The sequence below is a fragment of the Gorilla gorilla genome, chromosome 2 (genome assembly GCF_029281585.2).
Source record: "Gorilla gorilla gorilla isolate KB3781 chromosome 2, NHGRI_mGorGor1-v2.1_pri, whole genome shotgun sequence".
NCBI lineage: Eukaryota > Metazoa > Chordata > Mammalia > Primates > Hominidae > Gorilla > Gorilla gorilla.
Window position 1 is genome coordinate 174,538,793 of NC_086017.1, and position 72,089 is coordinate 174,610,881.

The following is a 72,089-nucleotide window of genomic DNA, read 5'->3' on the forward strand; positions in this document are numbered from 1 at the left end:
ATCACCACTGATCCCACAGAAATACAAACTACCATCAGAGAATACTACAAACACCTCTACGCAAATAAACTAGAAAATCTAGAAGAAATGGATAAATTCCTCCACACATACACCCTTCCAAGACTAAACCAGGAAGAAGTTGAATCTCTGAATAGACCAATAACAGGCTCTGAAACTGTGGCAATAACCAATAGCTTACCAACCAAAAAGAGTCCAGGACCAGATGGATTCACAGCCGAATTCTACCAGAGGTACAAGGAGGAAGTGGTACCATTCCTTCTGAAACTATTCCAATCAATAGAAAAAGAGGGAATCCTCCCCAACTCATTTTATGAGGCCAGCATCATCCTGATACCAAAGCTGGGCAGAGACACAACCAAAAAAGAGAATTTTAGACCAATATCCTTGATGAACATTGATGCAAAAATCCTCAATAAAATACTGGCAAAACGAATCCAGCAGCACATCAAAAAGCTTATCCACCATGATCAAGTGGGCTTCATCCCTGGGATGCAAGGCTGGTTCAACATATGCAAATGAATAAATGTAATCCAGCATATAAACAGAACCAAAGATAAAAACCACATGATTATCTCAATAGATGCAGAAAAGGCCTTTGACAAAATTCAACAACACTTCATGCTAAAAACTCTCCATAAATTAGGTATTGATGGGATGTATATCAAAATAATAAGAGCTATCCATGACAAACCCACAGCCAATATCATACTGAATGGGCAAAAACTGGAAGCATTCCCTTCGAAAACTGGCACAAGACAGGGATGCCCTCTCTCACCACTCCTATTCAACATAGTGTTGGAAGTTCTGGCCAGGGCAATCAGGCAGGAGAAGGAAATAAAGGGTATTCAATTAGGAAAAGAGGAAGTCAAATTGTCCCTGTTTGCAGATGACATGATTGTATATCTAGAAAACCCCACTGTCTCAGCCCAAAATCTCCTTAAGCTGATAAGCAACTTCAGCAAAGTCTTAGGATACAAAATCAATGTACAAAAATCACAAGCATTCTTATACACCAATAACAGACAAACAGAGAGCCAAATCATGAGTGAACTCCCATTTACAATTGTTTCAAAGAGAATAAAATACCTAGGAATCCAACTCACAAGGGACGTGAAGGACCTCTTCAAGGAGAACTACAAACCACTGCTCAAGGAAATAAAAGAGAATACAAACAAATGGAAGAACATTCCATGCTCATGGGTAGGGAGAATCAATATCATGAAAATGGCCATACTGCCCAAGGTAATTTACAGATTCAATGCCATCCCCATCAAGCTACCAATGACTTTCTTCACAGAATTGGAAAAAAACTACTTTAAAGTTCATACGGAACCAAAAAAGAGCCCGCATCACCAAGTCAATCCTAAGCCAAAAGAACAAAGCTGGAGGCATCATGCTACCTGACTTCAAACTATACTACAAGGCTACAGTAACCAAAACAGCCTGGTACTGCTACCAAAACAGAGATATAGAACAATGGAACAGAAGAGAGCCCTCAGAAATAACGCCGCTTATCTACAACTATCTGATCTTTGACAAACCTGAGATAAACAAGCAATGGAGAAAAGATTCCCTATTTAATAAATGGTGCTGGGAAAACTGGCTAGCCATATGTAGAAAGCTGAAACTGGATCCCTTCCTTACACCTTATACAAAAATTAATTCCAGATGGATTAAAGACATAAACGTTAGACCTAAAATCGTAAAAACCCTAGAAGAAAACCTAGGCATTACCATTCAGGACATAGCCATGGGCAAGGACTTCATGTCTAAAACACCAAAAGCAATGGCAACAAAAGACAAAATTGACAAATGGGATCTAATTAAACTAAAGAGCTTCTGCACAACAAAAGAAACTACCATCAGAGTGAACAGGCAACCTACAAAATGGGAGAAAATTTTCGCAACCTACTCATCTGACAAAGGGCTAATATCCAGAATCTACAATGAGCTCAAACAAATTTACAAGAAAAAAACAAACAACCCCATCAAAAACTGGGCGAAGGACATGAACAGGCACTTCTCAAAAGAAGACATTTATGCAGACAAAAAACACATGAAAAAATGCTCACCATCACTGGCTATCAGAGAAATGCAAATCAAAACCACAATGAGATACCATCTCACACCAGTTAGAATGGCGATCGTTAAAAAGTCAGGAAACAACAGGTGCTGGAGAGGATGTGGAGAAATAGGAACACTTTTACACTGTTGGTGGGACTGTAAACTAGTTCAACCATTGTGGAAGTCAGTGTGGCGATTCCTCAGGGATCTAGAACTAGAAATACCATTTGACCCAGCCATCCCATTACTGGGTATATACCCAAAGGATTATAAATCATGCTGCTATAAAGACACATGCACAGGTATGTTTATTGCGGGACTATTCACAATAGCAAAGACTTGGAACCAACCCAAATGTCCAACAATGATAGATTGGATTAAGAAAATGTGGCACATATACACCATGGAATACTATGCAGCCATAAAAATGATGAGTTCATATCCTTTACAGGGACATGGATGAAATCGGAAATCATCATTCTCAGTAAACGAACACAAGAACAAACCAAACACCGCATATTCTCACTCATAGGTGGGAATTGAACAATGAGAACACATGGACACAGGAAGGGCAACATCACACTCTGGGGACTGTTGTGAGGTGGGGGGAGGGGGCAGGGATAGCATTAGGAGATATATCTAATGCTAAATGACGAGTTAATGGGTGCAGCACACCAGCATGGCACATGTATACATACGTAACTAATCTGCACATTGTGCACATGTACCCTAAAACTTAAAGTATAATAACAATAAAGAAAAAGAGAGAATATCCAGAAAATATATATAATCAGAGATCAATAAAGAGACCCTATAACCAATATTGCAGAAATATGAAGGATCATTAGAGGGTACTATGATCACCTATATGCCAATAATTCGGAAAATCTAGAAGAAATGGATTAATTCCTATGCACCTGTAACATACCAAGATAGAACCACGAAGAAATTCAAAACTGATCAGACCAATAACAGGAAATGAGATCAAGTCATAATAAAATGACTCCCAGCAAAAAAAAAAAAAAAAAAAAAAAAAGCCCCTGAAACTGATGGCCTCACTACTAAATTTTAGTAAACATTTAAAGCACTAGTATCAATCCTACTCAAACTATTCTAAAAAATTGAAGAGTGAGTACTTTCACATTTATTATATGAGGCCATTATTACCCTGATACTAAAACCAAAGACACATCAAAAAATAATAATAATACATAAAAAATAAATCCCAGTATGATGAACATTGATGCAACAATTCTCACTAACTACTAGCAAACTGAATTCAGTAACACATTAAAAAGGCCATTTATTATTACCAAGTGAGATTTATCCCAGAAATTCAAAGTTGGTTCAATGTACACAAATCAATCACTGTGATATTCAATATAAACAGAATAAATAGGCTAGGGCACAATGGCTCAAGGCCATAATCCCAGAACTTTGGGAGGCTGAGGTGGGTGGATCATCTAAGGTCAGAAGTTCGAGACCAGCCTGGCTAATATGGTGAAACCCATCTCTACTAAAAATACAAAAATTACCCAGCTACTAGGGAGGCTGAGGCAGGAGAATCACTTGAACTCAGGAGGTGGAGGTTGCAGTGAGCTGAGAAAGCACCATTGCACTCAAGCCTGGATGACAGATTGGAACTCTGTCTCAAAAAGAAAAAAAAAAAACAGAATAAATGACAAAAAATAGTTATTTCAATTGATGCTGAGAAAGCATTAGATAAAAATTCAACATCTCTTCATGATAAAAAAAAAACCCTCAAAAAATTGTGTAAAAGGAACACGCCTCAACACAATAAAAGTCATATGATAGTATCACACCTAGTATTGCATTCAATGGACCACACCTAGTATTGCAGTGAATGGGGAACAACTGAAAGCCTGAAGGTGTGGTGTGTAGACCACTCCTCTCTTGAGTAGAAAGACCGACTGATGAACCTATCAAAAATAGTAACTTCAGCAAGTTCTCTTAAGGGTTTTAGATTTTAAGGTTTTTAAATTTTAGATTATCATAAGGCTTACAAATAAACTATCAGATGTAGAACAAGACAAGGTGTTCACTGTTATTCACTTTCACCACTGTTAATTCAGCATAGTTTTGAAAGTCAAGATAGAGGAATTAGATAAGGAAAAGAAAAAAAAGGTATTCAAATAGGAAAGGATGAATTCAAATTATCCTTTTTTGCAGATGATATAATCATTTTTTTGGAGAAACCTAAGATTCCACCCAAAACCTATTAGAGCTGATAATCAAATTCAGCAAATTTGTAGAATACAATATCGACATACATGAATCAGTTGCTTTTCCATATGTCTACAGTGTACAATCTGAAAAAGAAATCAAGAAATTAATTTCATTTAGAATAGCTAGAAATAAAATAAGACATAGGAATAAATTCAACCAAAAGAGTGAAATATTTGTACAATAAAAACAACAAAAATCAATGCAAGCAATTAAAGAAGACACAAAAATGAAAAGATATTCTGTTAATTGATTAGAAGAATGAATATTGTTAAAATATTTATACTACCCAAAGCAATCTGTAGAGTCAATACAATTCCTGTCACAATACCAATAACATTATTCACAGAAATAGAAAAAAAATCTAAAACATATATGGAACCATCAAAGACCCAAACAGATAAAGTTATCCTGAGGAAAAAATAAATAAATAAATAAAACTGGAGGAATCACATTACCTGACTTCAAATTATACTACAGAGCCATAGTATCTGAAACAGCATGGTACTGGCATAAAAACTGGCACAGACCAATGGAACAGAATAGAAAAACTAAAAATAAATCCGTACATTCACACTCAACTCATTTTCAACAAAGGTGCCAAGAACATATGCAAGGGGAAGGATGATCACTTCATTAAATGGCACTGGGAAAACTGGATATCCATGTGCAGTTCTAAGAATGAAACTAGACCCCATATCTCACCATGTACCAAAATCAAATCTAAAGAGATTAAAAAACTTAAATCTAAAACCTCAATCTATGAAACTCTAAAAGAAAACATTGGGAAAAATCTACAAGACATTGGTCTTGGCAAAGATTTATTAAGCAATATCTCACAAGCACAGGTACCCAAGTAAAAGTGGACAAATGGTATCACATCAAATTAAAAAGCTTCTGCACAGCAAAGAAGGCATTCAAGAAAGTGAGAAGACCACCTACACCATGGAAGAACATATTTGCAAACTATCCATCAGAAAAATGATTTAATGACAAGAATACATAATAATCCCAATAAAACTCTATAGGGAATAGTCTAATTTAGAAGATGCATGAAAGATCTGAATAGATATTTCTCAAAAGAAGACAGACAAATGGCAAAAGTTATATGAAAAGATATTCAACATCATTGATCAGATAAATGTAAATCAAAACTACATAATGAGAGACAACTTCACTGCAGGTAAATTTGCCTTTAGCCAAAAGACTGGAAATAAAGAATGCTGTCAAACACGTAGAGAAAAGGGAACCCTTGTACACTGTTGGCAGAAATGTAAATTAGTACAACCTCTATGGATAACTATATGGAGGCTCCTCAGAAAACTAAAAATGGAACCATCATATTACTTAGCAATCCTACTGCTAGGTAATTAGTCAAAAGTATGAAAATTAGTATATTGAAGAAATATCTGCACTCTCATGTTTATTGCAGTGCTTTTCACAATAGCTAAGATTTGCAAGCAACCTATGAGTCCATCAACAGGTGAATGGATAAAGAAAATGTGGTACATGTACACAATGGGGTACTATTCAGCCATAAAAATTAATAAAATCTGTCATTTGCAGCATGGATTGAGGTGGAGAACATTATGTCAAGTGAAATAAGTCAGGCACAGAAAAGCAAACTGCATTTTTTCGCTGATTTATGGGACTTAACAATTAAAACAACTGAACTCATGGAGATAGAGAGTAGAATGATGGTTATCAAAGGCTGGGAATGGTAGTGGTGCAGAGTGGGAAAGTGGGGATGATTAATGAGTACAAAAATATAGTTAGAATTAATAAGATCTAGTATCTGATAGCACAATATAGTGACTATAGTCAAAAATAATTTATTGTACATTTTTAAATAACTAAAAGAGTATAATTGGAATGTTTGTAATGCATTCACCTCAAGATAAATGATTGAAGTGATAGATATCCCATTTGCCCTGACAGCATTATTACACATTGTATGCCTGTATCAAAATATCCCATGAACCACAAAAATACACTATGTACCCATAAATATTAAAAATTTAAAAAAACTGTGCCAAGTGAAATAATCCAGACACCAAAGAACAAATATTGAGCAGTTCCTCTTACATAAGTTATTTAGAATAGGCAAGTTGACAAAGAAAAAACTATAGGATTCCAAGGGTTGGGGAGGGAAGAAAATCCACACTTCCTTAATGAGTGAACATTTTCTGTTTTAGAAATAGATAACATCGATTGTTATGTAATATTGCGAATGGAATTTAAACCAAAGTTGCTACATCTACATTTCATGGCAATGGCTTCTTGTGAAATCACAGCTGTTTTATAGAATGTGCTCTTCCCCAGTCCCCCACCCACATGCAAGCTACGCAGAAAACTACAGTTTCAATGGGTGATGTTGGCAATGGAAACCAGTAGCTTTGCTTCCAGAGACAGTAAATATGATATTTTATGTTGAGGGTTGAGAGTGGGCAAAACACAAGTCTTGGTCAAGTAAAAGTTGTAGGCCGGGCGCAGTGGCGCACGTCTGTAATCCCAGCACTTTGGGAGGCTGAGGCGGGCAGATCACGTGAGGTCGGGAGTTTGAGACCAGCCTGACCAACATGGAGAAACTCCATCTCTACTAAAAAAAAAAAAAATACAAAAAAAAAAAAGTTGTAGCAAAAGACATGGGAAACTTACAGTGTATTTAGACTGAGGCTGTTTAGTTTGGGGTTAAGAAGGAAACTAACCAGTAATTTACCAGGGATATATTGGGAAAACAGCTACAGAAGAACTAGAGAGTCTTCCCCAACCTCGGCTGTCTGGGCCATAGTGTGCAAAAACAGTGCAGGCCAGGGTGAATGCTGTGGCACCTAAAACCAAGAGTGCAATGAAAATCATTTTAAATTTGAATGTGCTTTCAAACACCCACAAAAATCAATCGTCATGTAGTGGAAGCCTTAGGGGTTTGACATGTTTCAGCAAAACCTATGTTCAAATAATTGGCTAAAAACCTGACTAAACAGACACAAGTGCAACCTATAAAAAGCCAGTTTAGAAGCTGAAAATAAGATATCAGCAGTCATAGTTCTCAGGAAACATTTCTCAGTTTAGGCCCAGACAAGTTAACATAGAGGTAAAAACATAAAAATAAAAATAAAAAAAGGCCGGACATGAGAGTGCATGCCTGTAATTCTAGCACTTTGGGAGGCTCAGGAGAGTGGATCTCTTGAGCCCAGGAGTTTGAAACCAGCCTGAGCAACGTGGCAAAACCCCATCTCTACAAAAAGTACAATTAGCCGGGTGTGGTGGCACACGTCTTTAGTCCCAGCTACTCTGGGGGCTTAGGTGGGAGGATTGCTTGAGCTTGAGGTTGGAATGGAAATGTAAAAGTAAATCAAATTATTTAAAGATATGATAAATAAATATGATAAATATGCAGTGGTTCAAGCTTGTAACCTCAGCACTTTGGGAGGCTGAGGTGGGTGGACAGCTTGAAGCCAGGAGTTCAAGAGCAGCCTGGCCAACATGGTTAAGCTCTGTCTCTACTAAAAATACAACAAACAGACAGGCGTGGTGGTGTGCTCCTGTAGTGCCAGCTACTCAGGAGCACTACGGGCTGAGGCCTGTAGTCCCAGCTACTAGGGAGTCTGAGGCAGGAGAACCACTTGAACCTGGGATGAGGAGGATGTAGTGAGCCGAGATTGTGCCAGTGCACTCCAGCCTGTGTGACAGAGTGAGGCTCCAAATCAAAAAAGAAAAAAAAAAAAAAAAATATATATATATATATATATGATAAATAAAATTAACAAAAGCAAACCAAATATCCACTTGAGGACATAAACCTACTAAATGTCATGAGGACATAAACCTATTAAAGAGTATCAAGCTTGGGTATTTCTATAAATAAATAATGATAGCTAAGGAGAAGAAACATGCCTTTATCATAAATATGTCCTTTGGATTAAATGGCACACCTTGAGCCTAAAACATTGTCTATAGAGTCAATAATGGACAGTGATGGTTGTCCGACTGCTGCCCCAATATGAAATGGAAAAGCATCCTGAACACAAAGCTAAAATCAGTATGACTATTTATTTCAACTATGAAATTTTAGTGTGAAGTCATAAATCTATTAGTTATACCAAATTGGATATCAGACCATTACAAAGAGTATAATGAAAGATTTAGACTTTAATTTATTTTTCTAAATGGTCCCACCTCTCATGTAGATTGAATTTAAGATAATATTTCTGTGTTTGATATATTATTAAAAATTAAAGTTCCAGCTTCATATTATTATTATCTTTAATATCTTCAGCATCTTACATTTACCTTATCCCTGGCCTCCATAACATACTATAAGCTGAAATAGAAAATGTAGTTATTCTCTTTTAAAATAATGTTTTATGTCAGGTCCTTCTTTCTCTATATCTCATTCTATCTCATTTTCACATGTACATACACAATCATGCACAACACACAATGGCCTACATCCTGACTTCAAGTTACATAATGCTTGAGATGAATAATAGCACATTTTATTACTTGCTATAAAATTTAAATGTAAAAATTACTAATGTTTTCTTTTTATCTAAGTCATTTGTGAAATGTTAATAAATATCACAGGTCTTAGTTGGATACATTTAACAGTTAAAAGAACATTTCTACTGTGCTTGCCTTTACAGATGAAATAATTGGTAGTTCTGTTCATATTTTACTTTTGAAAATTATATTTCCATTAGCTACTTCACATAGCATCTATTTTATTCATTTTCAGGTTCCTGTCTGTATAAAACCCTTAGTTGTTAGTATTTCACAGATGAATTTATTTATCGTGGTAAAACACATAAAAAATTTACCATTTCAAACATTCTTAAGTGTAAAATTCAGTGGATCTAAGTACATTCACATTCACTTCATCAACTGAGGCTTTGTACCCATGAAACAACAATTTCTCACCCCTCCTTCCCTCAGCGCCTGGCAAAGGGCATTCAACTTTCTGAGTCTAAAACTTTGAGTATTTTAGGTACCTCATATTAATAGAATTATATTGTCATTTTGTAACTGGCTTTTTTCACGTGGCATGTCTTCAGGATGCATCCATATTCTAGCATGTGTCAGAATCTCTTTTTCTTTAAAGGCTGAATAATAGTCCATTATTTGTATATATCACATCTTATTTATTTATCAATTGACATGGGTTGCTTCTATCTTTTGACTATTCTGAATAATGCTGATATTAACATGGGTGTAGATGAATTTCATTTTGTTTTTAAATTGAAGAAGTATTTACTAAAAATAAAAATTCATTTTAGAGATGGCTTAATTCACAATCATCTTTTTCTTTTCTTGACATTTTCCCTGGCAGGTGGTTATAAAATTGACAGACAATTATCATAATAACTTCTTAATTAGACTCTTTTCACAAACATCTTTAAGAAAAGTAACACATTTTAAGAGACTCAAAATGTATCAATGCTTTTGTATTGTGTATACACTGAAGTTGGGATAATTTATTTTTAATACACGCTGCACAAGAAGTTTCTCTATTTAAACAGTATCATATACATTTAATAATATATTTTATGTGTGGTATCTTTATATACATGTATGCATGTTTATATATGCTTATGTATGTTTGTATGTGTATAAATACACATACACACAGACATAGATACCTGTGTGTGTGTGTGTGCAGTGTGTTTGTGTTCAAGTATTCAGAGCCTGGTGAATGAATCATTTATAAATTGAACTTCTAATAAGGAAATGGGAAACAGAGGGTATTTGTTTATGTCATGTATTCAGAAGTGAAAATTAACTCTTGTAGGGCTTGCACATCTTAGATGGATAGCACAAGGTCCCCCAAAAATGCTATATGATACACCTGACTTTACGGGTAGGCAGTTATAAGGAAAGCAATTTTTTTTTCAATGTATTGATGTAAAGGGATATCTCATAATTATGTACTAAAAAAGTGTGTGTGTATGTGTGTGTGTGTACTCATGCATGATTATACGAACATAGAAACCACAGCTTGTTAACACAAATACAGAAAAGGGAAGGAGAAACAACAATGTCAGTAGTTTGATAGAGACAGGGATGTTAATGCAAACCCAAGAGGAATAAAAAGATAACACCAAAAACTGCAGTTTATAATATATGGCCTATTTTATGTATTTCTAAAAAATATGAAAATTATTTTAAAAGCCAAACATAGGATTAAAGAATGATGGTGATACAATTTATTTCATAATGACAAAATAAACAGGCAGGTAAAAAGGTTGAAAGTTGTTGCTCTTGTACTCATAACAAGAAAGAACTCAACAAACAGAAAATTGACAATTATTATTAGAGCTATCAGAAAATTGAAGTAATAGGGCAATTTTCTGCACCCAAAACTTGAGACACAGACAGACAGATACAAAGAATCACAGCTTGCTGGAACAGAAACTCAAGAGCAACAGCCCACTGCTGAACCTGGTAAGGTGGTAGAAAAACATAAACTATAATCAATGAAATGCTAGAGGCTTAATGTGGAAAAGCTTGAGAGTTAAAAACTCTGGGGAAGAAGAGTATCAGGAGGGTACACAATCATGAGTCTTACCTGCAGGAACCTTCAAGGTTCTCAAGACAAGATCAGAGAAAAATCCCCTCATGCTCTAGGCAGGATGTATTTTTAAATACACCTAGAGCATTTATTTATCCTTATGAAGGCCGGCTGTCAAGTGAAACTACTTTACTGTAGTAGAAACTGACCAACCTGGGGAAGGGAAATGTCTAACTCCAGCCCATTTTAGTCTTCCATATGTGGGGAGAGAAATGCCCAATTACACTTTCCTCTAGCCTTATCTCACCTGTGTTGGATGTCATAGTTCCAACACAGCTGTGTTGTGCAGGTTACAGCCCAGGGGTACAGGCTTACTAAAACAGTAAGACATAACCATAAGATTACAAATCACTTTCTCTACCCCCATGCCTTACTACCAAATCAATAGGGCTACTATATAATAGCAGAGGGGTAGAAGAAAAATAATTGCACACCTCAGATCTTTTTAAAGGCTGACAGAGAAACTCAAAGACAGCAAGGGAGACAAAAACAAGACACAGGAGGATATTTTAGCATCTGACACCTGCAGCTGGATGTAACAGAGAAGAGTCTAATCCCTAGCCCAATAAACACGAAACCTCATACGAAAGGCCAATCTACCTCAGTTTCTCCTACACAATACCTCATGTATGGCTTTGTACAAAAAATTACATCATGCTAAAATACAAAAAAACAGTTTGAAATGAGGAAGTAATCATGAGAACCAGACCCAGATATGGCAGGAATTTTCAAATTATCAGACCAGGAATTTAGAACAGTTATGATTAATACTTTGAGGGATTTAATGGAAAAAGTAAATAACTTGCATGAACATATCAGTGATATCCACAGATAGATGGAAACATTGAAAAAGAATCAAAAGGAGATGCAAGAAACCCAAAGTGCCTTTTAGGGGCTCTTCAATATAATGAACACAACCAAGTTGAAGTAAACATGAAGACATAGCAATAACTAAACCGCAAAAAGAAAAAAGAATAAAGAAAAGTAAAACAGAATATACAAAAGCAATGGTACTACTATTAAAGATGTAAAATAAACAAATATCAGAAGTATAAGACAGAGATAGAGAAACTGAAGAAATATTTAAAGCATAGTAACGAATAATTTTTTTAACATTAAGGTCACCTGCCAAACCACAGATATAGGACATTCAGAAAACACTAAGCAGAAGAAATATAAAAGTCTAAATGTAGGCATATCATGTTCAAACTGCAGAAAATCAAAGACAGAATAAATCTTGAAAAAAGCCAGAGGAAGCAAAACACCTTACCTAAAAGGAGCAAAGAATAGAACTACAATTGACTTTCCTTTTGTTCAACATGTATATATGATTTCCTATCCATAAACATAAACACACAAAATATTCCAATCACAGTTATCTGCATCTATGTGTATATCTGTGTATATGAGCATAAAATAAGTTACAACAGGTTGAAATTTTAGTCTGTTAACATTGTTTACCACAGAGATTGGGAGTCAAAAACAATTTAAGAGTGGAGGATAGTGGAAACTGCGAAGACTATTACATTTTTTTTCCTTCAAAACTTTTTGTTTCTAAATTCTTAAAATAAGATTTTATTTTTTAAAATTTTGAAATCAAGCAAATGAAAACGAATTACATACCAGAAAATCTGGCAATATGATCTAAACCTGTTTCCATTGAAACACAAAGAGAACATTAGCATTGTAGAATATATTGTTATTATTATTGTTGCTATTATCATTATTATAAGCATTTTTTGATATTTTTCCTACTAACTATTTTTATTACTTCGGGTTTTTTGTTGTTTTTTTACACTCTTCATTTGCTTTATTCTGCCTGAAGTGTTTATATTTGAAGAGGATGTTTGTCAGGTATCTTCCCCCCCGCCTTTTTTTTTAGAGAATATACATATTTTATTTCAAAAGGTTTTTGAAAAACAGGTGGTGTTTCCTTACATGGATAAGTTATTTAGTGGTGATTTCTAAGATTTTGGTTCACTCCATTCCTCAGCAGTGTACACTGAACCTAATGTGCAGACTTTTATCTCACCCACCTCCCACTCTTCCCCTTGAGTCCCCATAGTCCATTACATCATTTTTTGTGTCTTTGTGTCCTCATAAGCTCCCACTTACAAGTGAGAACACATAATATTTGATTTTCTATTTCTGAAAAATGTTCCAGAAACAAAGGCAGTTAACTAAACCTATATTATACCGCTTTCAAACTCCTAAAGGCATTAAAAAAAAGATAAGAGCAAAAAAACCCATTCCAAGGAAAGCAACTTCAAAGGCTAAAGAAATAGCCCACACAGATAAAAAAAGAACCAGCATAAGAGCTATGGCAACTCAAAAAATGAGAGCATCTTCTTACCTCCAAACAATTGCATTAGTTCTCCAGCAATAATTCTTAACCAGACTGAAATGGCTGAAATTACAGAAATATAATTTAGAATATGAAAATAAAGGAAGATCACCTAGATTCAGAACAACGTTAAAACCCAATCAAAGGAATGTAAGGAATATAATAAAATGATGCAGTAGCTGAAAAATGAAATGGCAATTTTAAGAAAGAACCAAACTAATCTGATATAGCTAAAAAACTCACTTCAAGAACTTCATAATACAATGTCAATTATTAACAGCAGACTCATTCAAGCTGAGGAATGTACATCAGAGCTCAAAGACTAGTTATCTGAAATAATAAGACAAAAAGACAAAAGAATAAAAAATAATGAACAATCCACTGAGAAATATGGGATTATGTAAAGTCACCAAAACTACAACTCATGGGTATCCCTGAAAGAGAGAGAGAGAAAGGAAGTAACTTGAAAAACATATTTGAGAATATCATAGATAAAAATTTCCCCAACCTTGCTAGAAAGGCTAACATTCAAAGTCAGGAAATGTAGAATATCCCTGCAAGACACATACAAAATGGTTATTTCCAAGCACAGAGTCATCAGATTCTCTAAGGTTGAAATGAAATAAAAAGGTAAAAGACAACTAGAGAATAATGGCAGATTACCTGCAGAGGCAACCCCATTAGGCTAACAGTGAACCTTTCACCAGAAACACTGTGAGCCAAAAGAGATTTAAAGGCCAATATTTAGCACTCTTAAAGAAAAGAAATTACAACCAACAATTTTGTGTCCAGTAAACTAAGCTTCATAAGTTAAGGAGAAAAAAGATCCCTTTCAGATAAGCAGATGCTAAGATAATTCATTACCATCAAATCTACCTTACAGGAGTTCCTTAAGGGAGTATTAAATATGGAAATGACCATTACTGGCCACCACAACAGCACATTTAAACATAGATCTTTGACACTACTAAGCAACTACACAATTAAGTCTGCACAATAACCAGCTAACAATACAATGACAGGATCAAATCTCCAGATATCAACCTGAATAAAAATGTGCAAATTCCCAATTAAAATATTTGAACAGACTATCAAGTTGGATAAAGAAGTGAGAGCCAACTATATGCAGTCTTTCAGAAACCTATTTCACATGAAATGACACCCACTGGTTCAAAGTAAAGGGATAGTGAAAAAAATCTACCAAGCAAATGGAAAACAGGGAAAAGCAGAGGTTACTCTTCTTATTTAAGACTAAACAGACTTTAAACCAAGAACAATCAAAAAAGACAAAGAAGGGTACATATTGATAAAGTGTTCAATTCAACAAGAAGGTCCAACTATTCTAAGTATATGTGCACCCAACATAGGAGCATCTATATTCATAAAACAAGGTCTTAGATATCTACAGATATACTTACACAATAATAGAAGAAGACTTCAACTTCACAGCAACAGTATTAGATTATCAAGGCAGAAAACTAACAAAGATATTTGGGTTTGAACTTCACACTTGACCAAATGGATCTAATGGACATCTATAGAACTCTCCACCCCTTGAAACAGAATATACATTCTTCCCATCTTGTCATAGCACATACTCTAAAACTGACCACACAATTGGTGATAAAACCATTATCATCAAATAGAAAAAGCAAAAAAATAAATAAATAAATCATATAATCCAAGCTCTCAAACATCAGGTCAGTAAAAATAGAAATCAGTACCTTAAAGAAATGCTGAAAACCATACAATTACATGGAAACTAAACACCCTGCTCCTTAATGACTTTAAGTAAACAAAATAATTAAGGCAGAAATCAAGAAATTCTTTGAAACTAATGAGAACAAAGATTCAACATACAAGAATCTCTGGGATGCTGCTAAAACAGTGTTAAGAGGGAAATTCATAGCACTAAATGCTCACATAACAAAGTTAGAAAAATCTCAAATTAGCAACCTCACATCATATCAAGAAGAAACGTGAGAATAAAAGCAAACCAATACTAAAGCTATCTTAAGACTAGATAAGCAAAATAACAAAAATTTGAGCTGAACTGAAGAAAATTGAGATAAAAAAATACAAAAGATCAACTAATTCAGGAGATTGTTTATTGAAAGAATAAGATTTATAGATCAGTAGCTAGACTAATAAAGAAAAAGAGAAGATTCAAATGAACACAACCAGAAAAACAAAGGGGGATATTACCACTGACCCCAGAGAAATAAAAAAAAAAAAAAACAACAACCTCAGAGACTACTATGAACATCTCTGGCACACAAATTAGAAAACCTAGAAGAATTAGACAAATTCTTAGAAACATACAACTTCCCACAATTGAACCAGGAAGAAATTGAATACCTGAACAGACCAATAATAACTTTCAAAATTGAATTAGTAATAAAAAGCCTACCAACCAAAAAAAAGCCCAAGGCCAGAGGGATTCACAGACAAATTATACCAGATATTTCAGGAGGAGCTGCTATCATTCTTACTAAAACAATTCCAAAAAATCAAGGAGGGGGGACTTCTTTGTAACTCATTATATGATGATATCATTATTCTGATACCAAAACCTGATAGAAGACATTAGGCCAATATCACTGATGAACATAGTTGCAAAAATCTTCAACAAAATTCTAGCAAACTCGATCCAGCAGTATATCAAAAAGCTAGTACCCCATGATCAAGTAGACTTATTCCTGGAATGCAAGATTGGTTCAACATATGCAAAATAATGAGACACATCACATAAACGGAACTAAAAACTAAAAAACACATGATTATCTGAATAAGTACAGAAAAGGCTTTTAATAAGATTCAACATCACTTTATGTTAAAAACCATAAAAAAACTTGTCTTTGAAGGAACATAACTCAAAATAATAAGAATTATCTATGACATACCAACAGCCAACATCATGGACACAAGCTAGATGCATTCTCCTCAAGAATAGGCAAAAGCTGGATACATTCTTTTTGAGAACTGAAACACGATAAAGATGCCCACTCTCACCACTCCTATTTAACATGGTACTGGAAGTTCTGGCCAGAGCAATTAATCGACAAATAAAAATAAAAGACATCCAAATAGGAAGTGAGGATGTCAAACTAACCCTGTTTGCACTGGGCATTGAAAAACTGGTCAATATCACTAATTACTACAGAAATGCACATCAAAACCACAAATGAGATACCATCTCACACTAATAAAATGGCTGTTATAAAAAGTCAAAATATATTAATAGCAGATGTTAATAAGTTGCAGAAAAAAGGGAATGCTTATACACTGCTGATAGAAATGTGAATTAACTTCAGCCATTGTGAAAAACAGCTTGTCAATTTCTCAAAAAACTTAAAACAGAACTACCATTTGACTCAGCAATCTCATTATTGGGTATATTCCCAAATGAATATAAATCACTCTATCATAAAGACATATGCATGTACATATTCATCATAGCAGTATTCAAAATAGCAAAGACATGAAATCAACCTAAATGTACATCAACAGTAGAATGAATAAAGAAAATATATGTGTACACCATGGAATAGTAAACCACCATAAAAAAGAATGAAATCATGGTCTTTGCAGCAATATGGATGAAGTAGGAGTCCATTATTCTAATCAAACTAACACAGGAATAGAAAGTAAAATACCACATATTCTCACTTATGAGTGGGAGCTGAACACTACGAACTCATGAACACAAAGAATGAAACAACAGGCACCAGGGCCTACTTGAAAGTGGAGGGTGGGAGGTGGGTAATTATCTGAATATTACCTGTCAGGTACTATGCTTATTACCTGGGTGACAAAATAAGCTGCACACCAAACCCCCATGACATGCAATTTTCCTATAAAACAAACATGCACATGTACCCCTGAAACTAAAATAAATGTTTTTAAAAATATGTATATGCATGTATATGTATATTTATTTTAAAAAATTTTAAATATAGTATATGGGCTAGCTTCAAATAGATTGAAACATGGCTAAATTCTCTTTGAACTTGTTTCCTCCTTCCCTGTAAACTGTGGGTAATCTTAGGCTAAGGAAAGTTTATATGTGACATTCACACATATATTATGTCATAATTACTTTTACCTGGAAATGTTACATAGAAATTTATATTAGAAGAAATAATATTTTTGTTTGATAAAAAAGAAAAACATTCTAATTAGAATTTGTTTTTGTTCTTAAAGAACATAATTGTGAGCCGAGCACAGTGGCTAAGGCCTGTAATCCCAGCACTTTGGGAGGCCGAGGTCGGTGGATCATGAGGTTAGGAGATTGAGATCATCCTGGCTAACATGGTGAAACCCCGTCTCTACTAAAAATACAAAAAATTAGCAGGGCATGGTGGTACATGCCTGTAATCCTCAGCTACTCAGGAGAATCGCTTGAAGCTGGGAGGCAGAGGTTGCAGTGAACTGAGATAGTACCACTGCACTTCAGCCTGGGGGATAGAGCGAGAGTCTATCTCAATAAAAAAAGAAAAAAAAAAGTATATAATTGTGTAGGTAGAAAACTCCAATAGAATAATTAAAAAGCTACCAGAATTAAAAATAAATTTTGAAATATTGCCTTAAAAACACAAAGCAAAAGAAATTAAATACCAGCAACAAAGAATTGGAACATAACATTTTAAACATAAATTTCATAAAAACACCAAAATAATGAATTCTTAGAGGTATAATTAACAAAATGGTGACAATTTCTCTACTTTCAAGAATAAAAAGCATGCTTAGGATTAATTAAACAGGATATACTGTACTCATAATTGGAAGAATTGACATTGTTAATGTTATTTAACCCTCAATTTTTTTATGCACTCAGTATAGTCCCAATCAAAATGCTCATAGGGTATTTTGTAGAAATTAGCATGATAGATCTAAAATTATGAGGGTATGCAAAGGAACTAAATTATGAACCTTTTGTAATAACTAGAAATCAGGTGGAAGATTGTCACATTATCATAAGGCTAACATTCACATTATCATAAGGCTAACAATTGAAGGCAGTGGCATTCCATCTTGAGCAGTTGCTGTGAAGACACCAGCTGCAGTGTGAGAGTGGCAGGCAGGACTGTATGCTCCATGGAGCCGGTGGGAGTCAGGAACAGGTGGGAGCCATGTCCCCTTCTGAGTTGAATAGATGGGAGCCCTGCCCTCCTGGGCACAGCTGCAACTACGTAGTTGAGGCTGCCAACCCGAACATCTCTGTGCTCTTGGGGGCCCAGAAATCCCTCATCCCCACAGGCTCAGAAGGCAATAGGGAAAATGTTTCCAGGGCATGTCAGAGACCTTCATGGCAGCTGCTCTCATTACAGGCCCAGGGACTAAGATAAAAAAACTAGTATTTTGGGGCTGGCCCAGAGCACCCCTAGAGACTTTGTTCCTTGTGTTCCAGCTGCTCCAGCCATGGCTAAAAAAGGCCAAGGTACAGTTCAGGCCACGGCTCCAGAGGGTGCAAGCCCCAAGCCTTGGTAGCTTCCATCCTTCCTGCAGGTGCACAGAAGTGAAGAATTGAGGTTTGGGAATCTCTGCCTAGATTTCACAAGATGTATGGAAATGTCTGGATGTCCATGCTGAAGTGTCCTGCAGGAGTGGAGTCCCCATGGAGAACCTCTGCCAGGGCACTGCAGTACAGAAATGTGGGGTTGAAATCCCCACACAGAGTCCCCACTGGGGCACTGCCTACTGGACCTGTGAGTAGAGGGCTACCATCTTCCAGATCTCGGAATGGGAGATCCACTGTCAGTGTGCACCAGGTACCTGGAAAGCTTCAGGCACACACCAGCCCATGAAAGCAGCCAGGAGGGTAGGTATACCCTGCAAATCCACAGGGGTGGAACTGACCAAGCCTGTGGAAGTCCAGCTCTTGAATCAGCATGACTTGGATATGAAACATGGTATCAAAGGAGATTATTCTGGAGCTGTCAGATTTATCTGCCTTGCTAGATTTCAGATTTGCATGGGGCCTGTAGACCCTTCATTTTTGACAATTTCTTCCATTTGGAATGGGTGCATTTACTCAATGCCTGTACCTCCACTGTATCTAAGAAGTAACTAACCTGCTTTTGATTTTACAGGTTTGTAGGCAAAATGTTATTGCCTTGTCTCAGATGAAACTTTGAATTGTAGACTTTTGAGTTAATTCTGAAATTAGTTAAGACTTTGGGGGACTGTTGGGAAGGCATGATTGGTTTTGAAATATGAGGATATTAGAATTGGAAGGGATCAGGGACAGAATGATATGGTTTGGCTCTGTCCCCACCCAAATCTCATCTTGAATTTTAGCTTCCATAATTCCCATGGTTTGTGGGAGGTAACTGAATCATGGGTGAAGGTCTTTGTCATGCAGTTCTAGTGATAGTAAATAAGTCTAACAATATCTGATGGTTTTATAAAGGGGAGTTTCCCTTCACATGCTCTCTTGCCTGCCATCATGTGAGATGTGACTCTGCTCCTCGTTCGCCTTCTGCCATGATTGTGAGGCCTCCCCAGTCACGTGGAACTGTGAGTCAATTAAACCTCTTTCCTTTATAAATTTGACAGTGTCAGGTATGTCTTTATTAGGAGCATGAGAAGAAACTAATATGTGTCATCTTGGTAAAGTTTTTGGGAAATTAATTAGCAAAGTATTTTAGAGATAAAATTGTTTATTAGTTCCTGTGTCTTCCATTACAAATTACAACAAAGTTATTGATTTAAAACAAGAAATGTATTATTTCACAGTTCTAGAGGACAATGTCCAAAATCATTTTTATTGGGTTGAAATAAAAGTGTAAGCAGGGTGACATTCCCCCAGGATTCCCTAGAAGTGAGTCAATTTCTTGTCTCTTCCAGCTTCTGACGACTGCCTGCATTCCTTGGTTGTGGACACACCATTTCAATTTCTGCCTACTGACCCCAAGGACTTCCCATCTTCTATGGAATGTGTTCAATCTCCTTCTATCTATAATTGCACTTAGTTATGCCCACCCAGGAAATCCAGTTAATTTTCTTTTTTTTAAATCTCTGTTTATTCCCATTGGCAAAGATAATTTTTTCTTATAAAATTATTTATACATTACAGGTACCTGGACTTAATATATTTGAGAGTCAAGCATTTTGCTTACCACAATTGATAGAATATTTTAAATAGAGGATTGCAAGCTATTTCGGTATATTTCATAGGGTCAGTTTTCTTCACAGATATTTCCAGCTTTTCTCCTTTTAGGTACTTAATATGTTTATCTTTCCCTAGGCAGCTAAAGTTCGACACATTCAAATTACATTTTTGTCAATGGTGTGTGTGTTCCTAGTGTGATTCATCACATTTTTTTTTATCATCTACTGCACTGACCAGTAATTGTAAAATTGAAGAGGCTCAGCCAGCCTGAGGGAGTCAATGACAATGAGAGAATCTGAAACACACTTTGTTATCCGGAATTAGAAATGTTACATAATTTGAACCTATCTGCTTCATTGACTTTTCAGCTATAATTTTTGCATTATATTTATTTTTTCCCTAGGGATTTCAATATGTATTTTTAACTCATTAAAACATACTTTTAGTTAATATTGTATCCGTTTATATGTAATGTAAGTGCCTAATGACTACTTGTTATTTTTCATTTCCTCTCATAGATGCTATGGTTTTCATAAATATTATAAGTACATATATTATAAATCCTATAATATAGTATTATCAGTTTCTCTTTACATAGCCATATATTATAAAAAAATTAGAAGTAATAAAATATTACTGTATATTTACCAAAATATTTGCTATTACTGCAGTCTTCAGTGATTCATGAAGAATTGAGTTTCCATTTTACGTCAATGCTCTTTAGACTCAAAGACTCCCTTCATATTTTCTGTATTCAGGTGTATTAGAAATAAACACTTTTTATTCTTATTTTCATGCTTTATTTTTTACTCAATCTTCATTTTTAAATGACTTTTTTGGACTATATATATTTTGGTTGATATTTTTATCAGAAATGTAAGTATGTTGTCTTTTTTTTGGCTTTTGTTTTTGACGATGAGTAAGCTATAATTACCCTGTTTCTTCCTTATTATACAAGATGTCCTTTTTCTTTTAAGCTTTTCTCCTTAACTTTGGTTTTCAAAAATTTGACTATGATTACCTAGTGGACTTATCCTTTTTTGTCTTTGCTGAGATTCTTGCATATATGGTTTTTTTTGTTTTCTTTGTTTGTTTTTTGACGGAGTCTTGCTCTGTTGCCAGGCTGGAATCCAGTGGCGCAATCTTGGCTCACTGCAGTCTCCACCTCCCGGGTTCTAGCGATTATCCTGCCTCAGTCTCCTGAGTAGCTGGGATTACAGGTGCATGTCATCACACTCAGCTAATTTTTTGTATTTTTAGTAGAGACTGGGTTTCACCATGTTGGTCAGGATAGTCTCAATCTCCTGACCTCGTGATCCGCCCACCTCAGCGTCCCAAAGTGCTGGGATTACAGGCGTGGGCCACCGCACCCGGCCTTAGTTTATGTTCTTAAACAAATATGTAAAGTGTTTAATCATGATTTGCTCAAATATATGATTGCACTTTTTCTATTTCTGAGTTTTAAATTTTATGCTGTTTGATATTTAATATTATTCAATGGTTTACTGAGGTCTGGATTTTTTTCTTAAATGTTTCCTCTCCTTGATATAGAGATTGAATAATTTCTACTGATAAATCCCAGATTAAACATTTCTTTTGCCATTTCAAATATAATCTTACTTCCATCTATTGTAGTTTTCACTCCAAGTATTGTGCATTTCAGTTCTAAAATTTTATTTGCTTATGTTTATAGCTTAATTTCCTACAATTTGATGCATATTCATTCATTATAATAACCATATTTTCTTTAAGTCCTTGAACATATTTGTGATAGCCACTTCAAATGTTTTATCTGCTACCATCAATGACTGGGTTATCTTAGAGCTGGTTTTTACTAACAATTTTATTTTCTAATTATGTATCACATTTTTCAGCTCCTCAGCATGTCTAGTAAATTATAATTGTGTTCTGGACATTTGGAAAAGTACAAATTCTAGATTTTATCATCATTTTCTAAGGAATCTCAAGGGTTTGGGGGGTATTGTTTTGTTTCGTTTTTACAGTCAAGAAGTAAATTTACTAATGGGTGAAGCTGATCCTGCTGAAGCTTGATTTGTAATTAATTAATTTTTTTAGTGAGTCACGAGATGCCTTAACTTTACGACTTAGAACAACACTTCTCTAAAAATGTAGCTTGTCTGTGAAATAATCTAAGAACCCAAGATATTCTGAGAGAGCCTTCCTCTACCGTTCATCAGAATTCCTAAAACTTACAGCTCTATGTATTCTCTTAAATCTTTCTACAAATCACATATCTCCTTTCCTTTTTGTTTAATGTAATTTGGTTTCATTTATGTAACTGTTTATCTTTCTTTATATGTGCCACTTCCAATTTCCCTCATTCTATTTTAGGACTCCCAACTGTCTTAACTATAGTTAACTTAGCTCATTTATATTTGCTTTCTGCCTTGTGGTGAGTTTTCCTTCATAATTTCATGTGCTGACTAAAGATTTATTTTTAGACTTAAAAATGTTCTTGTATTATCATAGATTAAAATACTTTTATACAGTGCGTGACATCAGCAAGGCGGCAAGGTAGAAAGCTTCTAGTCTTTGCTCTGCCACAGAAACACTGGATAAACAACAACATTAACAACTAGAATAGCATTGTGAGAAATCTTGTAACAAGTTAAGAAGCTGTAGAAAACAAGCAAACTTTTGCTTGCCATTGTCTCACTTCCTTTTCAATGCAATGCCTACAAGAAATGCTAAAGTGAGTTCTATCACTTAAAATCTCTAAATGTTATTTGAGTTTAGATTTTTCATTTCCATAGAATGATTGATTTTTTGACATTTGAACATTCTTAATACTTCTGTAAAGTATCAAGACTTACAGTAAGATATACGTATCTATACAAATGTAAGTAAATAGCTACATGTGTGCATGTGTGTATATGTGTAATTATTTTATTTTTAGCATTGCACTGTTTTTGAATCACTCATGTCCTATTGGTAAATCTGATAATATTTATTGTGATTTGATATTTTCACATTCTACTTAAGACTAAGAAAATGTACATGTTTAAGAAAGGATGAAGAAATTTCTTTCTTAGAATAGTAAGGTAATTTATTTTCTTACCTGAAAAAACAAAAATATACAAAGTTGTTTGTTTATTCTTATTTATAAAAATTGTTGTCATTGCATATCTCATATCACTTTTAGTAAGAAATCAGACTTAAAAATACTTATGTATATTTCATTTTTATATTAACCTAAATCTGTCTTTACAGTTTCTTACAGTTGTCATTTCAATTTAATTAACGCATTACTTTATTCTTTTGCAAACCAGCCCACACATTCCCAGAAATATGAAGTTTTTGTGAAATGCAAATCAAAAAGTATGCAATGAAAAGTGCTTTCATCATACCACTTAAAATGGCTTATTAAATTTTTGATAGATATTGTAGGAAAAGGTATGCAGTTTTTTAGCATGGCCTTTAGATCTGTTGCTTAATACATTATTTCTAGAAATTTAATTCTTTCTGATATCTACATTATATATTTATACACATATGGGAATTGTTTTACGTTGTGATTTTTCTGAAAATCATCCTAATCATGTTTGTTTAATATTTTTTCTTCATATTCCAACATAAAACGTGTGAAGTTTCTGTTACAAGAGTGAAGTCCTTGGTCTTTTACTCTCTCACACACTTTTTAAAATATCGCTATATAAGGATGTCAATCATAATTTAAAATTCCTTTTCTAAATATGGTTGTATTTCATTAATATTTACTGAGTTTATAATTATGTCCTTTCATGCAAATGTTTGATACTAGATCTTTGGGAATATTTAGTACACATAAACAATAAGTATGTTACATTTTGGCGGTATACTATCAGAATTTTTACTTGTTAGAGTTTATAATTAGAAACAAGTTTCTATGTTTTTATTCTGTGCAAACCGTATTCCATATGACTATAGATTATCAATATTGAATCTTCTGTCTAAGTAGACAGCACTTGCTATTGCCATGCAGAGACAGAAAGTTTAAGTTAAATATCTAACTATCTATAGTAGCTCACTATATTGATAATTATTTAGACCATTGCATATATAAGACAGTCATTATGTTCACAAAATAAGTGGCTGAATAATTTTACTTCTAACGTTTCCTCTAGTATTAATATTTTAACTTTGTAATTTTAAATATATGTTCATAATAAACTTCTAGAAGGAATCAAAAGGAAATTTAAAAATAACATTCTGTAAACTACTACTACTCATTCATGTTAATTACATCTACACTTGAATATGGCTTTATAAATTCAAAACATTATACCTATAACAAAATGTATGATAGTTTTTAACAACAAAGTTTCTATCAATCATGCAAAGTTTTTGTTGTTGTTTTGTTGTAGCATAGCAGAGAAGGCACATCACAATATATATTTTCATTATAATAAACACTTCATTGGTCTTATTATTGAATCTTCTGTGCCCATTCCATTCACAAGGGTAATAATTTAAGACAATTTTGGAAATTTTATTCTCTTGCCAGTAACTGATTAATGCAGAAATGTGGAATTTTCATATTTGTGTTATCTAGAATTATTGTATCTATATTATCCTTACTATGGGAAGCATCTGAAAACAAAACTTATACACGGAATGCCAGTGCAAAGATAGAAGGGACATGACATCGTTGAATCACTGAATTGTTCATCAGTCAGATCTTTGCAGTGCAGCTTATGTGATAAAACATATCTGGCCAGGCGCAGTGGCTCACGCCTGTAATCCCAGCACTTTGGGAGGTCAAGGCAGGAGGATCACGAGGTCAGGAGATCGAGACCATCCTGGCTAACACGGTGAAACCCCATCTCTACTAAAAATACAAAAAATTATCCGGGCAAGGTGGCAGGCGCCTGTAGTCCCAGCTACTCGGGAGGCTGAGGGAGGAGAATGGCGTGAACCTGGGAGGCGGAGGTTGCAGTGAGCCAAGATCGCGCCACTGCACTCCAGGCTGGGCGACAGAGCGAGACTCCATCTCAAAAAAAAAAATAAATAAATATATCTAATTACTATTTAAATGTATTAAATTCAGTGGGGTTTTTTTTGTTGATGTTAATTGTGGCTTACATCATGTTAACATATTTGAGCCCTCTGTTCTTCAGAGGCGAGAGTTACAGGTAGCTTCAACATGTTAAAGTTTTATATCAGTCATTCTTTAAAATTAATTAATTAATTTATTTATTTATTTCTTTATTTATTTTGACATGGAGTCTCACTTATTCTGTTGCCAAGGCTGGGGTGCAGTGCTGCGTTCTCAGCTCACTGCAACGTCTGCCTCCTGGGTTCAAGTGATTCTCCAATCTCAGTCCCCCAATCAGCTGGGACCACAGGTGCACCATGCCCAGTAATTTTTATATTTTCAGTAAAGATGGAGTTTCACCATGTTGTTGATGCTGGTATTTACATTTCAAATTCAGTTTATTTATATGTAAAAGCTAAATGTAAACAAAGAAAAATAGTCAACCTTAGATTTGTTATAAAATTCAATTATTGTTAAAGGTTTGTGTAATATGAAGAGTGTATCAAGCTAATTTTGAACAGTATGTGAAGGAAAAAATTTGAACCCTATTTGTTTATCTAAGCTGAAGATGACAAAAACAAAATTTCACCCTATTTCCACTTAATTTTTAAATAAATTAGGCAAAAAAGTAAATGCTTAGTCCAATCAATAAGAGGAGACTGATTCAGAAGAGATGAATATATAACCAGTAATACATCTCAATCTCAAGAATGCAATAGAAAAATTGATAGTGATGGAAGTGCTCAGCAAAAGCAAAACTATGCAAATGTAATAGAGTTATCAAAGATTAAAGGAATTCTGGTCTGTTATGGAATGAATGTTTGCATTTCCTCCTCCCAAATTCATATGTTGAAACCCTAATCTCCAATGGGATAGTATTGGAAAATGAGGACTTTGGGATGTAATTAGGTTGTGAGGATGGATTTGTGCCCTCATAAGAAGAGACAGAAGAGAGCTTGTTTCTTGTCTCTCTGCTGTCTATCATGTGATGATACAATAAGATGATAAAATATAAAATAGAAGCTCACCAGGCACTGAATTTGCTAGTACCTTAATTTTGTATGTCCTAGCCTTCAGAACTGTGACAAATAAATTGTTGTTTAAGCCACCTAGTCTATGGTAATTTTTCTATAGACGTCAGAACTGACTATAACATAGTCCAACAAAATATTAGTCTCAATTAGCTTTGAATTTTCCTTTTTTTTTTTTTTTTTGACACAGCATCTTTCTCTGTCCCCCAGGCTGGAGTGCAGTGGCACAATCTAGGCTCACTGCAAGCTCCGCCTCCCAGGTTCACGCCATTCTCCTGCCTCAGCCTCCCGAGTAGCTGGGACTACAGGCGCCCACCACCAGGCCCGGCTAATTTTTTGTATTTTTAGTAGAGACAGGGTTTCACCGTGTTAGTCAGGATGGTCTCGATCTCCTGACCTCGTGATCTGCCCGCCTCGGCCTCCCAAAGTGCTGGGATTACAGGTGTGAGCCACTGCGCCCGGCCTGAAGTTTCCTCTTAATGCAAACACAATCCACAAAGAGTGCACTGTGAACAAAATGTCCTTCAGGTGATGGGCCCAGTGCTTGGGAAAGCTTTTGCAAACAATTCTCACAACAAAGAATGGGAAAGAGGATTCTCTAAAGCGACCTCAAATAAGAGCAGAAGAATTACCAAATCTCAATCTTTTGTCCCCAGATACTTGGGAGAAAGCAATGATAGTAAGGATAAAAAAGGTATGGCTGGAACACAGTGTCCGAGGTAAAGAAAAATACTCATTTTTTCACTATCTGTGACTTAAAAAGGTCACACTTGTTAAACATTTACTATCGAACCACTGGGTTTAAATTAAATTATAGAAGTAATTACATTCAACATAAAGCTCCATACATACCAATAAAATAAAGATGGTAAATCTAAATAAAGAGAAAAGACTAATTATGTGCTATTTTTCTTCAAAAGCAATTTTCAAATGTAAGAACACAAAATGTTTGAAAGCATAAGTATGAGAAACCTTTCAAACATTTCCTAAAAGAGCTAGTATAGCTATGTTAAGGAGATACAGTAAACCTTAAAGAAAAATGTAGCATGAGAGACAAAGATTGTAATTATAAAAGAAACTTTTCAACAGGAATGTGTAAGAATTCTAAGTGTGCAATTAATAAGATAGTTGTTATATATAATACAGTATTTAAAGAGAAACTACATTAGAATTTGAAATAGAGACAAATCTACAAATACCTTTTGGTATTCTTAAAAATCTTTTTCAAGTGAGACTATTTTTAAAAAATTAGAAGATTTAGTAAATAATATCAATAAACAACAGATTTCATTGAAGTATATAGCATGCAAATGCTTTTCAAAGAACCATGTGTCATTTATTTACCAAATCTATTTATTTACCAAATCTTTTTACCAAAATAGATTATATCCTGAGTCATAAAAAGGTTTCAGCAATTTTAGAAGACATGACTTATATAATTTCCTGATGACTTTAAAATTAAATCAGATTCAATAACAAAAAGTTAATTAGAAAATCAAGGAGTTTGAAAATTAAGTGACACTCTGAACGATAAGTCACAGGGCCAATAACAGTACATTTTATTTAAAAATGAGTAAATTGACAAAATAACAAAATTTACTAGATTTAGGAAAGCAACAAGTCATCAGATTTTTATTGTCATTAAATAAAATATTATCAGGAAAAGGTTGAAAAGTAATGACATAGGCTTCCCAAATATACATAACAAAATGTAAGTTATATCTAAATAAAGTAGAATAGAGGAAATAACAAATATGATGAAGAAACTTATGAAACAAAATATAGATGTAAAATGAAAAGAACTAAAAATTTTTAAATGAAAGGTCAGCGCAAACCAATAAAATTTCTAAAAAGACTGGATAATTAATGAGAGAAATATAGATTAATAATATCACAACTTTAAAAAATTCCGTGGACAGATACTAAAGTTATTTAGAGTATAGTTAGGAAGTTGCAGAAAATAACTTCTTGTCAATTAGTTTGATAATTTAGATGATAAAGACAACTTTTATGAAACACTGAAAAAAACCCTAATAATAACATAAAAATAGCCCTATGTGTATATGAAAATATCAAGAGTCCTATATGAACCTAAGAAACTCAATTTGTAATTTGAAACACTGTTATAAAATCAATTCTAGGACCAGATGGTTCAATTACAAATTCCTCAAATCATTCAAAGGAGTAATATCACTAATTTACAAACTGCCAGAAAATACAAAAAGTTAGAACACTTTTCATCTAATTTTTATGAAGAAAATATATGTTTTATACAAAAAGCTAAGATATAAGATAAAATAATGATGAGGTTATAGCTCTTTTAAATATGTATATGTTTGTGTTAATATCTCTCATATGTATATATATAAAATGCTACCAAGTTAAATTTATGGTAGATTAAAAGCAAACTACCTAATAATCATTTGACATTTTGCAAGAAATGTAAAAATGGCTTAAAATTGAAAAGCAATATAATTTACTGTGCCAATAAATGTTAAGCAATCATGTAATCATCTCAATAAATGCCACAAGAACATTGGATAAAATCCATTTGTGATCATAAACTCTGAACTTATTAGAAATAGAAGAAAATGCATTGTTCTGACAAAAGGCACTCCTAAAAGTCATACAGAAAGAATAATACATACTGAAACAATAGTACATACTAATGAAGTAGTGAATAAGGAAATCAACTACATATGGCTGAAAAAAATCATATTCAGTTACATTCAATTACTTTTCTAGGACTCACTGGAGAACTAAGATGGTGGGACAAACTTAACACCCCATGCCTCCCCAAACTTGGAGACATAGAAATAAGAGCTGAGATCTGCTTATCTGGAGCAGAAGGCACTGGAGCCATAAGCTGGTGGGACCATTTAGATGCACTGCTAGAGGCTAGTGTGAACTAGTATGAGACTGAGAAAATTGCAGAAGATTTCGTCTTAGGAAGTTTCAACATTTGGTTATTTTAACTTCCATTACCCCACCATGTTCTTATCAAAAATATTTGAGGGAGATTGCCCTCATGGTTCTGGCAAGGGGAAAAAAAGAATATCAACTGTGAAATATTTCCAAACTATTCGAGATAACAAAGGCATACTCTTTGGAACCAAAGACTTATTTCAAAGCCTTTTCCTGAGGAGGAGTGGCATTCATCCTACTCCTGCTCCTCTAGTTTTCATATTTCAAATAAGGGAGGAAAAACATGGATATCACTTGGAATCACTTGAGAAAGTCACAGCTCAGAGACACAGGCTCAAGAATGTGATATAATTGGAAAATTACAAGACATTCCTCTCACTACAGATTAATACCATACTAATAAAGTTTTAAAATAATAGCAATAGATTACAGCTGAAACATTTGCAAGCAAAAGCCTCTTTTTGTGGAGAAGGACTTAGGGAAACCCAAGTGAAAAGTAAGAGCAAAAATAAAGACACCAGAGGAATTTTAAGCTTCTGTCACCTACGGCAACAGAAAATATTAAACATTTAACAGAAAACATTTAACCCCTAGTCGGATTAAATCTTCAAACTTTAGTATTATTTACCTCAGATCTTATTAACTAATACACTGTATCTGGATTTAAATAACAACAGCAACATAAATCAGAAGGCATTTCAAAAATAGAAGAAAATAGAGTCTGAACAAAAAAAGGAAAAGAACCAGACACATATGTCTATCCTTATGCCAGTACCACACTGTCTAGATTACTTTTGCTTCACAGTAAGTTTAAAATAGGAAGTCTGAGCCCTTTTACTTAAAAATGTCTTAAGAAAACAAAAATAGAAACACAACATACCCAAACTTTTGTGATGAAACAAAAATAGTACTCTTAGAAAAGTTGGTAGCAATAAATGCCAAAAAAGAGGAAAGAACTCATATAAACAACCTAACTTTACACTCAAATAACTAGAAAAAGAACAAATTAAGCTCAAGCTTACTAGAAGGGAAAATTTTTAAAAAGATTAGAGCAAAAGCAAATAAAATGGAGACTAGAAAAGTAATAGAAAGATCAATGAAACTAAAAGTGAATTTTCTTGAAAGATAAAATAATCGACAAACTTTTAGCTACAGTAACAAAGAAAAAGAGAAAAAAGACCCAAGTAAAAAGTTCTGTTATTAATTTTTCTTTTAGTTTCTTTATTGACCCACTGGTTGTTCAGGGGAGCATGTAGTTTATTTTCCACATATTGTGAATTTTCCAATATTTCTCCTGCTATTGATTTCTAGTTTTATACCATTGTGGTTGGAAAAGATACTTGATATGATTTAAATATTTTTTTATTTGGACTTGTTTGTAGTCTATGTTCCATGTGCATTAGAGAATAATGTGTATTCTATGCTTTGGGGTAGAATGTTCAATATATGTCTATTAGGTTAATTTGGTCTAAAGTGTAGTTTAAATCGGATGTTTCCATATCGAGTTTCTGACTAGATGAGGCCATTGTTGAAGTGATGTATAGAAGTCTGCAGCTATGATTGCGCTGAAGTCTATCTCTACCTTTAAATCTTCAAATATTTGCTTTACATGTCTAGGTGCTCCAATGTAGAGTGTGTATATATTTTTATTGTTATATCTCCTTAATCAATTGACCTCGTTATCACTGTATAATGATCTTTCTAGTCTCATTTTACAGTTTTTAATTTAAAGCCTATTTTGTCTAATATAACTACCCCTACTCTCTTTTGGTTTCCATTTGGATGCAATCTTTTTTCATCTCTTTGCTTTCAATTTACGTGTATCCTTAAAAATGAAATGAGTCTCCTGTAGGCCGCATGTAATTGGATTTTTTTAAAGTCCATTCAGCCACTGGAGTATGTCTCTTGATTGCAAAATTAAACCCATTTACATTCAAACTGATTATTGATAGGTAGGGAGTTACTACCTATCAATAATCTAGTTGTTAAGTCTAGATTTTTCACAGATGTTCTTTAACAAGTCCATGAAGTTTTCTCCTTTTTTATTAGCTGATACATATTTTTATACATTTCCATTAAAAGATGTTGGCTTATGGCAAATGTTTTTCTACTTCTAATGAGATGATCACAAGATTTTATTTTCTCTTTTTAGTCTCTTAAAATGGAGGAATACATTGTTTACATTTTAATGCAACTCAGTACTGTATTCCTGAGATAAAACTTACTTGTGGATGACATATTTATTCTTTTATACATTGCTGAATTAAAATTTCAAACACAGTTTATTAAGAATATTTGCATCTATGTTTATTTGGAATATTGGTCTATAATTTCTTGAATTGCAATGGTTTGTCTCAGTTTGGCATTAATGTTTCATAAAATAATTTAGGTGCTATTCGAGGTTCATTCATATTACTTATAAACTTTATTTAATTATTTAATTTGTAACAGATTTCAGTAACTTCATTTATAAATTGAATGAAGCATAATTTTGTAATTATTTTATTTAATTTTCAGTTAATTCTAATTTAAATAATTTTAAAAATATGTATAAATTTTTATTTTTTAATTCAGTATATGTTCTTTTATTATAGGAGTTAAATCATGCTTATAATGTGTTCTTATTAAACATGATTGGGTATATAATATATACTAATTTGGGAAATTTTATACAAATATTTATTAGCTCAGGCTAGCTAATATGTTATTTAGATGTTTTGAATACTTTATCTGTGAATAAGAGATACGTGAACATATTTGGCTTATTGAGGGTTTGACAATTGCTGTACTTTTCAGTTAAATTTCATACTATTACATCTGAAAAAACATTTTAAATTGTGCATCAATTTGGATATCTCATATTTTTAATTATGGAAGTTATGCATTTCTAAATGACATAATGTGTTTTTATCCCTAATTTTTTTAACCAGAATATTATTTTTTAAAAATGTAAATATAGGCCAGGTGCGATGACTCATGCCTGTAATCCCAGAACTTTTGGAGGCCGAGGCGGGCGGATCATAAGATCAGGAGTTCAAGACCAGTGTGACCAATATGGTGAAACCCTGTGTCTATTAAAAATACAAAAATTAGCCATGAGTGATGGCAGGCGCCTGTAGTCCCAGCTATTCGGGAGACCGAGGCAGGAGAATCGCTTGAACCCCAGAGGCGGAGGTTGCAGTGAGCCGGGATCGTGCCACTGCACTCCAGCCTGGGCAACAAAGTGAGACTCTGTCTCAAAAAAAAAAAAAAAAAAAAAGTAAATATAGCTATATCAGCATACTTTTTGATATAATGTGGCCAGTCTATTTTCTTACATTTTCCTGTTTTTATTTATTTACTTTAAAAATAATGTGTGGGTACATAGTGGGTGTATGTGTTTATGGGATACATGAGACGTTTTGATACAGGCATGCAATTTGAAATAAGCACACCATGGAGAATGGGGTATGTATCCCTTCAAGTATTTATACTTTGAGTTACAAATAATCCAATTACATTCTTTAAGTTATTTGAAAATATACAATTAAGTTATTATTCAATATAATCACCCTATTGAGCTATCAAACAGTAGGTCTTATTGATTATTTCTATTTTTTTGTAACCATTAATTATTCTCACCTCGCCCTCCAACACCCAGCACCATTTCCAGCCTCTGGTAACCATCCTTCTACTCTCTATATTCATGGTTTCAACTGATTTGATTTTCAAACCCCCAAATAAGTGAGAACACAAAATGTTCATCTTTCTGTGCCTGGTTTATTTTACTTAACATAATGATCTCTAGTACTATCCATGCTGTTGCAACACACTGGATGTCCTTCTTATTCATGGCTGAATTGTGTATATGTACCACATTTTCTTTATCCATTCATCTGCTAATGGACACTTAGGTTGCATCCAATTCTTAACTATTGTAAGTGCTGCAACAAACGTGAGTGTGCAGATACTTATTTGATATACTGATTTGCTTTATTTTGAGTATATACCCAACGGTGGGATAGCTGAATTATATGGTCTCGATTTTTAGGTTTTTGAGGAATCTCCATACTGTTCTCCATAGTGGTTGTGCTAACTCATATTCCCACCAATAGTGTACAAGAGTCCCCTATTCTCCATATCCTTAGCAGCATATGTTATTACCTGTCTTTTGGATGTAAGCCATTCCAACTGGGGAGAGATAATATCTCATCGTAGATATTTGCATTTCTCTGACTATCTATGAGATTGAGCCCCTTTTCACACGCATGTTTACCATTTGTATGTCTTTTGAGAAATGTGTATTCAAATATATATATTTTTTTTTTGAGATGGAGTCTCGCTCTGTTGCCCAGGCTGGAGTGCAGTGGCGCAATCTTGGCTCACTGCAAGCTCCGCCTCCTGGGTTCACACCATTCTCCTGCCTCAGCCTCCCAAGTAGCTGGGACTACAGGCGTCCGCCATCACGCCCGGCTAACTTTTTGTATTTTTAGTAGAGACGGGGTTTCACCATGGTCTCGATCTCCTGACCTCGTGATCCGCTGGCCTCAGCCTCTCAAAGTGCTGGGATTACAGGCGTGAGCCACCACGCCTGGCTCAAATCTTTTGTCAATTTTTATCAGATTATTATATATTTTTTTCCTACAGAGTTGTTTGAGCTCCTTATATATTCTGGTTATTAATTCCTTGTCAGATGGGTAGTTTGCATATATTTTCTCCCATTCTGTGCATTGTCTCTTCATTTTGTTGATTATTTCCTGTGCTTTATGAGAAGAGAGTGAAAGTATTCTAGAGTGAATACAAGGAGACAAGTATGAAAAATTAAATTACCATGAGTACGAAGAAAGGACAGCATTCCACTCACACCAATTGTGGAAGAGAAATGTGGGCCTGAAGAACAACCTGTAAGTTTGATACCATTAAATAGCAACAAAATCTCCTTATTTCATAATTACTTGTATGGTTTATATGTATAGTCTTGGGTTTGGTAAATATTCTCCTAATTGATGACATACATATTAAAGTGAAATATTTATAAGAAAAAAATCAAATTTTTATTTGAACATTATATTTTAACATGAAAGCCAAATAAAAAGTATTAAAAGCAAAAGATATAATATATAATGTCCTCTAAGTAACTTTCAAATATTAAAAAAAGATACTTTGAAACTTTTAAAAAAGGTTTTATGCTAAACTTTTTAAAGAGGTATTATTTTATCATTTATGTTTTCAAAATTTTTTCAAAATATTTCTCAAAGTTTTATATTTGTACTTTTTTGATGTTTAATATCATGTTTATTTGTTTATTTTTTATTTTTTTATTATTATTATACTTTAAGTTTTAGGGTACATGTGCACAATGTGCAGGTTAGTTACATATGTATACATGTGCCATGCTGGTGCGCTGTACCCACTAACTCGTCATCTAGCATTAGGTATATCTCCCAATGCTATCCCTCCCCTCTCCCCCAACCCCACAACAGTCCCCAGAGTGTGATGTTCCCCTTCCTGTGTCCATGTGTTCTCATTGTTCAATTCCCACCTATGAGTGAGAATATGCAGTGTTTGGTTTTTTGTTCTTGCGACAGTTTACTGAGAATGATGATTTCCAATTTCATCCATGTCCCTACAAAGGACATGAACTCATCATTTTTTATGGCTGTATAGTATTCCATGGTGTATATGTGCCACATTTTCTTAATCCAGTCTATCATTATTGGACATTTGGGTTGGTTCCAAGTCTTTGCTATTGTGAATAATGCCGCAATAAACATACGTGAGCATGAGTCTTTACAGCAGCATGATTTATAGTCCTTTGGGTATATACCCAGCAATGGGATGGCTGGGTCAAATGGTATTTCTAATTCTAGATCCCTGAGGAATCACCACACTGACTTCCACAATGGTTGAAATAGTTTACAGTCCCACCAACAGTGCAAAAGTGTTCCTATTTCTCCACATCCTCTCCAGCACCTGTTGTTTCCTGACTTCAAACTATACTGCAAGGCTACAGTAACCAAAACAGCATGGAACTGATACCAAAACAGAGATATAGATCAATGGAACAGAACAGAGCCCTCAGAAATAACGCTGCATATCTACAACTATCTAATCTTTGACAAACCTGAGAAAAACAAGCAATGGGGAAAGGATTCCCTATTTAATAAATGGTGCTGGGAAAACTGGCTAGCCATATGTAGAAAGCTGAAACTGGATCCCTTTCTTACACCTTATACAAAAATCAATTCAAGATGGATTAAAGACTTAAATGTTAGACCTAAAACCATAAAAACCCTAGAAGAAAACCTAGGCATTACCATTCAGGACATAGGCATGGGCAATGACTTCCATGTCTAAAACACCAAAAGCAATGGCAACAAAAGACAAAATTGACAAATGGGATCTAATTAAACTAAAGAGCTTCTGCACAGCAAAAGAAACCGCCAACAGAGTGAACAGGCAACCTACAAAATGGGAGAAAATTTTCGCAACCTACTCATCTGACAAAGGGCTAATATCTAGAATCCACAATGAACTCAAACAAATTTACAAGAAAAAAACAAACGACCCCATCAAAAAGTGGGCAAAGGACATGAACAGACACTTCTCAAAAGAAGACATTTATGCAGCCAAAAACACATGAAAAAATGCTCACCATCACTGGCCATCAGAGAAATGCAAATCAAAACCACAATGAGATACCATCTCACACCAGTTAGAATGGCAATCATTATATTTGTACTTTGTAAGTTTATGAAGACACAGTCAAGATTCCAGAGCAAATGATTATTAACAGATCACTCATCTTAAAATGATGAGCTATATTTTACAGAGATTGGAAGCAAATAATCTTCCTAGTTGATATTGACCACAATTCCTTCAGTTTTTGTTCCAATTATGAATCAGCTTTTCAAACAACCCCCAAGAGAAAGAAAGAAACGAGAGAGAGAGAGAGGAAGGAAGGAAGGAAGGAAGGAAGGAAGGAAGGAAGGAAGGAAGGAAGGAAGGAAGACACCAATTTCTCCAAGACACTAAACTGTTGATTTCTGGTGCTTAAATTGCCACAAAATTTGCAACAGAAAGCTACTAATACAATATATCTCTGGTCAATATGTATCACAGGCAGATGTTTTCACTCCTACCTCTCAACCAAAAAAAATAAAAAAGAAAAGAAAGAAAGAAAAAAAAAACACTGATGCCAGAACCTGTTTTACCATGTGTGATGAGGTAACTAGAAATTTGTTCCGCTTTCATTTTCAAAGTGTTATTTTCTATTTTTCTCTATGTGACCCAGTTGGATCTGGTCGCTTTCTGGTTGACTTTCAAAATGCAGTGATTTATCTCACTATAACATTTGTCTTAGCCAATTACATTCTTTTTGGTAGGAAGTCATGGACTTGAGTGTCAATAATTGTTTTGAAGAAGTCACAGATGAGAGAGAAATGAGGGGGAATAAAACACCCTCATTGTGAAGAAACTATGTGGACCTCAGCCATAAATTTGCAGAAGAATTGTCCACAAGGTAATGATAAGCATCATATAAATTATTTTGTTGAAATAAAAACCATTCTGAAAAGCTTCTTATGTATAGAATTTCCTCATAAATATTTGCTTAATTAAATTGACCAGAAGGTAAACACAGTGTCTGGAAGACATTTAAAAAATATTCATGCAACACATTAAAATAAATAGAAATTTTAGGAAACTTGGGACTAGTTATGCTATTTGTCATAATGAACTTACTTTAAAATTTATCAAAAGTTTTTTTTTCTCATTAAATCTGGAAATTAAGCAGGCACACAATGATGTAAGGAATAATGAACATTATCAAAATATGGATTCAACTCTTCTTTTCACAGCAAAACATTCAATTTAAAGATAAATCTCACAGAGACTTATACTGAAAAAAAATGTGCTTTGCAACAGAAAAAAATAAAAAAAAGAAGGCTAGTCCAAATATGGGCTAGTCTGACGCTGATGCTATTGTGGAGCATTTTATATTAGGATTCAACGTGGCTAGTCATGCCAACCTTAATACATGCAAAGCTGTTATAAATCAGGAAGCCATCTAAACTCTAGGAAAGAAAAAAGTACACCTCAGCTATAGTTAAAATGTTCTTAGGATTCTGTTTGCATGTTTACCTCTCTAAATTTGAAAATGCTAGATAGTCTTTATTGGACCCATATATGAGCTGAACCACTCATCTGTGCATATAGCTCACAGCCTATATTTCTATATTCCAGAAATGGTTCCTGGTAGACATTTCTTCGGGGGTCTATGACGTTTGACCCTCAAAGAACATTTGGTTGTGTCTACCTTTTATTTTTTCTCCATGGGGGATTTTCTGGTGAAAACTGGAAAACCTACTAGACAAATTGTAAAAGAGCTATAACACTTGGGCTGTGTCTCTTTGATCAGTCTGCTTCTAGGGCACTTATTTCAAGACTTTGAAATAGAGGAATCTGGTGTATAGAAATGCTTGTGACTTTTGCACATTGATTTTGTATCCTGAGACTTTGCTGAAGTTCCTTATCAGCTTACAAGATTTTGGGCTGAGACAATAGGGTTTTCTAAATATACAATCATGTCGTCTGCAAACAGAGACAATTTGACTCCCTCTCTTCCTACTTGAATACACTTCATTTCTTTTTCTTGCCTGATTTCCCTGGCCAGAACTTCCAATACTGTGTTGAATAGGAGTGGTGAGAGAGGACATCCTTGTCTTGGGCTAGTTTTCAAAGAGAATGCTTCAAGCTTTTGCCCATTAAGTATAATATTGGCTATAAGTCTGTCATAAATAGCTCTTATTATTTTGAGATATGTTCCATCAATGCCTAGTTTGTTGAGAATTTTTAACATGAAGCAAGGCTGAATTTTATCAAAGGTCTTTTTTGCATCTATTGAGATAATCGTGATTTTTTTCTTTTTTTTTTTTTTGGAACACAACCATAACTTTTTGTTTATTGCTTACATATTTCTTTTTTTTATTATACTTTAAGTTTTAGGGTACATGTGCACATTGTGCAGGTTAGTTACATATGTATACATGTGCCATGCTGGCGCGCTGCACCAACTCGTCATCTAGCATTAGGTATATCTCCCAATGCTATCCCTCCCCCCTCCCCCCACCCCACAACAGTCCCCAGAGTGTGATATTCCCCTTCCTGTGTGCATGTGATCTCATTGTTCAATTCCCACCTATGAGTGAGAATATGCGGTGTTTGGTTTTTTCATTCTTGTGATAGTTTACTGAGAATGATGTTTTCCAATTTCATCCATGTCCCTACAAAGGACATGAACTCATCATTTTTTATGGCTGCATAGTATTCCATGGTGTATATGTGCCACATTTTCTTAATCCAGTCTATCATTATTGGACATTTGGGTTGGTTCCAAGTCTTTGCTATTGTGAATAGTCCTGCAATAAACATACGTGTGCATGTGTCTTTACAGCAGCATGATTTATAGTCCTTTGGGTATATACCCAGTAATGGGATGGCTGGGTCAAATGGTATTCCTAGTTCTAGATCCCTGAGGAATCACCACACTGACTTCCACAATGGTTGAACTAGTTTACAGTCCCACCAACAGTGTAAAAGTGTTCCTATTTCTCCACATCCTCTCCAGCACCTGTTGTTTCCTGACTTTTTAATGATTGCCATTCTAACTGGTGTGAGATGGTATCTCATTGTGGTTTTGATTTGCATTTCTCTGATGGCCAGTGATGACGAGCATTTTTTCATGTGTTTTTTGGCTGCATAAATGTCTTCTTTTGAGAAGTGTCTGTTCATGTCCTTCGCCCACTTTTTGATGGGGTCGTTTGTTTTCTTCTTGTAAATTTGTTTGAGTTCATTGTAGATTCTGGATATTAGCCCTTTGTCAGATGAGTAGGTTGCGAAAATTTTCTCCCATTTTGTAGGTTGCCTGTTCACTCTGATGGCAGTTTCTTTTGCTGTGCAGAAGCTCTTTAGTTTAATTAGATCCCATTTGTCAATTTTGTCTTTTGTTGCCATTGCTTTTGGTGTTTTAGACATGAAGTCCTTGCCCATGCCTATGTCCTGAATGGTAATGCCTAGGTTTTCTGCTAGGTTTTTTATGATTTTAGGTCTAACATTTAAGTCTTTAATCTATCTTGAATTGATTTTTGTATAAGGTGTAAGGAAGGGATCCAGTTTCAGCTTTCTACATATGGCTAGCCAGTTTTCCTAGCACCAATGCCTTTCTTCACAGAATTGGAAAAAACTACTTTAAAGTTCATATGGAACCAAAAAAGAGCCTGCATTGCCAAGTCAATCCTAAGCCAAAAGAACAAAGCTGGAGGCATCACACTACCTGACTTCAAACTATGCTACAATGCTACAGTAACCAAAACAGCATGGTACTGGTACCAAAACAGAGATATAGATCAATGAAACAGAACAGAGCCCTCAGAAATAACGCCGCATATCTACAACTATCTGATCTTTGACAAACCTGAGAAAAACAAGCAATGGGGAAAGGATTCCCTATTTAATCATGTGACTTTTTTCATTGCTTCTGTTTATGTGATGGATTACATTTATTGATTTGTATATGTTGAATATGCATCCTAAGGATGAAGCCAACTTGATCATGTTGGATAAGCTTTTTTGATGTGCTGCTGGATTCAGTTGGCCAGTATTTTATTGAGGATTTTTCCATCGATGTTCTTCAGGGATATTGGCCTGAATTTTTTTTTTTTATATATGCCAGGTTTAGCTATCAGGATGATACTGGCCTCATAAAATGAGTTAGGGAGGAGTGCCTCTTTTTCTGTTGTTTGGAAGAGTTCCAGAAGGAATGGTGCCAGCTCCTCTTTGTACCTCTACTAGAATTTGGCTGTAAGTCCATCTGGTCCTGGGCTTTTTTTGGTTGGTAAGCTGTTACTTACTGCCTGAATTTCAGAACTTGTTATCGATCTCTTCAGGGATTTGACTTCTTCCTGGTTTAGTCTTGGGAGGGATTATGTGTCCATGAATTTATCCATTTCTTCTAGATTTCCTAGTTTATTTGCATAGAGGTGTTTGGAGTATTCTCTGATGTTAGTTTGTATTTCTGTGGAATCAGTGGTGAAATCATGTCCTTTTTAGTGACATGGATGAAGCTGGAAGCCATGATTCCCAGCAAACAAACACAGAAACAGAAAATCAAACACTGCATGTTCTCACTCATAAGTAAGAGTTGAACAGTGAGAACACATGGACACAGAGAGGTGAACATCACTCACAAGGTCCTGTGGGAGGGTGGGAGGCAAGGGGAGGGAGAGCATTAGGACAAATACCTAATGCATGTGGGGCTGAAAACCTAGATGACGGGTTGATAGGTGTCGCAAACCACCATGGGACATGTATACCTATGTAACAAACCTGTACGTTCTGCACACGTATCTCAGAACTTAAAGTAAATTTAAAATAAATAAATGAATAGAGGGATCTGACCTCTAATCTTTTCCTCCTTGGCTTGCTGAGATTGCAGGAATGCTATGGCTTGTCATTCAGAGGCTTTTTGCTTGATTGTTTAGACCCTGAACTTGTGCAGCTTAAGAGTTGTATATGTGTGTGAGGTGGGATAGTCTGGTTGTTAGGCTGAGTTTTCCATGTCTTTCTTCTCATCAAGATCTTGCCCTTCATGCTACACTTTTGTATTTCAGCCGCAAAAGAATACTTGTATGTCCACTGGTTTCACTGTACCTAGCAGAGTCCCTGTGTCTAGGAAAAGTTCAGATTCTAAGCCTTAAATGACTTAAGTCCAGATCCACAAATACACTTGTGGAAAAAAATAATGTTACTTCAGAATGTCATTTCTGCTGTCTTCCATAATCCCCTCACCAGAAAGATGGCCCCTCCTGTCTTGGAGACGTCAATATTTCTCTGATGTTTTTACATAGATGTTCTTAATGCGGCTTTTCTAGTATTTTTTTCTTCTGGGGCACACAATCTACTTCATTCTGTTTTACAGTCGATATTCCAACATATTTTTTTCTAAAAAAATATAGATTAATATACAGAAAATTTGATAACAGATGCAAACATCTCAGTGGTTTTATAATGTTTTCTACCAGAAAGTGGCACATAACCAATGTCTGTTGTTGCCTTTGACTGCAGAGTGAGAGTGGTAATCTGTTCCTGTTTGCCTGGGACATGTGAGGTTCTCAGGATGCTGGACTTTCAGTGGTACAGCAAAAAATGTTCCTGGAATATTAAGATGAGTTGATCCACCTAAAATGAAAATCTACTAATGCATTCATTTTTAACATGAGAAACACATGAGAACTCCAAATATAATAGCTCTTATTGTTTCTACTTTACACCAATGTCATGTGCCGGAGCAACAAAATGATATTCCAAAATTCTTATAACTGTTATTAAAACCTTACATTCAAACTCATAAAAGATTCAATCTCACTACTTGCTTCTTTTCTTGGAGAACATTACAAATACTATTTTGAAATAAATCTTTATGTGCTTTCTAAATTTTGTTTTGCTGTCTGATTCTATTAATTTCATAATCATGTATGATCTTCTGCAGCATATGGAAAGACCCTGAATTTTCATCCCAGATCCTCTGATAATTAGTTACATGACTTGATCAATTCTTAAAAACTCTCAGTTTTTTATCAGTAATGCATGAGTTATATTTTTTTCTTATATATTAAATGAGTTAATATCTGTAAAATACTTAAAACAGTGGCAGTTGTATTAATGCTATATAAATATTAAATAAATGAAAACAAATGCATCTACTATTTTAAATTTTGACAACGTATTTTCCTTCATAAGCTGCAGGCATAGTTATTTCTCCTATTTGAATTCAAATTGTTTGTTTTTTATAAGAAATTTCATGTAGCCATACTCTGTAACAAGTTTCGGTTGTTACAATGTGTCATGTGTTTGTATTAAACCAGTTTTGCCCAGGTTATTCAAAGAATCACACAAGGATCATTCAAAATTCCACTTGAATGTGTATATATTTATAGGCTCCTTGAGGGCACCATCATTCATGATCATGAGTTTTACTAGTACATTTATGCTGACATCCTCTAAGTCTACTTTTCAGTATCTGCTGACCCAGTGCTGACTGTCCCTTTGCACCATTGTCTTTATGACATCTCAGTGTGGAATAGATGTCACCTGCAGTAACTCTCCTAATATGAGCATCCAGATTTGCTGCTTGCAGGCATTTTCTAGTACACTAGTCTGATCTTTTCCACGATGCAGGTTTGTTACAGCAATATGAACTTCTGGCTTGCTCTCTTTCTACTTATATATAGAAATATTGCTAAAGTAAGTATATTTTTCATTTACTGATGTAACATTTGCAGTCAAGTTTTAAGATGAATAGTTCAGTGTTCATTGCAGATTAAAATTTACATGCTTGCAGAATAATCTTATAATTTAAAAATTCTTAAAAATTATATTTTCAATATTATGAAAGCAAATTTTTAAAAAAGCAATCATACTTTAATTATACTAAGGAAGATACTCAACATGTAATCACCAACTATTACTGTTTGTTTACTAAGTAATTATTTAAAAAATCAAATACATAAATAGTAAATAAAATTAATGACAGACAGTTGTTCATATATTTTCTATGTAATATAATTGTTAAACTCACACAAATTAGTTTTCTCTAAAAAATTTCAAATGTGCTATTCTACCAAGAAAATTCATTCAACTCATATATTTTCTGACTTAATATAGTAAAAGCTGACATAGGCCATTTATACATGCCATTTTATTCTGAGATTCAATGCATGTTTATAAGTTATTCTTCTATCAATATGCTTCATTAATTTCAACAACCAATAAATGGAAATTTAAAAATTATTTTGAATATATTACCAAGGGTCTGAAATATATGAAAGAAAAAACATTGCTGTCAATTATTAATCTGTTCATAAAACATATGAACAACAAAAAAATAAACTTTGTTGTCTTGGTCTTTTAAAATCACAGTACTATAAAGGTATCTTCAAAAAAATCATCTTTTACCCCTGCTCGGCAGCCCAGCGCCTCCGGCCGCACAGCCAGCTCTCTGCGCAGCCCGCCGCGCAGCCCGCCTCCCCAGCCATGGCGAAGCCCCTGACGGACCAGGAGAAGCGGCGGAAGATCAGCATCCGCGGCATCGTGGGCGTGGAGAACGTGGCAGAGCTGAAGAAGAGCTTCAACCGGCACCTGCACTTCACGCTGGTCAAGGACCGCAACGTGGCCACCACCCGCGACTACTACTTCGCGCTGGCGCACATGTTGCGTGACCACCTGGTGGGGCGCTGGATCCGCACGCAGCAGCACTACTACGACAAGTGCCCCAAGAGGGTTTATTATCTCTCTCTGGAATTTTACATGGACCGAACATTACAGAACACCATGATCAACCTCGGTCTGCAAAATGCCTGTGATGAGGCCATTTACCAGCTTGGATTGGATATAGAAGAGTTAGAAGAAATTGAAGAAGATGCTGGACTTGGCAATGGTGGTCTTGGGAGACTTGCTGCCTGCTTCTTGGATTCCATGGCAACCCTGGGACTTGCAGCCTATGGATACGGCATTCGGTATGAATATGGGATTTTCAATCAGAAGATCCGAGATGGATGGCAGGTAGAAGAAGCAGATGATTGGCTCAGATATGGAAACCCTTGGGAGAAGTCCCGCCCAGAATTCATGCTGCCTGTGCACTTCTATGGAAAAGTAGAACACACCAAAACCGGGACCAAGTGGATTGACACTCAGGTGGTCCTGGCTCTGCCATATGACACCCCGGTGCCCGGCTACATGAATAACACTGTCAACACCATGCGTCTCTGGTCTGCTCGGGCACCAAATGACTTTAACCTCAGAGACTTTAATGTTGGAGACTACATTCAGGCTGTGCTGGACCGAAACCTGGCCGAGAACATCTCCCGGGTCCTCTATCCCAATGACAATTTTTTTGAAGGGAAGGAGCTAAGATTGAAGCAGGAATACTTTGTGGTGGCTGCAACCTTGCAAGATATCATCGCCGTTTCAAAGCCTCCAAGTTTGGCTCCACCCTTGGTGCAGGAACTGTGTTTGATGCCTTCCCGGATCAGGTGGCCATCCAGCTGAATGACACTCACCCTGCACTCGTGATCCCTGAGCTGATGAGGATTTTTGTGGATATTGAAAAACTGCCCTGGTCCAAGGCATGGGAGCTCACCCAGAAGACCTTCGCCTACACCAACCACACAGTGCTCCCGGAAGCCCTGGAGCGCTGGCCCGTGGACCTGGTGGAGAAGCTGCTCCCTCGACATTTGGAAATCATTTATGAGATAAATCAGAAGCATTTAGATAGAATTGTGGCCTTGTTTCCTAAAGATGTGGACCGTCTGAGAAGGATGTCTCTGATAGAAGAGGAAGGAAGCAAAAGGATCAACATGGCCCATCTCTGCATTGTCGGTTCCCATGCTGTGAATGGCGTGGCTAAAATCCACTCAGACATCGTGAAGACTAAAGTATTCAAGAACTTCAGTGAGCTAGAACCTGACAAGTTTCAGAATAAAACCAATGGGATCACTCCAAGGTGCTGGCTCCTACTCTGCAACCCAGGACTTGCAGAGCTCATAGCAGAGAAAATTGGAGAAGACTATGTGAAAGACCTGAGCCAGCTGACGAAGCTCCACAGCTTCCTGGGTGATGATGTCTTCCTCCGAGAACTCGCCAAGGTGAAGCAGGAGAATAAGCTGAAGTTTTCTCAGTTCCTGGAGACGGAGTACAAAGTGAAGATCAACCCATCCTCCATGTTTGATGTCCAGGTGAAGAGGATACACGAGTACAAGCGACAGCTCTTGAACTGTCTGCATGTGATCACGATGTACAACCGCATTAAGAAAGACCCTAAGAAGTTAGTCGTGCCAAGGACAGTTATCATTGGTGGTAAAGCTGCCCCAGGATATCACATGGCCAAAATGATCATAAAGCTGATCACTTCAGTGGCAGATGTGGTGAACAATGACCCTATGGTTGGAAGCAAGTTGAAAGTCATCTTCTTGGAGAACTACAGAGTATCTCTTGCTGAAAAAGTCATTCCAGCCACAGATCTGTCAGAGCAGATTTCCACTGCAGGCACCGAAGCCTCGGGGACAGGCAATATGAAGTTCATGCTAAATGGGGCCCTAACTATCGGGACCATGGATGGGGCCAACGTGGAAATGGCAGAAGAAGCCGGGGAAGAGAACCTGTTCATCTTTGGCATGAGGGTGGATGATGTGGCTGCTTTGGACAAGAAAGGGTACGAGGCAAAAGAATACTATGAGGCACTTCCAGAGCTGAAGCTGGTCATTGATGAAACTGACAATGGCTTTTTTTCTCCCAAGCAGCCTGACCTCTTCAAAGATATCATCAACATGCTATTTTATCATGACAGGTTTAAAGTCTTTGCAGACTAGGAAGCCTATGTCAAGTGTCAAGATAAAGTGAGTCAGCTGTACATGAATCCAAAGGCCTGGAACACAAGGGTACTCAAAAACACAGCTGCCTCGGGGAAATTCTCCAGTGACCGAACAATTAAAGAATATGCCCAAAACATCTGGAACGCGGAACCTTCAGATCTAAAGATTTCTCTATCCAATGAATCTAACTAAGTCAATGGAAATTGAACTCTAGAATGTCTCTAGAAAACATAGCTTCTTACTGAACTTGAACATTTTTACAACATTCACTGGTTTTTGTTTTGTTAGCTAATAATCTATAATAGTTGAGTATCTCTGGGAATGGGGATGGAAATTATATGTAATAGAGCTTAAAAATAAAGTGTCAATTTCCAAGGGCTAAAAAAAAAAAATCATCTTTTGTTATGATTTTCATGTGCTGGTATTAAATTGACAAAAATAAATATCCTAGGGAAATTAATATTTTATTCGAAAAATAAATATCACCAGCCTCTCATAAATATTTGCAATTATTAAAATCTAGACTTAGATGTCAAACTGAAAATTTGAACACAAAAGCTGGAAGTCTGTATTTATAAGTTACCAATATTTTTACAAATTTAATAATATATTTAATTGAAAGAATACTTACCTACTTAGAAATTGGTGACTGCATGGATGCATAAATGTAAATACAATATTCAAAATACATTGTTTGTAAATAGAATAAAATAACTTCAATGTCCTTAAGTCAGAAAAAAGTATTAATATATATGTTATGCCTTCCACTTTGTTTCATTCCTTCATTAGTGTTGCCTTACTATGTTTCTGCATAAACTGATGTCTTCAGTTAATAAGCTGTACTAAGATTCTTTAAATTTAACAGGAGAAATACGTCATGTCCACAGGTCATATTTTTATCAGCAGATGGCTCCCCTGGTGTTTTCCCCCACTAAGGATTCTTACAGGTTGAAATGCCAAATCAAAACAATACCAAATGTAAATATGTATTCTCTACTTCATGCCAAGATTAATATACATTTTCACTTCCATCTAAGATACTTTTACAAGCTTCTTGAAATGCATTGAAAAGCTAACACAATTACAAGCACTTTTCAAGTATTAATAAAAACATACTTTACAATTTTCTGTTTTTTTCACCAATGGAAGAAGACAGACTGCAGTTTCCATGCCTGTATCTACAGAGAACTTCAGAAAACATTTTTAAAGGACTAAGTCACAAAAATTAAAACCTGAACAGAAACGCACTATTGATTTATTAAAATTTATTATTTTAAAAGACATTCTATTTAAAATACAAACATGCAAACATAAATTTTCAGCAGTATTCTATGAGTTATTAATGTAGTTCAATTTTAATAGCCTTTGATCTATGCCTTTCCAGGAACTAATGGAGTAATGGTAGATTGCTTGGTTCCCATATAGTGCTAGCAACAAGAGTCAAGAGGGAAAAAAAAAGGAAAGTCCTACCCCTCTGAAGATAAAAAGCTAATCAGCTATAAAAGAGACCATCAATAAAATATTTTATTTGATCTTGGTTGAGATGTGGTGCTTTTTAAGAACTAAGTGTATTTTCAAGTTGTCCATTCCTCAAAGATATGACAATTGCTTCAGACTTAGCCATGCATAATCTCATAAATTCCATTTCATTGTGACATGTAGGAAACCCATTAGTTTATTTTTACCATATATTTTTACAGTTTTAAAAATAAATGTACTTACACTCTCTTTAGTCACATAATAATCATTAATATTAGAAATTAAAAAAATAGATTTCATATAATATAGCACATTTCAGGGCATTTTTAATTCTTACACAGTAAAAAAAGTTACATACTTTGAACAGACTGTCTTAAAATATTTTCTTAATATCATTAGATAAGTTTAGATCTTTGTTTAAATCATGTATTTTTCATTATCTCTCAAAATGAAAGTATGATTGCTATTCCAAATAAATTCAAATATGCATTTATAAGAGGAATTATAGATTTTTCACTGTAAATTTTATTTTATTTTCTGTTGTTAGTAATTAAATTTTTTCTTTTATAAAAAATAGCATTGTGAAGATACTTTACTAGATATGTTAAGATAAGATTTTTTTTTTTTTGGCTTCCAAGTGTTGGAATAATCACTAAATGATTATTTTCTTAAATGGTAGGTTTTTTTTGACAGTCAAAATTCTTGTCTGCTAAAAATAATAGTGGATTGAATAAAAATAGTGGACATGAAATGTAATTTATTTAAAAAACATTGATTTAATTAACAAAATTTAAAATATAAGTTACATTCTAAAAGATGAAAGTCAATTAAGAATATTCATACTTGTGCTTATAAATATGCATAGAGAGCTAAGAGGCAGCTAATTTATAATGCTAAGACCTGAGTTATCAAAAACAGCACACACAGTGTCACTTACATTTATTTCATAAATCCAGAAGAGATGTTCAATTTCTTTTAAAAATTAACTTAATTATTTCATGCATATTTTATCTAAGCAAATGCAGAGCTCTGTTTTCTTGTTTTTAAATTTATGCTTAGACTGCACAGTATTATATATATTTATTCTGAAATTATAGTTACTACTTCTTTCCAATATTTTTTTCAACAATTCTCTGAACTAGAAACTTAAGGAAGAAATGCTATATTTATCTGTATCTCTGTATCTAGCTATATCTATGGCTATCTATATATCATCTATAACTCCTTATTTTATGTATTTTCACTTATTTATCTTTTTACTGGTTTCTAATTTCTATTTTATTTTGGTTTGTTTTTTGAGATTGATGCACAATCATTAATTTTCAACATTATATTTACTATGTGAATCAAATACTGTGTATTTCCATTTTAGTACTTCTGCAGCTGTAATTTCCAGGATTTGATATGTTTCATAATTCTTTTCCTAAAATACGTGCGATGTATTTGGTGATGTTTTTAGAGTTTTGAAATATTTTTATTACTGATTTTCTATTGAATTACACTGTTCTAGGAAAATATTCTGAAATGAAAAAGCATAGATTAGGAATGCTGCAGCTAGAGCACAGGGGGCAATAAAAGCTCTACTTCCGAAGGAAGGAAAGAAGCACTTGTGAGGGCCACACTCGTGAGACATAGGCCCACTGAAGGACTAAGAAGTAATCAGACGACTATAGAAACACTCCTCTCCTCCCACACCTAACCAATAAACCAAGTCTCCAGTATAATAATGGATTATAACTCAGACTTTTTGTTTGTTTGTTTGTTTTAGACGGAGTTTTGCTCTTGTAGCCCAGGCTGGAGTCCAATGGTGCGTGCGATCTTGGCTCACTGCAACCACCGCCTCCCAGGTTCCAGCAATTCTTCCGTCTCAGCCTTCCGAGTAGCTGGGATTACAGGTGCACGTCACCACGCCCAGCACATTTTTGTATATTTTTAGTAGAGACAGGATTTCACCATTGTTGGCCAGGCTGGTCTAGAACTCCTTTAGAGCTCTTCTCCTTAAGGGAGAAGATTTATTATCCTCGAGGATAATAAATCGAGGAGGAAGATTTACTATCCTTGAAGGGGTCTGTTTTGGAAGCTGCCATGCCCTCAGCCCCTAAATAAAAATATAAAACCTAAATATAAAAGCTGCCATGCCCTCAGCCCCTAAATATAAATATAAGGATCCAATTTTTTGGATCCACTATAAGGATCCAAAGGTCAGTTCTAGAACTCGTGAGGTCTCCTTTTTTTGGATCCAATATAAGGATCCAATTATTTTCTTCTGCATGTAAATACCCAATTTTTTAATGCCATTTATTTAAGAGATTGCCCATTTCTCATTGTGTGTTCTTGAAATTTCTGTCAAAAATCAATCGACTGTAAATGGGCAGGTTTACGGGCTTTCTGTCCTGTTCCATAAGTCAACGTGTCTGTTTTTATGCTAACGCCATGTTGTTTTGATGCAATTACTTTATACTTTGAAGTCAAGTAGAGTGATGCTGCCAATTTTATTCTTTTTGCTAAGGATTATTTTGGCTACTTGGCATCTTTTGAGGTTCAATGTGAATTAAAAGTTTGTGTTCTCCATTTCTGTGAAAAATGATACTGGGATTTTTATAGAAATTACAATGAATCTGTAAATCACTTTGGGTAGTATGAACATTTTCACAGTATTAATTCTGGAAATCAATGAACACTAAATAGCTTTCCATTTATTTGGATTTTTAACTCAAGCAAGGAAACAACCTAATTATTTTCAACTCAAGCAAGGAAACAATCCAATTAAAAATGGGCAAAGGACAGATTTTTTTTTTTTTTTTGAGACGGAGTCTCGCTCTGCTCAGGCTGGAGTGCAATGGTGTGATCTCCGCTCACTGCAACATCCCCTCTGGGGATCAAGGGATTCTTCTGCCTCAGCCTCCTGAGTAGCTGAGATTACAGGCGCCCACCACCATGCCCAGCTAATTTTTGTACTTTTAGTAAAGACAGGGTTTCACCATGTTGGTCAGGCTGATCTCAAACTCCTGACCTCGTGATCTGCCCACCTTGGCCTCTCAACATGCTGGGATTAAAGGTGTGAGCCACCATGCCCGGCTCAGACATTTCTTAAAAGAAGACATACAGACATACAGACGGCCAATAGGTACAGGAAAAAATGCTTACCATCACTACTTATTAGGGAAATGCAAATTAAAACCAAAATGAAATATCACTTCCCACCCATTAGAATGGATTTTATCAAAAAGATGAAAGATGAGTGTTGGCAATGATGCAGAGAAGGGAATTCTTGCGTATTGTTGGTGAGAATATAAATTAGCACAGCCATTATGAAAAATGGTATGGAGATTCCTGAAAAAACTAAAAATAGAACTAATACATGATCCAGCCATCCCATTTCTGGGTATATATCCAAAGGAATTGAAATTAATATGTTGAAGGGATGTCTGCACTCTCTTGTTCATTGCAGTATTATTTACAAAAGTCAAGATATGGAATTAAATGTCTATCAATGGATGAAAGGATAAGTTGTCTCTTTCTCTCACTCTCTTTCTCTCTCTCACACACACACACACACAAACATACACACAGACACACAGTGAAATGCTACTCAGCCTTAAAAAAAGAAGAAAATCCTTTCATTTGTGACAACATGGATGAGTCTGTAGGACATTATGCCAAGTGAAATAAGACTGGCGCAGAAAAATAAATGCTGTATAATCTCACTTATATATGAAATCTAAAAAGTAGAGAGCACAGTGATGTTTAACAGAGGCTGTAGGAGTGAGGAGGAAGGCAATGGGAAGTTCTTGATCAAAGGGGACATGAGAAACAGGCTTTGAGATATATTTCACAACAGAGTGACTACAGTAAAAAACAATGTATTGCATATTTCAAAATAACTGAGTAATTTCAAATCTTTCACCATAAAAGTGATAGGTGAGATGATGGCTATGTTAATTAACCTGATATAATAATTTCCTATAGTATACATATATCATAACTTCACACTGAACACCATAAATGTATAAAATTATGATTTGTCTATTAAAAATAATATTAATAAAACTTAATATATTTAATATATTAAAGACCATGATGCAAATAATAGACCACATGTAAGAACAGAAGGACAATGCAATTATACACATAGAAATGCTAGAAATAAAAATATACTGTAATAAACATAAAGAATACCTTTGAAGATCTAATCCGTAGACTGGACAGATATGAGGAAAAATCTGTAAACTTCATTATAGGTCAACAGAATTTTCCTAAACTGGAAATACAGAAAGAAAAAGATTTTTTAAAATATTATCAAAAAAGGCAAAATAAAATATTTAAGAATTGTGAGTTAATATTTATTAAAATTTCATTTCCTTTTATACTAGGATCCACCATTTCTATGGAAAATCTTGTTTTGTTTTCAGTCTTTTTGTTACATAGAAGGCAATCTGTCACAATTCTTCACCTGATTTATATTTTTACTTACCTTTCCTTGGTGTATAATACTATGGATTTTAACACATATCATCACTACCACAGTGATTCAATGAAACAGTTCTTTCTGTTCAAAACAAACACACTTTGCTATCACTTCACCTTTATTTTTTTCTAACAATATTTTCATCCTTTGTTTAATTTTTTTTGTTACTGTTGTTTCATTAAACTCCATGAATGTAATGGCTTTCAGCATGTATGAAAAAACCTCTTCCAGTATTTATTGTAACATTTTCACTGAATATTTTTACTCTCCTCTCATTCTGAGACTCTGAAAGTATGTATATTTGAACACTCCATAGGGCATAAATGTCTCTCATGCTTTATTCTGTATTGTTCCTGCCTAGTTTTCTTTGTGCTTTGATATGGTTTGGCTGTGTCCCCGCCTAAATCTCATCTTGAATTCCCCCATGTTGTGGGAGGGACCCTGAGAGAGGTAATTGAATCATGAGAGCAGGTCTTTCCCTTGCTGTTCTCATGACAGTGAATAAGCCTCATGAGACCTGATGGTTTTATTTATTTACTTATTTATTTATTTTTTATTATACTTTAAGTTTTAGGGTACATGTGCACAATGTGCAGGTTAGTTATAAGGGGGAATTTCCCTGCACAAGCTCTCTCTTTGCCTGCCACCATCTACAGCTGTGACTTGCTCCTCCTTGTTTTCTGCCATGATTATGAGCCCTCCCCAGCCACGTGGAACAGTAAGTCCATTAAACCTCTTTCTTTTGTAAATTGCCCATTCTCAGGTATGCGTTTATTAGGAGCATGAAAATGAACTAATATATGCTTCAATTTGAATTTTTAATAGCATATTTTATAGATCACTAATTCTCTTTTTGGTTTGTCAATTTTGCTGCTAATTACCAGTTATTGAATTGTACATTTAATTTTTTTAATTCTTGAATATATATTTTATGCCTCCCATTTGGTTTTTTTTTGGCACTTTATTCTGGCAAAAATATTTCTACTTTTTTCTAATTTATTGATATTTTATTTATAGTTGCCTTACACCTTCTGTATTAAAACTCCAATATCTAGTTCACTTATGGGTCTATTATCTGGAATATTTTTCTTTCTGGTTTTCAAATAATTATATATGTTGACTTGTATGTCTGATAGAGTTTCAACTGCATATATTGATGACAAAATGTTATGGGGAATTTGGATGATATTTTTCTACAGAGCTTTTTTTTTTTGCTGTGACATAATGTAAGGATAGATCATTCTTTTCCTATAAACGCAAATCCTCCCTTTATTATCAGACTTTAAGAATTTGCATTAAAATTCTGTTAAATGTGTCTAAGAGAGGCCCCCTTCTTGCTCAAATCCAGAAATATAGGTGTTCTTTCTCTCTTTTTCCCCCTTCCTCCCTCTCTTCCTCCCTCCCTTCCTCACCCCTCTCCCTCTGTGCTTCCCTTCCTTCCCTCCTTCCTTTCTTCCTTCCCTCTTTCTTTCTCCCTTCCTTCCTTCTTCCTTCCTTCTTTCCTTCTTTCTTTCTTTTTCTCTCTCTTTTTTCTTTCTTTCTCTTTTTTCTTTCTTTCTTTCTTTTTCTTTGGTTTTTTCATTTTCTTTACTTTCTTCCCTTCCTCCCTCCCTTCTTTCTTTCTTTCTTCCCTTCCTTCCTTCTTCCTAATTCTTTCTTTTCTCTTTCTTTTGTTGAACTTTTATTCACACAGTTTTGTCCTCCTGGTCTAGTGAGACAAGTGTAAATTCTAGGTTGTATAAATTTGTCCATTCTTCTACTGTGCACTGGAATTCAAAAAGTATCCCGAGGAAACACAGGGATAGTTCAGTGTGTTTCACGTCCATCTGATATCTTGGCTTCTCAAGTCGTGGCTGCTTTGGTTGTTCATCTATGCTTTTAGCCATTTGTGGATTTTTTTTTTGGTATTAGTTTCTTTCAAATATTTTTATCTACACTTTATATTTGTGTTCAGTGGGAAGGTTTTTGTATTCCAACTACTTTAGAATAGACAGAGGCATAATTTTTCTGTCCTTCTGTGTTTAGATACTATTCTAATATGACGTAATTAACTCCTGACATTTACACATAATGCTATTTCTGTAGAATTTTAGCCATAGAAGAACATAAATACATATCCTGGATGAATTTCTTCCAGAAGTGTTTTAGCTCTTGGAGTATCTGGACTTTTTGTACCTATCACAAAGGAGATTATTAATACATATTTATTAAATGAAAGAATATGCTTTACACATTTTTTTTTGTATTGCTGAAATTACAGGTCATTCCTTCACATGTTCTGCTTCATACTACGTTCATCAATAATCAGTGCCTTCTAGTTTTTCATTGTCTTCATTTTACTCTAAATCTCAGTTTTTATTTTTCCAACAATGAAGTAAGCTATAAGTCAACATATAATTGATTTTCTAGAAAAAGGCATATAAAAATTTATTCTTATTTTAAAATATATTTATTAATTATGGAGCAGCACAGAGATGGCAAGAGTTGAGGTCAATGATAAAGTACTTCAAATATGCCAGACGAGACCATGGACCATAGTTATTGTAAGAGTTTCAATACGATTTTCTATTTTATCTGGCTTCTTTCAATTTTATAATCTGTGTCCTGGACATTCAATTCAATATATTATAAGAGCTATCTATGACAAACCCACAGCCAATATCATACTGAATGGGCAAAAACTGGAAGCATTCCCTTTGAAAACTGGCACAAGACAGGGATGCCCTCTCTCACCACTCCTTTTCAACATAGTGTTGTAAGTTCTGGCCAGGGAAATTAGGCAGGAGAAGGAAATAAAGGGTATTCAATTAGGAAAAGGGGAAGTCAAATTGTCCCTGTTTGCAGATGACATGATTGTGTATCTAGAAAACCCCATTGTCTCAGCCCCAAATCTCCTTAAGCTGATAAGCAACTTCAGCAAAGTCTCAGGATACAAAATCAATGTACAAAAATCACAAGCATTCTTATACACCAATAACAGACAAACAGAGAGCCAAATCATGAGTGAACTCCCATTTACAATTGTTTCAAAGAGAATAAAATACCTAGGAATCCAACTTACAAGGGACATGAAGGACCTCTTCAAGGAGAACTACAAACCACTGCTCAATGAAATACAAGAGGACACAAACAAATGGAAGAACATTCCATGCTAATGGGTAGGAAGAATCAATATGGTGAAAATGGCCATACTGCCCAAGGTAATTTACAGATTCAATGCCATCCCCATCAAGCTACCAATGACTTTCTTCACAGAATTGGAAAAAACTACTTTAAAGTTCATATGGAACCAAAAAAGAGCCCACATCACTGAGTCAATCCTAAGCCAAAAGAACAAAGCTGGAGGCATCATGCTACCTGACTTCAAACTATACTACAAGGCTACAGTAACCAAAACAGCATGGTACTGGTACCAAAACAGAGATATAGATCAATGGAACAGAATAGAGCCCTCAGAAACAACGCCGCATATCTACAAATATCTAATCTTTGACAAACCTGAGAAAAACAAGCAATGGGGAAAGGATTCCCTACTTAATAAGTGGTGCTGGGAAAACTGGCTAGCCATATGTAGAAAGCTGAAACTGGATCCCTTCCTTACACCTTATACAAAAATTAATTCAAGATGGTTTAAAGACTTAAATCTTAGACCTAAAACCATAAAAACCCTAGAAGAAAACCTAGGCATTACCCTTCAGGACATAGGCATGGGCAAGGACTTCATGTCTAAAACACCAAAAGCAATGGCAACAAAAGACAAAATTGACAAATGGGATCTAATTAAACTAAAGAGCTTCTGCACAGCAAAAGAAACTACCATCAGAGTGAACAGGCAACCTACAAAATGGGAGAAAATTTTTGCAACCTACTCATCTGACAAAGGGCTAATATCCAGAATCTACAATGAACTCAAACAAATTTACAAGAAAAAAACAAACAACCCCATCAAAAAGTGGGTGAAGGACATGAACAGACAATTCTCAAAAGAAGACATTTATGCAGACAAAAAACACATGAAAAAATGCTCACCATCACTGGCTATCAGAGAAATGCAAATCAAAACCACAATGAGATACCATCTCACACCAGTTAGAATGACAATCATTAAAAAGTCAAGAAACAACAGGTGCTGGAGAGGATGTGGAAAAATAGGAACACTTTTACACTGTTGGTGGGACTGTAAACTAGTTCAACCATTGTGGAAGTCAGTGTGGCGATTCCTCAGGGATCTAGAACTAGAAATACCATTTGACCCAGCCATCCCATTACTGGGTGTATAGCCAAAGGACTATAAATCATGCTGCTATAAAGACACATGCACACGTATGTTTATTGCGGCACTATTCACAATAGCAAAGACTTGGAACCAACCCAAATGTCCAACAATGATAGACTGGATTAAGAAAATGTGGCACATATACACCATGGAATACTACGCAGCCATAAAAAATGATGAGTTCATGTCCTTTGTGGGGACATGGATGAAATTGGAAATCATCATTCTCAGTAAACTATCACAAGAACAAAAAACCAAACACCGTATATTCTCACTCATAGGTGGGAATTGAACAATGAGAACACATGGACACAGGAAGGGGAACATCACACTCTGGGGACTGTTGTGGGGTGGGAGGAGGGGGGAAGGATAGCTTTAGGAGATATACCTAATGCTAAATGATGAGTTAATGGGTGCAGCACACCAGCATGGCACATGCATACATATGTAACTAACCTGCACATTGTGCACATGTACCCTAAAACTTAAAGTATAATAATAATAAAATTTTAAAAAAGCAGTACATTAAATAAAAATCACATCAAACTTGCCATCTTATTATTTCATTGCCTAGTTCTTACATAATAACAACTTTGTATGTAATCCCTGATTTTATGATTTATGTTATTAGCCATACTTACCAGCTCTAGTTATTTGCCTTAATAGGGCTCACATGCCTTTGACAGCTGGACTAGGAAAATGACCCTCAAGAACAGTCTGGCTTTTTGTGGCTACTATAATTCAGTAGTTTATTGGGATTTGATGAGAAGAGATGCTAACACTTAAGAGTCCTTAAATATTTTAAATAATTTTGTCTTTGAGATATCTGCAACAGGACTGCCTTACATGATACTTGCCTACAGATATTACTCTTTTCAGAAAGAGTTTACTAAATATGTATTAATACATTAAAAATGTTATGGTAATTTTAGGCCTGATAAGTTACAGAAAATTCATATTTAGCATTCCTTGGCCTCAGGTGATAAACTCTTCTCACTGTATATTTAAATTAAAACATTGAAGTTGAGAAAAATGCTGATATTGTGCTTGACATGTGAATAATGATGCTTTGCCCTAAAACCATAACTAGTTTGTTTACATATATCTGTGCAATTACTAGTAATTGTCATACCAAGATAGCCCAAGTACAAAAATTAGAAATTGTGTTTAATCTTATTACTGTTCTCATTATGTTTATTTTTTGCACAAACATTATAATGAAAAAAGTTAAAGGAAAATAAAAATAATTATATTCACTTTTTATATCTTCTGATATAGCCATATTATTTTGAGTAAAAATATGTGTATCTATGAGTTAGATTACGATATACAATTCTAACTTAAAAGTATAGAATTCCCAGAGAGGGTTCAATTCAGAGAAACCAAATGTTTCTCCACATGCTTCTAAAAAAAGTAAAAAAGTGATGTAGGCAACTTGAAACATTTAATAGTAAGACCAATAATAATCAAAATTAAGTTTATGGGACCTAAAGTATTTCTCAAGATTTTTTTAATAAAAATATCAGACAAAATATTTTATTCATTTTGTACTATAAATTTTAAATAGTTTGTCTAAGAAAGAATCTTTTAACTCAAGTAAGAAACCAATGATTTTATGTTGACATATGTTTACTCTTCATATCATTAGCCTGAAAACGCTTCTTAGTGGGTCACACGAGCTAGTGCAAATCTACCATTAGCTCTTAAGCACTTCAGCATTTGTAAAACTGCTGAAGTGTAACATATGTTTTTATTTTCCTACAATGAAAGATGGAATATTTGCTAAAGAATCTTAATGCACCAACTGATGATGCAAGGATATTATAGGCTAATTCTAACTTCGGTGACTGCTATAAAATAATGTTTTCATACAATACAATAAATCTAGTGTTATTCTTACAGAAAACTATTGCTTGCCACCAACTTCAAACAGTATTCAAATATTAATAACAAATGCATTGGAGGGTGTATCGTTTAAAGTAAAAATATTAAACTTCAAATTACTGTTCTTCAAATAAAACGTAGATTATAGAATCTATTTCTATAATACAAAGGCCAAAAGACTATTAATCCAGCCTCTCATGTTAGGAAATGTTAGCATTTACAAATGCAAAAAGGATTTTGTTATCTTAATTCAGTCATCTCCAAGTGAGTTGGTGTATTTAAATGAGCATAACTCTGGGAAATATCTTATTTTTCACAGAATGAATATTAAAAGTACATAATGCCATACATATACCACTGATAAAACAGATTTTTTTTTTTTTTTTTATTGTTTTGAGATGGAGTCTTGCTCTGTCGCCCAGGCTGGAGCGCAGTGGCGTGATCTCGGCTCACTGCAACCTCCGCCTCCCAGGTTCACGTCATTCTCCTGCCTCAGCCTCCCGAGTAGCTGGGACTAAAGGTGCCCGCCACCACACCAGGCTAATTTTTTGTATTTTTAGTAGAGACGGGGTTTCACTGTGTTAGCCAGGATGGTCTCGATCTCCTGACCTCGTGATCTGCCCGCCTCAGCCTCCCAGAGTGCTGGGATTACAGGTGTGAACCACCATGCCAGGCCTGATAAAATAGATTCTTAAGACATGAACTTATAATTTTATAACAGTCTTAATTATTTTGAATGCAAGGTATTGAATTGAAATGTTATCTAATATATATGTGGTATCAGTTTGGAAAGGATGCTAGAATCTCTCATAAAAAAGATAAAAGGATAAATCTTAGTGAAGAACATGGAGAGAGCTACTCTTCAGTGAAAATGGATACCATGAAACTGAAAACCATCAGAGCTCTCTCTTCTTGTTTAAATCTCTGCTTTTTTTCAACACGGTTGTATTAGTCCATTTTCATATTGCTATAAAGACATTCCTAAGACTGGATAATTTATGGAGAAAAGCTGTTTAACTCACATTTCTGCACGCTATACAAGTGGCATGGCTGGGATGGCAGGGTAGGCCTCAGGAAACTTATAATCATGGAAGAAGGCAAAAGGAAAGTAGGCACATCTTCACATGGAAGAGCAGGAGAAAAAGGAAGAAGGGGGAAGTGCTACACACTTTTAAACAACCAAATCTCATGAGAACTCAGTCATTATCACAAGAGCAGCAAGGGAGAAATCCACCTCCTTGATCCATTTGCCTCCTACCGTGGCCCTCCCCCAACACTGGGGATTACAATTTGACACGAGATTTGGGTGGGAACCCAGAGCCAAACTATATCAATGGTTGTTTTATTTGTTTCCATTACAGGTGAAGTTTTTATAAATATGTGTGATAATGACAAACTAAATGGTCTGAACTTCACATATACCTATTCCTTAAAGGAAGTTTTTTAATATATTGATTTAAATAATCCAGGAATGCTTTTAGTTAGTGTCTAGATTTTATTAAAATAGATGAGATTTTTAAGAATATGGTAACACCTATTTGATATATATGCTGTCAGTGACAGGAGAAAAATTTTACCAAAAGGACAGTTTTCATGCCAGTATTCATGAGGAAGTTTGACCAGACAAAACAATGTAAGTGGGCCACAATATTCTGACACAACAACGCCAAACCTTAATCTCAAAATCACCAAATATTCCTAATTTACATTTTTCTTTTTTGTACTAACAGATAGCTTAAGATGGTAACTTCATTTTGTTACTAATAATTTATTGATTATATGGGAGAAATAAAATGTTTATCTTCACTAAGAAATCAGAAAATATACTTTGGTCATGGAGAAATATAGACATAGATAAAATGTTTATATTTTGTGAACATAATTCTTTTCAAAAATTGTCATATTTTACTTTCCTTTCACAACATCATAATTCCTCACAGAAAAAAAAATATATATGGAATGAATAAACTACTTCACAGAATCTGTTGACAAATTTAGGTATATATTTGTGATATTAATTAAAAAAACATAGCAGTGCCTGCTGAAAGTGGTCACTATGTTTATTTTTTGTCAAAAATATTTGAGTTGCCTTAGAAAATTATGAAGTTCAAATACAAAAGATAAGAATATTTTTTCTTTTATTCCTAATATGTTTCAAGTTTATCCTTAAATAACAATAGAAAACTGAAAGCATTAATAGATGACAATAACAATATGTAATGGTGGAAAATCAGCAGAGAGAACTCTCATGCTCAATAATATATATGTCTGAATATCTATCTCTATATATTTTTAGAGACAGGGTCTCACTCTGTGACCCAGGCTAGTGTGCATTGACACAATCATACCTCACTATAAACTCGAAATCCAGGACCCAAAAGATCCTCTCACCTAAGCCTCCTAAAATCCTAAGATTACAAGCATGAGCCACCATGTCCGGCCTAATGTATATTTTTGGGTTATATCTGAATTAGACCTATTTGGTTGTCATTGCAAGAGGGTTTCTTTTTTTACAAGATTATTTATCTGATGATGAATCAAAGTGTAATGTATGGTAATAAGTCATAGTGCTAGGACCTAAGTGATGCAGGATTTCTCTAGGGCCCTTTGCCGGAATCATGAAAGGAGCGCCCCAACTATTCAGCCCACTGTGCTCAACCCTTTGTGGGAGGGAGCACATGAGTGAGCAAGTGGAGAATCTGGCCAGCTGCTCCAGGCACTGACACAGGAGCACACTCCATGTGGGGCCTGTGGCCTGATCAGCCATGTGGTCTTGAGGAGAACACAGCAGTGCCCAGGTGAGGATGCCCACAACCCTGAAGCCCCAGAGCAGGTGTTACAGTGCTCCTTTAGTTCAAGCATCCACAGATGGCAGTGTATTATTAGCTGCTGAGTTGGCTCCTTGCCTCATCATGTGGGTTGGCTGCCCTCTGCTGGTGAGGGCAAAGGACTGGTGTGACAGCCTTTCTGGGTATCAGCACTTGGTGGGTTCTGAGCTCTTGCCCTGTGTCCAAGAAGAATAAGGTCACATGGATGATTAAAGGATGGTGAAGGTGGAGACTTTTATTGAGTGATGAAATGGCTCTCAGCAGAGAGGGGAGCTGGAGAGGGGACAGGAAGGGAAGGTCGTCTTTCCTAAAGTCAGGTTGTCTCTTCCCCAAAGTCAGGCCATCTCCTTCTCTACTGACTGAGTCTGGGATCTTTATAAGCACAGGATGGTGAGTGCATGGAGATTGGTTTGTGAGTATGCAGAAAAGGTTAAAGCAAAGACACTACTCAAAGATTGGCATGACAATATAGAAAACCAATAAGAAAAGGGCAAGTATATTTAAAATAGGTGAAGGGTGGGGGTCAATCAGAAAAAAGCAATGCTAAACAGGAAGACAAGTTCTCAGTCCAGTCCAAGGATTTAACTTGTAGCTTGGCTTTCAGGCTTTAAAGTTTTTTGGTTTGGAGTTGGGGTTTCACCAAGTACCCGCCCCTATCTGCCTAGGCATTTGGCTGCCTCCTGTCTCTATCATAAAGGCATATAAATATTAACACATACGTATTTGTTTTACCATTTAATTTTTAATTTTTATGGGTATATTGTAGGTGTATATATTTATAAAGTACCTGATATGTTTTGATACAGGCACGCAATGCATAATAATCACATTATGGGAAATGGCATATACATTCCCTCAATTATTTATCCTTTGTGCTATAAACAATCCAACCGTACTCTTTTAATTATTTTAAAAGGTACAATTAACACATTTTGATTATAGTCACCCTGTTGTGCTATCAAATACTAAGTCTCATTCATTCTTTCTAACTATTTTTTTTTGTACCTGTTAACCTTCCAAAACCCACCTTGCTCCAGTTAACCTTACCAGCATCTGGTAACCATCATTTTACTCTCTGTTTGTATGAGTTAAATTATTTTGATTTTTAGATTCCCCAAATAAGCGAGAACACGCAATATTTGTCTTTCTGTGTCTGGCTTATTTCACTTAACATAATGACTTCCAGTTCCACCCACGTTGTTGCAAATGGCAGAATCTCATTTTTTATGGTTGAACAGTACTGTATTGTGTATATCTACCACACTTTCTTTCTTTATTCATCTGTTAGTGAACACTTAGGTTGCTTCCAAATTTTTGCAATTGTGAACAGTGCTGCAACAAACTTGGGAGTGCTAATATCTCTTCAAAATATTGATTTCCTTTCTTTTGAGTATATACCCAGGAGTGAAATTCCTGGATCATATCATTGCTTTATTTTTAGTTTCTTAACTAATTTCCAAACTGTTCTCCATAGTTGTTGTACTAATTTACACTCCCATCAACACTGTACAAGCTTTCCTTTTTCTCCACATTCTCACCAGCATTTGTCATTGCCTGTCTTTTGTATAGAGTCCATTTTAACTGGGTGAGATGGTATCACATTGTAGTTTGATATACACTACTCTGATGATGAATGATGTTGAGCACATTTTCGTATGCCTGTTTGTCATTTGCACATCTTGTTTTGAGAAATGGCTATTCAAATATTTTACCATTTTAATATTTACCATTTGAATATTTAATATTCAAATATTTACCATTTTTAAATTGGATTATTAGATTTCTTTCCTATACAGCTTCTTGAGCTCCTCATATACTCTGGTTATTAATCCCTCATCAAATGGGTAGTTTGCAAATATTTCCTCCCATTCTGTGGGTTGTCTCCTCCCTTGATTGTTTCTTTTGCTGCGCAGAAGCTTTTTAACTTGTTGTGATCCCATTTGTCAATTTTTGCTTTGATTGCCTGTGCTTGTGTGGTATTACTCAGGAAATTTTTGCCAAGACTAAAATTTTTCCTGGAGAGTTTCTCCGTTGTGCGTGTGTGTGTGTGTTGTAGTAGTTCTATAGTTTGAGGTCTTAGATTTAAGTCTTTAATCCATGCTGATTTGATTTTTCTATATGTACTTTCAGTCTTTTGCCTGTGGATATACAGTATTCTCAGCACCATTTATTGAAAAGACTGTCTTTTCACCAGTGTGTGTTCTTGGCACCATTGTCAAAAATGAGTTCATTGTAGCAGTGTAACACATACCTGTTTCCCTTTGAATCCTCTCAGCAATGTGAGATTGTAAAATAAACTCCCTCTTAATGTTTGGATAGCACTTACTTTGAGTCAACCCCCAACACACACACTTATTTACTTAAAACTCTTCTTCTCAGAATCATTCTTTCCAGAATTCCTTTTACTTAATGTTTGGATAGCACTTACTTTGAGTCAACCCCCAACACACACACTTATTTACTTAAAACTCTTCTTCTCAGAATCATTCTTTCCATAATTCCTTTTACTTAATATTTCCAAAAACTCAAGGGTTATTAATCTGTTCTGTTTAGTCACTGGCATGCCCATCACTCTGCCCATTTGCTTCAAGGGTACTGGTGCAGGTGTTCTTAGTTTCTAGTGATTCCTGAAATTCTGAAGAATACCACTTTCCCCAGTACTAAACTCACATGTGGATCCTTGATCTTTAGAGTGGAATTCTTCCAGGCTATATTTCTGTGGGCCTTTCAACCTATAATGACACAATTAATCTGGCACAGACTAATTGTGTTAAATCTGTACTTTGGCTGAAACTACACTTCCTTTTTAACAATAAAGACTGGTCCCTTATTGCATACCTTATCTCAATGTCTGTATGGTGTTTTCTAGATGACAGGTTGTTCAGGCCTACATCAGTCTATGAACATTTTCAGATTATTTGAACAGCAATGGTAAATGCATAACTTCCTTTTCTGTCGGATACTACTATGAATCATGCAATTAGATCAACAAGTGGTATAAAGTTAGTGGCAACAGAAATCGCTCACCTCTAACTGTACTCTGGCTCTCTTCATAATTTCCTCACATGGTAAATATCCCTAACTGCCTCCAATAAGTAAATGAATAAATAAACTCTTGTATGCAGAAGAATGCTATTCTGCACTAAAAAAGAAATAAAGTTTCAGTACACCTAGTGTTTTGGATGTATCTCAAAGGAATTTTTCTGAGTAAAAGATGTAAGTCACAAAAGTTACATACCTTATTTTCCTATTATTCAACATTCTCAAAAAGCCAAAATTATAATGACAGAGATCAGAAAAGTGGTTGCAAGAGGACAGGGTTGAAGGGATAGCATAATAGAGTTATTAATGATGAATGAATTGTTCTGTGTCCTGATTGTGGCAGTTCTAACACCAAGGTATCTAAATGCTAAAATTCAGTAATAAATTCAACCAAAAAGAAACTTGAGTTTCATAATGTGAAAATATTTAGAAAAGAATAATGAAAGAGAACACAGTTGAGAGGAAACAAATAAACAAAAAACTCCCCCAGAAAGTTTAAAATAATAATAAAGTCATTAAAATTAATGACCTTACATTTATAGAAACAAGAGATGTGTCAGATTTATCATTAATCTGGGGATAATAAAGGCTGAATCTTATATAATTTTTTTGATTAGAAAGTGAAGAGAATTATTTGCATTCCTTTTAAAGCACTTGATAATACCTAGAAAAATTTCTTTGTGCCAATTTCTGATAGTAAATATTTTTATATGTGCTTCTGTAGATCATTCACTGATAACCACAGAAACACTGACAGTAAAAAGCAATTTTGGCCAGGCGCAGTGCCTCACGCCTGTGATCCCAGCACTTTGGGAGGCTGAGGCGGGTGGATCATGAGGTCAGGCATTTGAGACCAGCCTGGCCAACATAGTGAAACTCTGTCTCTACTAAAAATACAAAAAATCAGCTGGGCATGGTGATGGGTGCCTGTAATCCCAGCTACTTGGGCGCCTGTAATCCCAGCTACCCGGGAGGCTGAGGCAGGACAATGCTGAGGTGGTGGTTGCAGTGGGCTGAGATCGAGCCACTGCACTCCAGCCTAGGCAACAGTATGAGACTCCGTCTCAAAATAATAATAATAATTAGTAACGAATGTTCTAATTTTATATTTATACTCACATTTTATTCTTATACAAATGCCTTGACTCAGGTCTATTCATGTCTGTGTTACAAAGAAATATGAAGAGATTTTATTCATAATCACCCCAATCACCCATTTTAAATAATTGATTTAGGACTAATATAGGCAGATAATATAAATATTTTGTGTCTGTGTAGCTGTGTTAATACATTTGGCTGTAATTTATGATACCTTAATGCAGCTGTTTTGTACTAAGTGTAAATTAGTTTCAGATAACATATTCTTTCAAGAAATGTCATCTTACGTGCCAAAGACAAACACTGTGCAAAATAATTTACCTTCTCTAGGTAAATGGTAGTATCTCCATAAGTATCAGAATTAACTTCCATGAAGAGTTCAATGATGATGACAGTATTAGTAATAATATTTATAGCTAAGATTAGTTTTGATGCTATTGGATGCTACTTTGTGTTTCGGTTTTTGTTACAGTACATTCTCACAACAGTTTTATGGTTTATTAATATTTCCCTTTTGTAAAAGGAAATATGAGCTACGGAGGGTTAAAGCTCTCAGGGTTTCACACATTGTCAATGTGTACCCAAAACATTAATCTAGGCTTTCTTATTCACACTTGAATAATTTCTAAACTAGTTTCCTGAACTTGGTTCTTAAATACCTATTTCAAACTAACCAAACTTTGAACATAAAGTAATGCCTCCACTTACAGTGTTAAATCTCTTGATTTATTTTTATACTGTTAATTCATTTCATACAGATGTCTATTTTTTCCTTTAAATATATATATATATTCCATATCATTCAGAATGTTCCAGGGTCTCTGCTTATTGATTTTGTAATTAGTTTTTATATTAACTTCCTTTTAAAATAATGTGTTTAATGTGTTATTTTAGCTTTTCTATTCTACATTAATTTTGTTTCTTGTGTGTGTTAGGCTGTTATGTATCTATGCCTACAGAGTGTTTTGGAATTTGCTTTTGCAAAACAGGTTTCAGGACCAAAGCAATTTTATTTTTACTTCTATGTTTGGACTTCTTATATCACCAAGTAGCATAAATTTAGAATGCTCTATGCTGTCTTTTAAATTAAGTTTGTGTTTTAAATTTCTCTTTTGTGACTTTTATTTTCCTAATCATGTCTTGGATGGATGAAAAACTACATTTCTGCTTTCTTTGGCCAGTTTAGGAAGATATTTTTCTAAGTCTAGTTTCACAGAAAGTAGTTTTTTCATGCTTCTAGCCTTTGACAAGGGGATTCGTTCTCAAAATTTCCCAGTAGATTTTAGAAATATTTTAGTGAATATTATCATACAAGCCTAGACTCTAGAACAGTAACTTTGAAATCATAAGAAATTTTCACTTATAATGTAATCTAGGACACACACACACACACACACACAAAACCACGTTTCCAAAATCAAAATTTACTTTTACCATAGAAGATTCACTCTGACAAATGCTGCTAAGTATAATTTACAAAAGGTTGACAAACAATGGCACTCATTAAAATAAAAAATAAACATGTTTTAATGATTGTACTGGCCTTATTAATAAAAGACCTAATAAAACGCTAAGACAGTTTCAAATGACAGTTTGAAAAATAAACTATGCATAACAAATTGTATAAAGAACTATTAGGGTAAGATCTCTGAGTAATATACAGAATTGATTAATGATCTACACAGAGACAGTAACTTTTATGGCTGTTGTATCTACTGCACTTCTGCTATTTTCATCTATCCTAGATAAAAATCTACAAGTTAACTTCTAATTGCATAAACGCCATTAGAAAATAGCCCATGCAATAAAAAGTAAACTAAACTTCTACCCAATAATAATTTAATTCAAGAATACAGCAACATAATTTAATTTAATGCCCTGAGACTAATTTAAGCAATTTATTTTGACTAATTCTAATATTTATTTTTTTCTTCTGACACAACCAACTAAATTGATTTCAGTAATCACTGATGGGCCAGAATACTCAGATTAAAAAAATAGTGCCTGAAACCTAAACTATATCTGATACCCTGGCCTGCTATGACATTACTTTTATTTATCTCATAATCTTCTCTTTTTCTCTTTAATTCTAGAAATTAAGATTTTTTTCCCTTTTTTTCCACTGTGAAAGATTATTTTAAAAACATTTTACCGAGAATTTCTATGTACTTTTGATATGCCTAGGAGGGGTCCATTCTACAATAGCTTTATGTGTCATGTCGCTAGGTGCCCTAGCCATCTATTTCCCACATTTTGGGCTAATTGCTTCAGACTTCATAGCTCAATTGGAACACAGAGTGAGAGGATCATCAAACAGATGGATTTTGATCCTCCCACAAAGAGAATTATGGCCCCTGAAAATATATTTTATGCTATATTTAAAATTCAATCTCTTTCTCTTCTACTGCTTTAAATTCAGGGAAGTCTAGTCACATTATTTATGTAATCAAACTATGAAAAATTGTGGGGTCAGTAAAGATTTGATAAATGGAAAAAGTAAATGGAATCATATTCTTTCCTTTTTAAATGAGTTTTATAATTTAAAAAATTGTGTTTGGAGGATAGATCTGGTTTCTTATTAAATAAAAGATTGCAAAGAAATATAAACAAAAGTTTAGTAAAATGCTTTGAAGTTAAGTATATATATCATATTTTATATATTATCTCATATTTTAATAAGTACAGCTTCATTATTCCAGTGAAATTATTTTTTTACAGATCTTGGCTAAATCCAAAAATCCAACTTTGCCATTTCAGCACTAGCCTTATTTGAGTTTGCCTAACAATAGTAGTTGCTCATGGTGCTATTACATAACCACCACTAAAAAACTCTATCAAGTTTCTACAAAAACACACAATGAAGAAAGTTGTAAAAATGAGCAACACAGTGACTTGTTATTAAGAAAAATGTTAAGTATATTCTCATCTCTGCTTGTCACATAAGGAAATGAGTTGCTCTAGGAATCAAAGTATTTAATGTGTTTTTTTGCAAAACATTGTCAATTCTTTAGTATAAACATCTGTCTTCTGACACCCAAGGCAAAAGTAGAGTGCTTTCTGGAAAAAAGAAAAAAAAAAAGAAAAGCCTTTATTAAAATGTAAAATTGCTGGACTTTTAGAGCAAGATAGAGGAACACGTATTTGTTCATCCAATTCTCCATTTTCAAGTAGGCATCCAACCTTATTAGATAAAACAAAAATTCCCTTTTTATTCTGTTATTTAGAATACTGCAGTGATAGTTAACATACCATTTTTTTATTGTTATTTCTTTACCCTTTTTGCACTGTTAGTTTGTGAGTAAGGCTTAACAATAATCACCCAAAATCATAAAAGATCACCAAAACATGTGAAGATATTTGCTGGAAGCATTTGGATACATATATAAGTTGACCTTTTAAATTGTTATTTTATTAACTTTAAAGTTGCTTTAAAAAAGAGCAATGCTTCTTCCCCCATAAAGGAAGAAGCGAAAGTCTATTCTAATTTTTGAATATTTTGATAAAATTTGTTGTCCAAAGAGTAAAAAAAAAATCTCCAAAGAAGTTCTTTATACAATTGCTTTTTAAACTGTCAAATATTTATGTAGTTACTTCAACTCTTTTTTGAAAATGTGTCCTTTGTTGACATACTGTGTCATTTTGCTGTGACCTATTTGTCTTTCTTTCGTTATATATGAAGTAATTCCTTATGTATAATGGAAGCCCACTTTGTAAACAGAATAAATAATAGAATAATTTGAATAGCATCGGTTTTTAATATTTTGTAAATTGCCTTTCTGTGTCTATAAAAAGGGAAAAAGGAAATGTGAATGACTTGAAATAATGAAAAATAAAGTTATATCTCAAGATGTACATTTTATGTACATTTTATGTGTACTAAAATGCATTACTGTGGTCTTGGCTTTCACCAGAACACGGGGGAACATGTTTTTTTCATCATCTATGTTACCGTTTATTTTTAACTAAAATACTATGAAAAGTGAAAATGTATAAGTATAAAAAATTTACTCATGTCTTGACTGCTTTTCAATTCTAGAGACTATTAGTTTTTTATAAGAATGAAAAGAAACAATCTAAATTACATTTGATTTAGTCATTTAACTGGCTGAGGAAAGTAATATACTAATTGACCATTAGCAGTAAACACTATCTTGTTTATTAATTCCTAGATTTATAGCTTTATAAAATACTCTTTATACTTAGCAGTGTAACATATACTTTTCATTTAATGGCTAGAAAGCATTTATCTGCTACAAATTATTTTTTATTACAAATATTCCAAAATAATATGCCCATAAAAAACTCTGCCTGTACTCATCTCCTCATCTGTTTTTTGGAGTAAAGGGCAAATCCACAGAGAAAAGGGCAAAACAAAACAAAACCCAAAAAGTTACAGTCTCAGTGCAGAAGAGAAATCCACCTCATCTAGGAAAAGGGAAGGAATATGTGCTTGGCACAGTGATACATGTGTGGAGGAACAGTAACATTCGTGAAAGCCATACACTTGATAAACAGGTTTACAGTACCTAGTGAGAGGTGACAGCATGCTGGCAGCCCTCACTCGCTCTCGGCGCCTCCTCTGCCTGGGCTCCCACCTTGGCGGCACTTGAGGAGCCTTTCAGCCCGCCGCTGCACTGCGAGAGCCCCTTCCTGGGCTGGCCTAGGCCGGAGCTGGCTCCCTCAGCTTGCAGGGAGGTGTGGAGGGAGAGGCGCGAGCGGGAACCCGGGCTGCGCGCTGCGCTTGCGGGCCAGCTGGAGTTCCGGGTGGGCGTGGGCTTGGCGGGCCCTGCACTGGGAGCAGCCGGCAGGCCCTCCCGGCCCGGCAATGAGCGTCTTAGCACCTGGGCCAGCGGCTGCAGAGGGTGTGCTGGGTCCCCCAGCAGTGCCGGCCCACGGGCGCTGCCCTCGATTTCTCGCCAGGCCTTAGCTGCCTTCCCGCGGGGCAGGACTCAGGACCTGCAGCCCGCCATGACTGAGCCTCCCCGCCCTCCTTCCTGGGCTCCTGTGCGGGAGGGAGCCTCCCCGACGATCGCCGCCCCCGCTTCACGGCTCCCAGTCCCATCGACCACCCAAGGGCTGAGGAGCGCAGGCGCATGGCCCAGGACTTGTAGGCAGCTCCACCTGCAGCCCCACTGTGAGATCCACTGCGTGAAGCCAGCTGGGCTTCTGAGTCTAGTGGGAACTTGGAGAACCTTTATATCTAGCTAAGGGATTGTAAATACACCAATCAGCACTCTGTCTCTAGCTCAAGGTTTATAAACACACCAATCAGCACCCTGTGTCTAGCTCAGGGTTTGTGAATGCACCAATAGACACTATGTATCTAGCTACTCTGGTGGGGACTTGGAGAACCTTTGTGTGGACAGTCTATATCTAGCTAATCTAGTGGGGACATGGAGAACCTTTGTGTCTAGCTCAGGGATTGTAAATGCACCAGTCAGCACCCTGTCAAAACAGACCACTCAGCTCTCTGTAAAATGGACCAATCAGCAGGATGTGGGTGGGGCCAGATAAGAATAAAAGCAGGCTGCCTGAGCCACCAGTGGCAACCCTGTGGGGTCCCCTTGCACGATGTGGAAGCTTTATTGTTTCTCTTTGCAATAAATCTTGCTGCTGCTCACTCTTTGGGTCCACACTGCTTTTATGAGCTGTAACACTCACCATGAAGTTCTGCAGCTTCACTCCTGAAGCCAGCAACACCACAAACCCACCAGGAGGAAGGAACAACTCCAGATGCGCCTCCTTAAGAGCTGTGACACTCACCGCGAAGGTCCGGAGCTTCACTCCTGAGCCGGCGAGACCACGAACCCCACCAGAAGGAAGAAACTCTGAACACCTCCGAACATCAGAAGGAACAAACTCTGGACACGCTGCCTTTAGGAACTGTAACACTCACCGCGAGGGTCCCCGGCTTCATTCTTGAAGTCAGTGAGACCAAAATCCCACCAATTCTGGACACACTAGGAAGACTGAGACCCAATTGGACCATCAAAGAAAGACCCAATCACCAACACAAAGCTAATAAACTTGTAAGCTTTCAATACAAATAACGTTGGAATATAGCTAGGAAGACTTCAGAAGACAGATTCTCTTTGCAGAGTCTCTGGGAGGTAAGACCCCAACATAAATAGGGAGTTATAAACTATGCATTACTAGAGATATCATAAATTATACTGTGATTTTTTTAGTGTGTATGTGTTTTGTTTTTTTGTTTTGTTGTCTTTTTTTGTTGTTGTTTGAGACGAAGTCTCGCTCTGTCGCCCAGGCTGGAGTGCAGTGGCGCGATCTCGGCTCACTGCAAGCTCCGCCTCCCAGGTTCACGCCATTCCTACCTCAGCCTCCGGAGTAGCTGGGACTACAGGCGCCTGCCACCATGCCCGGCTAAGTTTTTGTATTTTTAGTAGAGGCGGGGTTTCACCGTGTTAGCCAGGATGGTCTCGATTTCCTGGCTTGGTGATCTGCCCACCTCGGCCTCCCAAAGTGCTGGGTTTACAGGCCTGAGAGCCACCGCACCCGGCCTATATACTGTGATATGTTTTTATAGTGTATGTGTATGTGTATGTGTAGGGAAATGTCATATACATATAGTGTATGTGTAGGGAAATACATATAGTGTATGTATAGGGAAATGTCAGACAACAAAGGAAGAAAAGAATGATTTGGGAATGTAAGGTTCTTCTGCTACATGTGCAGCAATTTCGTATTATTTGAAGGAGGTGTCAGACCACTTTATAATACATATTATAAATCCTAAGACACACACACAAAAAAATTTTTTAAAAATAAGCTTAAATAATAACCCAATAAATGAGACAAATAGAATAGTTAAAATTGATTAATCACAGAGAAAGCCACAAATAGGAAAAGAACAACAAAGAATAAAGGGAACAAATAGTAAACTGGTAGCAGAATGGTATGATTTTTTTTAAGTACATAGATGGGCATAACAGTAAAGTAAGTTCTCGTAAGCCATACCCAAATATATACTGTTGTATTAGTCCGTTCTTGCATTGCTATCAAGAAATGCTGGAGACTGGGTAATTTATAAAGAAAAATGGTTTAATTAGCTCACAGTTCTGCAGGTTAGCTTCTCCTTGAGTTCTGGTCGGGGGGCGCTCAGGACACTTTCAATCATGGTGGAAGGCAAAGGGGAAGCAAGCATCTCACATGGCCGGAGCAGGATAAAGAGAGAGAGGGGAGGTGATACACACTTTTAAACAGCCAGATCTCATGAGAATTTTTTCACAAGAACAGCACTAGGA

General features: G+C 35.2%; 1 protein-coding gene and 1 non-coding gene across 2 annotated transcripts; one reads left to right on the plus strand and one right to left on the minus strand.

Annotated features, from left to right (window-relative positions):
* Positions 1–37,661: 37,661 nt before the first annotated feature.
* On the minus strand, positions 37,662–37,723 carry LOC115934168 (U7 small nuclear RNA). Its single transcript, XR_004069995.1, has one exon. It is a non-coding gene; the product is annotated as a U7 small nuclear RNA (small nuclear RNA).
* A 5,629-nt stretch (positions 37,724–43,352) lies between these two features.
* LOC101145974 (glycogen phosphorylase, liver form-like) lies at positions 43,353–46,134 on the plus strand. Its single transcript, XM_055381568.2, is given in 2 exon segments — positions 43,353–44,338; positions 44,341–46,134. Coding segments are annotated over 2 exon segments (2,526 nt in total). The 5' UTR covers positions 43,353–43,416; the 3' UTR covers positions 45,945–46,134.
* Positions 46,135–72,089: the final 25,955 nt, after the last annotated feature.